This window comes from Rhipicephalus sanguineus, chromosome 10 (genome assembly GCF_013339695.2).
Source record: "Rhipicephalus sanguineus isolate Rsan-2018 chromosome 10, BIME_Rsan_1.4, whole genome shotgun sequence".
NCBI classification, from domain to species: domain Eukaryota; kingdom Metazoa; phylum Arthropoda; class Arachnida; order Ixodida; family Ixodidae; genus Rhipicephalus; species Rhipicephalus sanguineus.
This window is the reverse complement of record NC_051185.1, coordinates 39600398-39672486: the sequence shown is the minus strand read 5'-3', so window position 1 is coordinate 39672486 and position 72089 is coordinate 39600398. Positions and strand designations below refer to the sequence as shown.

The window sequence follows — 72089 nt, the reverse complement described above, 5'->3', positions numbered from 1 at the left end:
TGTTTTTCAATTACTCTGCGTACCTTGAGGAACTAGCACCCGACATCATGCGAAAACGTTTCTGATGTCAGGCTTCTCAGAAACCACTTGCAGTTGTGGTATGGGATTAACCGCGTACATACAGAGTACTAAAGAAAAATACCAAGCGCGAGAAAGTAGCACTCGGAGATTCTCATTCATCACGTACGTCGGAAACCTTCAGGAACTGTGCGATCGCTTGCCAGCAGTAATCGTTCAGTGCGTCCGCCTGCGTTCGAGCGCTCGGGTGGCACTCCACCGAAAACTTGACGACACCAGTGAGGTAGAGGTAGTGCGAACGTATGTACCGGTCGGCTGCCTCAATAGCTGCCACGGCTTCTTGTTCAGACTTTTCAGTGACCTCGGAAAGCTGCGATACAAACGAAGGAGCTACGCGCAGCGTCTCAAATGCCTGGGCGGAGCTCTTCGTCAGATTGGTCCGCATCACAAACTTCGCCGCCCTGTTGAGCAAGCCAACGTTTCGTCCAATCGCCTCCCGAATACGGAGCGAGGCACGATTACTCCGCAAGCAGGTCATCACGAATGACGTCACGCTGATGTTCTCAGCGATCCCCCTAGATATCATCTGCAGTTGCCTGCCTCTCAAATATAGGAGGTGAAGCTCAATCGACGTCAGAGTCCTGTTTTGCCTCAGCATTTTGGCAAACCACTTCGAAGGGGTAAGTCCGATTTCGCACGAAAACAGGCTCAGCTGGGCCACCGTTGTATTGACGAGGAGGGCTTTGCATACATCGCCAATGAAGGGGTCCTCAGACGAATTAATGTCAAATTTCAATTGCAGTCTCTTGATTGACCGATTGGAGATCAATGCGTTGCGCAGTGCTTCCCCCAGGCGACAATCGTAGTGCAGCGCCGTGATCCTCAGGGCTCTGACCACGGTGTTGCTAGCGAGGACGTCAAAAAGCGAGCACAATAGTGCGCAGGGGATGTCGTCGATATTGCCAAGGTCAAGTTCATGGAGAGACGGAGCGTCTGCTTTCAGCGCGATCGTCAGGGGCGTCAGCTGGTCAGCATCCTTCCAACGCAGCGCAATGCGGCCACGGCACTCGTGCTGGCTCATTTGATGAGACAACTCCATCCTGCAAAGTGCAAAGATTAAAAGCATAGATAAAAGCACGCAAACACCCCATGTGTCACATTGTTGAATAAGACAAGCGTTAAAACTCATTTCAGCAAGTGGCTTCTTTGAGTACATTTCACTCATAAATGAGACTTTATTACGGATCGTTTTTACGCAAATTTTAAGGGTACTAGATTTTTTTTTATATTTTCATTCACATCTAATGTCTCAAAGAAAGATCATAAGAAGCCTACCTGTCACCTTATTGGGTCTACTAATAATAATAATTTGTGGAACGGATCCTTGAGCGAGTTGGTTTATACTTAAGAAAGAATAAACGATGTGGACAAGTTGGAACACACAGAAAGGACGCACTGATAGAGTGTTGTGTCTTTGCCTTTTTCTGTGTGTTCTATTTTTACGCTGTGTAATCTTTCTTAAATGAGTTGTGGCTGTTACATACCGAAAACCACAATATTACTATCAGGCACGCCGTAGTAGCGGACTCCATAAATTTAGACCATCTGGTGTTCCTTAAATGCACTGACATCGCACAAAGCACGACCGTGTAGCATATAGCGCTTCCATCGAAATGTGACCGGGTGCGTAGGCGAACGGTGTAATCACTAGCATAAAATCGGTAGAATCCCAAGCAAGCGCCCCTAACCGAGCAAGCGCCCCCCTACCCTTTTCGGGAATCGTCAAATATGCGCCAAAGACCGAGTAACGAAATAAGACGGCTTTTAAGCTCGTTTTTCTTTGTTAGACACAATATTAATTAGAACTAACAGACAATAATGCCAAGGAAAGTGTAGGAAATGTTATTTGCAATAATTGGGATATAAATGTGAAGAAAATGAAGTGGACGAGAATATAACTTGCCGCCGGCAGGGACCAAACCTGCGACTTTCGAATAACGTGCTCTACCCAAGGAGGTTCTGCCACTGAGCTACGGCGGCGGTCATCCCCCCGTCCACTTTATAGGGTATATATGTGCATTTAAACCTAGGAGTGTTAGTCAGCACCGATCGCAGCCATGGCGGAGAGTGCGAACAGTCTTTTTCTGCCTTTTGGCGTCACGTAGCACGTGATATTTTTACGAGCTGGCAGCTGAACAATAATCCCTCGCATACTCCTAAAGGCATCAAGTCTGCCAGAACAAGACCCTTGCTATGAATGAAGGAAAGAAGATGGCTTTTAAGGGCTCGTTTTTCTTTGTTAGGCACAATATTAATGAGCACTAACAGACAATAATGCCAAGGAAACCCTATATGCCCTATAAAGTGGACGGAGGGATGACCGCCGCCGTAGCTCAGTGGTAGAGTATCGGACGCGCGCTATTTGAAGGTCGCAGGTTCGGTCCCTGCCGGCGGCAAGTTATCTTTTCGTCCACTTCACTTTCTTCACACTTATATCCCAATTATTACAAATAACATCTCCTATACATTGCGTGGCATTATTGTCTGTTAGTTCTAATTAATATTGTGCTTCAGTCGCGCTACAGCCGTGCACAGTAGGCGGAACACAAGCAAAACACGTACAAATAGAACGAAAAGCGCAGACTGTCTTTCTTGGCGAGCATACCTTTCATTGACAGATGGTGCTTCTCTCACTGGTAATAGTAACGTTCGATAGGCTTTGCGCATCGATTCGGGAACGAAGAGCTTTAGTAAACGCGTTTTGATCGCCGACAATCGGCTCAAACCGCTCACAACGATGCGCCGCTGTGTGCATCGTTGCGAACGGTTATATCATTTGGGTAAATGGCAGCGTTTGTAGAAAGAAGAGGGAGCGATTTCTAGCTCACTTTAAAAATTATTTGTAATTTCCAGGCCGCGGGCTGCGCTATAAGATTTGGCTCGCGTGTTCTCAGGAGCCTTGATTACCGATCGGCAGCGTTTCCTGGCCATGCTGCAAAAGTGTTGAAGGGCCCCTTTAAAGCAGTCGAAGCTTTATCATTCTGCCTCATCGAAATGCGACCGCTACGCCCGGGAGCGAAGCCGCGTCCTTTGGATCACCAGCCAACCACCGTAACCACTGGGCCACCGCGGCGGCTTCTCTATTAACAAGGCCTTGCAAGCTCACCCACATTAACGACAATACATGTGTTCGAAGTATACATGTGACATAGGGTAACCTGCAGCGATAGAACAACATGCCACTGAACCTTTCTCGCCTCCAAATGCAGCTCATGCACCTCGTCTTACGTACCTCTCCTGATCTGATCCTATGGTTCCTCCAAATCCGACGCTCCTCAGGGTGCGATTATTCTTCAGGGACCGGCAGAAAGCCATGATAACTTGAGTGCTTGGGAAGATGTCGAACAGATCCAGTTTTTCGAGAGTGTCGTTTATGGCCATCGCATTGGCAAGTAGCAAAATACCCTCGTCTTCCATGCGGCAGTGCGACAGAAGTACCGTCCGCATGCCTTTGTTCAATGTCAGGGCTCTGGCAAGGTGCATTACTTCGTTGAAGGTCATCTTGCAAAACTTCAGGTCCAACAGCCTCAACGTCGTGTTGGTATGCAGTGCCTCGAACAACAGTTCAAACTGAATTCGGCAGCCTTTCAAGCTCAGCTCCTCGAGTGATGTGTTACTCTCTAGGGCCTTTGCGATAGGGCCGAACAGTCCACGTTCGGAGATGCTGAAGTCAAGGGTCAACTTCTTCACGTTCCGGAGGGAACGTACAACCTCGGCCAGTGTCTCGATATTGTGCTTCTTCAGGTGGTTGTAGTCGAACGAGAGTTCAGAGAGGACATGGCACTTGAGAAGCGCTTTGAGAATGACAGCAGCGCTAGGCTGCGAGAGGTCGTTGCGCTCGAACCGCACTTTGACGAGTTGTCTCCCGTTTTCCCGCAGGAGGGCGGCGATGCTGTGTGCTAGGTCGCGGGAAGTGATGTCCAGCTTGAGGAACTGGAAGGTCTCGAGCGTCGTAAACGCCGCCATGCCGTCGCACAGGTCGAGCTCGCTGAACGAATTCGAGTAGCGTTTCTCGAGAGTGAGGTGACGCACGCGGGCACTTGATGGGAGCGCCATGTTGAGCGCGAACACCGGCTTTCTGAAGCTAATGCCTTCATTGAGACATATCCACTGCACGCATGCATGTTGTTTGGGAAGCCACGTGAAGAGGTACGCGCCGTAGTCCAGCGCTTCCACACTACTGTTGCCATTGGGGTAAAAAAGGTCATTGGAACGGAGACAGAGGGCCGCCGGTCGAAGTTCGATGAGCTCGAGGCACACCGCTGAGAGGATCTTGTTCCACGGAGGCAGTGTTCCCGCCAGCCAGCAGTCACCGTCGGTATCGAAAGTGCAGCATCGGTCGAAGTCGACGCCTTTGGAGGCAAGAAATTCACGAATATATTGGATTCGATCGTCGACACAATAGTGAGCGGCCTTTTGCGGCGGCGGCTCCCCGCGGCCATCGCCGTCCATTTCGACTCTCGGCTCTTTCACAAGTGCCTCCGATGCACAGCACTGTTGTCGGGCATCTGCGAGACCAACGCCGCAGGACCCCCCCCACCCCTTTTGCTGCGGCTTGCTGATTCTACTCCTGAACCAAAGAGCGCTCGTGGAAAGGGAAGTTGACTGACTGACAACGACGGGAGGTGAGGACGCTGCACATGGCTGGATGGATGGATGGATGCTATGAGCGTCCCCTTTAAAACGGGGCGATGACATGTCTGCCCCAGGCTCGAAGAAAAAAAAAGCTTCCTTGTTTCATGTTGGCCTAATACCTTATCTACATTGATTAAATCTATGCTATTATACCAAAAAATATAAATTCACGGTCCATCTCTCTGCCTCTTAAGGCAGAATGACCTTATTTTCCCCCCCCATTATTTATTTTTGTTCTTTATCTCTACTTTTCTGCCACCAATACTCTAACCGTCTCTTACTTATTTCTATCGCGGTCGTGTGCAGCTTTCCATTGTTGTCCCTAAAACCCAAGGCTTCATGTAGACTCGTGCCCACACGTATACCTGGGTGAATATCGCCACATTCAATCAGTACATGTTCCATCGTTTCCCTAGTTCCCCCGCAGCATGTACATTGTTCTTCTTCGTTACTGAATCTCGCTTTATAACTACGCGTTCTAAGGCAGCCCGACCTTGCTTCAAACAGTAAAGCGCTTCCCCTTGAATTATCATAAAACCTTTCCCTCCTTATTTCGTTTTTTCCCTTTCGGTAGTTACTCAGAGCCGGCTTCTTTTCCATCGCTGCCATCCAATAAGTCCTTTTCGCCTCTCTGACCTTCCGCTTAATGCTTGTTGCCATATCGCCCGCACTGCTAGCCGTATATTTACTGGTGAGCCTCCTAGTTCTTTTTATCCACGGCCTAGTATTTTCGCTAAGGAAAACGTTCGCTCAGAGTCCAGCGTGTGAAGTTCTTGTTCGAGTCGCTGTCTATGCGTGTCGTACTTCGGACAGTCGAGCAACAGATGATGCACATCCTCGTCGTCGTGGCCGCATGAACATGTTGACGATGATGCACGATGAATCCGAAATAAGAAGTGCTTTGTACTCTTCTTCATTTTCCTCAGCCTCTCTTCGAATCTAATATTGCTCTGCGCTTCCCTCACTTCAAAGCCTGTCCATCCCATATCACCCTTTACCGCCTCATTTGTCGTCTTCCCGTGAGCGCCCAACGCGAGGCGGCCCACCATCCTTTGATTTACATCCATTCCTGATTGTACCTCTGACTTCATGGCCTCCAACGCTCAAAGCGCTGTCTGCCGCCCCAGCGGAGAGAGGGGAAAGCTCCGGTAGCTCCGACGGGTCCCGCTTACTTGCAACGTGCTCCCCGGGGCTTTCATCTCGCATGCTTCACGCTTTGGATGCCGATCCTTTGTCGTACCGGAAAGCAGGCACGCAGCTTAGCTGCATTGTGAACTGTCACAAAAGTTTTAAAATGTCGAAGAGCCGGAAGCTGCCCGTCAAGTTCTACCGTTTCCAATGCAAGCAGTGCGAAGAGCAGATGCGTCAAGAGTGGATAATGGCATTTCGCCGAGATGCTTTCGCGGTCTTGTCACCTTGAAGCAATATTTGGCGTACACAGAAACGCGATGATCGTGCTCATTTGAAAGGGAAGTGCATTTGTGAACCGAAGTTACAACAAATAGACTGCCACTGTACATTTCGAGATCGCGCTGGCTTTCCGAGTCAACCATTTGTAATGTGACAGCAGCAGAGCACGTTGGCTTAATGCACCACAGTTTAGATATCGTACCGTGAGTACTACAGGTGTTTTATTCAGCTGAAGGCGGTACATTTCCCGTCGCGGCTCAGTGTAAACAGAATTAAGCTGTATGTTTGCACTGAATGTTTACATTGGCCTTGCATGCGACACGCCGTGATTGCTTAGCAGGCTGAGGTGTGCCGCTGGTAAGATCGAGGTCATGGCTTCGATTCCCGCATACGGCAGCTGCATTTCGATGGGAGCGAAATGCAGTAACGCCGGCGTACTTAGATTACGGTGCACGTTAAGGAACCCCAGGTGGCCGAAATTAATTCGAAGGCCACCACGACGGCGTGCCTTATAATAATTTCGTCGTTTCGGCGCGTAATATATTATATCTTTGCATGCGCGTGAGCTGCGGGCAATATGCAGCTGCCGCTTAGGAAAGGAGCTAAAAAAGAACAAAGGTGGCGACTGAATTTTCGATGGCTTCGCGAAATCAGACGCGCTTATCATCGGGCACAAATCTCGGCATAATCATTAACATGCGCGATCCCAGTGGGTATTGTATAGTATGATGCTGAGCAGCGCTGTCGAAACAACTAAAGCGACATTCGAATCACCGAACACGGTGCGTGATCAGGCGTCGATATTATCCGAAATGAAACACGCCTCTGCAAGAAACATGCATGGTCGAAGTGGACATGAAACTTTTTGTGGCGCGCATCATTATGCTGTAAGGGAGCTCTAAAAAAATCCAAGGTGGCATTAAACTTGCTATCCGACGTTGTTATCTTTCGATGCAAACCTCGGCAAAAGTGAAACTCCCACGAAACTGAACACTGCGCATTGCGATGCAGCCAGTGATTCAACAGGGCAGATGTAAATTTATGCTCTTTACACCGAGATCATAATAAATTTAAAGCCGCACGACAAACTTGGCATCGAAGCAATCGAAATTTATAAATCGAAAACGCGCGCAAAAGCGTGGTGGATGTTTGCTGACAGCTCCGAGCAGACATCACTGCCGCAACGAAGGTGCGTTTTACAAGTAACATAATTACAGAACTCGCGCAGTCACTTCCCTATTCACGTCATAGAAATGTGGCCGTTCACCATCGGCACGCACGTAGCGCTCGCACAAACGGCATCGTCTTTGACGACGACCTGCTCGGTCCCGCAAAGGTGATAAGCAAGCGACCCTTCAGGCTGCACATGCTGGGCGAGCAGATGACAGCGCGTGCAGGGCGCTTAAACGTGCTGAGACAGCGCAGTGAAAAGGCAGGTGCGGGGAAAGCAGCGACCGGTTTTTGCAAGCAAGGCGGCCAAACGCGCGCGACGCAGCGCCCCCTGGCCGAGCTTGGGAGGTCTCCACCACGCGAACGTCCTCCCTATTTTCTGACAGCCATATCATGCCGTCGTGCGGTCAGCAGGCGATGTCAGCTTGTTTTCTTGACGGCTGTTTGGTTAAAAGTCCGATCTCTTTATCAAGAAGCCGCTGAGGCCACTCTTGGCACACTGGACTGGGCATCTTAACACATCGCTAGAAAACATACTGATACTTTCTCGGGAATCACTCTATCGCAGCGTTGTCCGCTTGTGAAATCTTGCAACTATGTAAATTTGAGTTACAAATCACGTGTGTCTGAGACTATTTGCGAAAAATCATTCCTGATAATTGTGCGATTCAGAATATCAAAAAAAACAAACAAAAGAAGACGAGGACAAGAGTTACCCACAACTGTGTACATGTAAGCAGTCTTGGGCGGTAACTAGTTACTAGTAAGGCGTTACCCTTAAGTAGCTGCTTTTTTCAGTAGCTTGTAACTGTAACTAGTTACTTTTTAGTTAGATGAACTTGTAACTGAAACACCCTTACTTTTTTACACAGTAACTGTAACGTGAAATACAATTACAGTTACTTTTCCATGCCCTCTCCACCTTTAGCCTTTCCACAACATTGCTTCCCTCGCAGTTTAGGTGAGGAAGTCGCTAAGACGATTATCTTCCCTTCAGAAGACCGAGGCCGGCGGTCTAAACTACAGGTCGTAAATCAATCATGTTGCAAGAAACAGCCTACTAAGTTCACGTCCGTTTTTTTATTCAGCATATATATCCTTTTTGTCACTTGAGATTCAAGCTCTGCTCGTGGTGTGCCGGCGGATCAGTGGGACACTGAGTTTAAAGGCCTGAACACACGTACGCGTTGCAGCGCGTCAGCGCGTGACCTTTTGACGCGGCGTCGCGCCCTCTCCCTATGGGGAGAGAGGGCGCGCTGCTACGCGAAGCTGCGCGCCCTCTCTCCCCGTAGAAAGAGGGCGCGACGCCGCGTCAAAAGGTCACGCGCTGACGCGCTGCAACGCGTACGTGTGTTCAGGACTTAAAGTCTCCTTCGTCCAAGGCTCCGGGCTAATTGTGTTTGACAGGCGGCTAGAAAGCAGCAGAGCGCGATACGGTTGAAAGCCAGAAATCCCGTGAACTAGCGAAGCATATTTTTTTAAACCTCTTTGGAACGAAATGTCAAAGGTTTACTCCGACTTAATAGGTGCATGGCATCCTCGGCATTCTCTCACAACAAAAAAGAAAAAGAAAATGAGCGGAGGTTGACCAGTCCACTAGCCACACTTGTCTTTGTAAACGACCGGCAGTGAGCCGCGGGTGTTATTGGAAGCCGATGCGTCGCGATGAATGAACCACGAAGTTCTCTTCGCACCCCCCCCCCCCCTCTCCACATACACACACACTTTCGTCCGCGAGCCAGAGTGGCAATCCCCCCATCGTGCGTGTAGATGACCGCGCTCTGATCGTCCGCAGGTGTGCGGTCTTTGGGTTTCACAGACACATGTCGCAAGGAGAGAGTTGCGCCCAGCGGACGCAAAGATCTCCGAACAGGACCTGATACACCGGTGTTGTACACGTTCCTCTAAAACAGGAACGGCCGCTCGTTCCTCGTTCCTCTCTTATCTTGGAACGAGTTCTCGTTACAAGTTCCTTTATTGCGAAAGGGACTCGTTCCAGTTACATTTCAAAAATTGGAACGTGTCGTTACATTAACGTTACATTTGAAATTTTAATCAAAATGTATTGCCGTATAATCCCGAGGCGAGATAAAGTGTGCAATTTAAAGCTCACATCAAGCTGCATATATTTTACCAATTTTACATCACCGGCAGCAGGTTATATGTAGATAAAAGGAAGCTAAAGAAACGCTCCTAGGCGAATTTTTTATAGACCACCGGCCGTACTACAGACATAGCTAGCAGCAAATTTCGTTCTCGTCTTTTGCAAGTGCAACACCTGTGGCAATTTCCACGTCAGTCTTCAAATGCGCAGTCATAATACTGCGCTTCAGATATTCAAGTAGAAATTTCCACACATGCACCAATATAATTAAGTTTCTTGCACAGGAAACCGCACCCAAAAGAACAATACATAGGCGTTTAAGGAGTGCTGATTCAGTATTGCAGTGTCAGTGGATAATAATGTCCAGGATAGATTATTCGCGACTTCATAAAGTCCCTCGCTCGCACTCATCAAGAGCTGCATCTCGATGTCTGTATGAGTAACTCAGCGGATTACAATAATAATGTCTGGGGTTTAACGTCCCAAAACCACGATATGATTATTATGAGAGACGCCGTAGTAGCAGTCTCCAGAAATTTCGACCACCTGGGGTTCTCTAACGTGCACCTAAATGTAAGTACACGGGCCTCAGACATTTTCGCCTCCTTCGAAAGTGCAGCCGCCTCGGCCGTGATTCGATCCCGCGACCTTCGGGTCAGCATGCGGTCGAGCGCCACAACCACTAGACCACCGTGGCGGGGCGAGTAACTCGGGGGACGAATTGCAACTGATGATTACTAAATTGGACAATGAAATCAGAACGCGAGATCTGAAAATAATATGCAGAAAACTAAAGTAATGCACAACAGTCTCGGAAGAGAATAGGGTTTTGCGATAGGTAGCGAGGCACAGAGGAATACGTCTACTTAGGACAGGTAGTGATCACGAAGTCGAACCATGAGAATGAACTAGAAGAATGGGGTGGAGCACATTCGGCAAGCATTCTCAAATCATGAAGCACTGTCCCTCAAGAGAAAGGTATATAACAGCTGCGTCTTACCGGTACTCATCGACGGAGCAGAAACCTGGAGGCTTACGAAGAGTGCTCAACTGAAATTGAGGACTACGCAACGAAAGGAAAATGACTGGTGTAACCTTAAGGGGCGAGAACAGAGGAGAATGGGCCAGGGAACAAAAGGGTGTTAAGGACATCTTAGTCGAAATGAAGAAGAAGAAATGGACATGGCCAGGGCATTTAGCGCGTCATGATAACCGCTGGTCACTAAGAGTAACAGACTGGATTCCAAGCAGTGTTGTAGGCGTTACTGAAAAAAAGTAACTAAATACGTTACTCGTTACACTATAAAAAAAGGAACGCGTTACCGCCCTACGTTACCTAGAAAAAAATGTAACGCGTTACCGTTACCGTCACCGAAAAAAAGTAACGGACATTACCTCTGCCGATACTCAGCAATCATAAATTTTATTCGATGTGTCTTTGCTGCAGGAACCCACAATAACAATAATTTAAATTTGAAATTTACGTTTCACCTAAAACTTCTAACCCAAACAACGAATACACCCAAAATGCTGATTTAACGAGTATTACTTGCAAAAAATGTACCGGACCTTAGCAATGGTATAGTGGCTTAAAGTTGCCTTTAGAGTTACGTGTGATGGCTTCTGACTCTGACACATGGTGAAGCCCTTTTTCTTAATGTTACGTTACTATACAGAATATGAGATTCAATCATCAACGCTATTCGCAAAGAAAGCATCAATGAAATCTCAAGAAATTTACAATAATTCAGATGGTGTGCTTCTGCTAGCAAAACAGATGCGCGAATTTTGTGGTAGTAAAGAAATGCTTAAATGGGCTAGTCACGTAAAAAAATATCTGTGCATAAATATTTTTTGTTCACTTTAACCTGTATAATTACCGCGAAAATTGCGAGCGTTTATGTGAGGTTGTTCAAGATCAGCCTCACTCGCTGAGGAGTTCAAAAACCAGAAACTTCGCTGCAGTTGCAGACAGAAAAAAGCTCAATTTATTTTTAAAACAAAGTTGATAAGCCTTATCAACTTTGTGGCGACTATAAAATGTCGCATATTTAGACATTTTTCAAAAACAGTTTCCTTAGCTCTACAAGTTTCAAACAATGTTACTTTACTCTTTGTTGCGCATACATTTCATACACAAAATATCTTCTTTGTAACGATAATATTTGTGTTTTACAACGTCGTGAACTTTCGAGAACGACAGGTAATGAAATGGGTCCCTCCGGATTGAATATGTTTGATATTTTTCCCTCGTAAATTATGCATTTAATAAGGAAATAAAGTTCTTTTTCGGGCTACTGGCATGGGACATGCATAAAAAATAAAATACTCAATCAAATCTAAAATATCTATTTTCGGATCCGTGTCGATCTCTCGTGGAATCACCCGTTTGCAATAACCACGATTAGTACACTAACTGCGGTAATGTCTGCCGTGTAGCTACCTGTAACCGAGGTTAGCCGTAACCTTAGCTTAACCGCGGTTAAGGCTGTTCGTGTGACAGCGGTATTAAGGTAGTGAGTAAAAAAAAAAGATTTTGTTTTTTTGCGTTACAAGAAAAAATTCTACGTTTCGCGTCCCGCTCGCATTCTTTTTCAGGGTTTTCTTCCAGCCGGGGGTCAAGTCTACTCTCGATCGGCACGTGGTATGGAGTAAACCAGCCCTTGCGCTTTCTCTTCGGACGGCCTGTCCTTTGGGCACGAAAAGGCGCAGGTGCCAGCAATCCACCTGCTACATCCACTTCCACAAGAAGCATGTCCGTACAGTTTCTCAGGGCGACAAAAGAATTTGTCGGGGCGAGCTCTGAGAAAACGGCACCCCCAGGATGAAAAAGTAACGAGTAACGTGACACCACACGACACCACACGTTACCGAAAAATGTTAACGTAAGTACGTTACCCGTTACAGTTTCTAAATTGTAACGAGTACGTTACTAAGTTACCGAAAAAAGTAACGCGTTACCGGTAACGCCGTTACTTGTAACGCGTTACCTCCAACACTGATAGCCACGAGGATAACTCGCATGTTGAAGGGATGCCTGCCCAAACGCAAACGTCGAAGGCACCGGATAGGAGCCACTGCATGCGGCACCCGCGTCCACTGCGTTTCGGTCCTCTTCACCGCTATCCACGCAACCGGGTGACAGAAGACATATTTCCCGCGCTCCCGTCGGATGCCTTATATAATAAAGTGAAAGGCGAGCTGTAGATTTTTGCGCCTCACGCGGTCGTCCATCTGCGCTGTTCTGCATGTCGTGCTGCGTGCGTGCGCCTGTTCAATGCCGAAGAACGTTTACATAAGGAACGCCGTTCCCTCTGCCGTTCCTACGTAAACGTAACGAGTTACAGTTACAGTTCCCCCGATCCTCAATGGAACGGCGGCATTCCTCCAAAAAGGAACTAGTTCCGGGAACATCGTTCCCTGGAACGCCGTTCCGTACAAAACTGTGATACACGGTACACCTTGAACATGGACGTCGTCTTCACTCGGTACGTCTAAAGACCCTAGATTTTTCCCTCTTCTTTCTTCAGTACCGACAACCATTGAAGCGCCGCCGACCAATCTCATTGGCTAACGCTCGTTTTCGGAAGATGAAACGATACAACACTTTCTGATCTCTCGCCGAAAGATTTCCGCATCAAGAAAGAGATCTCTAGAAACACAGTTGCGCATCATTGGATTAGATTTAACACCTTCAAATTTACTATCCCTAGGCGCACCTTTTCTTAGGCACAGCAATGGGAAAGTATGCGAGGCCGTTGAAGATTTCATAACAACGCCATTGAGATTTACACGATAATCACTGTTCCAAAGCTTCATCGTTAACCAAAGTAGACTGCATCAAATTTTCTTATGTATTACTCATTTCATTCTTACTCGATAAGAATTCATTGGACCGCCATTCTTTTGTTTTCAAAATAACAATTCTAAAAAAATCTTTTTGGTACACAAAACGAGAAATTTTTCTCGTATATACCTTATGAATATTTTTTTTCTAAACTACCCGATTCTCGGCCAAGTTCCCAGGGTGGTTGTGGGCCAAAATTTTTAGGATCTACATGTGCATCTACAACAAGGAAACGCTGCCGACAGTCCAGAGTGGTGTGCCTCTTGACTGGAAGGGCCACTCGTTCTACAGGTCTGGCCATCACCATTGCTCCAATACAACAAAAAAATGACGGCACCAACGGAAGCACAATGATACTGTTAATTTTGTCGCAAAATAGTGTTATATCGTTCATTTGCTGCTATATACACTTCTTTGACTAGCTACTTTAAGTGAATTGTTTCACTCGGTAAGAGTCAAATTCAAATTTTCCTCCTGAATACCGACAACAGGGGGCTACATATAGATTTTAGGTGCAGTAAAGATTTGAGATGTTTTGGTCACTTTAGCAAAATGGCAAAAAGTTGTTGGAGCAGGCCCGACTATATTGTCAGTAGCAAAAAAAAACTGCGATTTACTATGCTTCCATTAAAGTGGGCTTGGCTCTTGAAAGAAAACACCCCATGTATATCCTTTTGTAATTCATGCTCATACAGGAAAAAAGTAAAACATGTAAATCAGAGGTGGTTGGGCATAAATTCAAATTAGGGGTCCAGAAAAGCAAACCGAGTTACAATGAGCCGTCTATCGCTTTGCTGGGCGCAGAATTTGAATATATGCGCAACCTCCTCTGACGATGCCGTGTTGTTACTTTATGCCTGGATGCGCATGCATTACAACAGGATTCGTCCTCTTTCCTGTGGTCGTCAATTTATTTTTTTGCGCTCGTATAACTCAGCCAGTTATCTATCTGTGGTTGAAGGGAGCTTTGAGAACTCACCCCACGCTACCTTTAGGTAGCAGACTTGCGCATCTGTTTTCCAAACGCAGCTAGCAACCGCGATCTGCGGAGAAGCTGATGCGCAGGCCAATTATTGAACTCCCGGCCGCCGCTGCAGCGCACCAGTGCAACAAGAGGGCTTTCTCGGCACCGCCATTCTCTTCCTAATAGGTGTGACCCTCCGAAAGTCCACTGTCGAGGCTGAGAAGTCAGCCTATGTATTCCCGTGGCACAGTCCCGAAAAGAGGTGTTGTTTCTTTCATTGGCGGTCGTTGACGCGACAGGCGCGTTAAGCATGTCGCCTGCAACAACAGAGTGTGGCTTCGCCGCATAGCCGTGGCTTCTAGCCGGACCCATGGGCAACATTATTACGTAAAGGTGCTCTCTAGCCGGATAGATCGATGAATGGATGGATGCTATGAGCGTCCCCTTTTAACGGGGCGGTGACGTGTCCCACCACGCTCGACAAAAAAAAAAAAAGATGTTTTCCCTTTTCTTTTTATGTTGGCCTAATGCCTTGTCGACTTCGATTAAATCGATCTTACTACAGGAAATAATACATAAATTCACAGTCAGGTTCTCTGCCCCTTACGACAGAATGTCCTTATTTTCCCCACCATTTATTTTTGTGCTTTCTGTCTAGTTTTCAGTTACCGGTAGTATAAACGTCTCTTGCTGATTGCTCTCGTGGACGTGTTCATCTTTCTATTGTTGTCCCTAAAACCGAAGGCTTCATGTAGGCTCGTTCCCAAACGTACACCTGGGTGGATATCTCCACATTCAATCAGAACACGCTCCGCCGTTCCCCCATCTTCCCCAAAGCATGTGCATTCTTCTTCTTTACTGAATCTCGCTTTGTAACTATGCGTTCCAAGGTAACCCAACCTGGCTTCAAACAGTAAAGCGGTTACCCTTGAATTATCATAAAATGGTTCCTTCGTTACTTAGTATTTGCTCTTTCGGTAGTTAATGAGAGCCGGTTTTTTTCCGTTATCGCTGCAATCTAGTAAATCTTCTCCGCCTCTCTGACTTCTCGCTTAACGCTCTTTGTTGAGATAATATCGCTTACACTCCGAGCCGTATATTTACTGGTGAGCCTCTGAAGCGGGGCGCCTTGCTGAGCGATGGCGAACCGCCCTTCTCAGCGAGGCCCCCGAAGACCAGGAGTGGGCTGTCCAGCGGGCCAGGGCCGTCGCCGAGGACCTCGAATGATGTTCCTCGAATGGTGGATCCCTGGCAGCCTAGCCCCGGGCACAATATCAACCGTTGGGCAAATAAACTTTATTCAACTCAACTCCTAGTTCTTTTTCTTCACCGCGTGTCCCAGACAAACCGCAGATCCCAGGAAAAACGTTAGGACTGATCGTGGGACTGACAGGTCCGTGGACAGATGTAACAGCGGGCAGTCAACACGGGCGGATTGTCTGACCACGGCCTCCCTTCTTTGGTGTGGCCCGCTGAATGCCCGCTAGAGCGTTATGCGCTGCACCACGCATTTTTCTGGTAGGTGCTTGCACGTGTGATACCTGTGATCGGGCGGGTGGGAGGTTCGCCTCGAACGTGGGCATGCCTTCACCAGAACGTAGACATAAACGGTGCAGGTGCTCTAGACAGCTGCCGGCATCGAGACGAATGTCCACGAACACCCCCCCCCCCTCTCTCTCGGTCTCATCCTCCTCGTCTGGAGTTCTCGGGACAGGGTCGCCCAGAGTTGGACTTTGTTCTCGACCATGCTCCTCACGGTAGCGCAGCACAGTGAACAGAAAGAGAAACGCCGCGATGAGGACTAGCAGACGACGCCGCGTTTTCACGTGGCTAGTGCGGACCCTGCCACCACCTGCCATGCTCGTAGAGGTGCTTTTTTGCCTTCTTCGCGCTGACGATGGTCAAGTGTGACAATATCCAACGTGTTGGCTCCGTGCTCCGGTGCACATACCGGGTCCACAGCAAAAAGTTGCCACCTTTCTAGCGAAGTATGCTGATGAAAAATTCATGCTAATTGGATGCGTGGTAACCTCTAGGCCTACGCAAGCCCGCATCCCGTCGATACGGCTGATTCTACGCCACTAAGAAGCGGAGGTGGGCGCGTATTTTCTAGGAAGAATCAGTAAGTACGAACTGGACACGTGGGGACCGAAAACACACGCGGGCGCGCTACGTTGAAACATTTTTAGTGCAATTTTCCTGTTCTCTTTCACAGATGGTAGCGACGCCATGCGGCAGCCGTCAAAACTGTCCTTCAGGGGATGCCCACGCAGCCAGCCCATTCCCGCGTTCAGTCGGCACCACTTCGGCGGTTCGCTGGTGCTTTATTTTTAGTCGCTGGCGAGTTTAACGACGGCTTTTCTGAACACTGTAGTGCACTACTGAAGTCGGACAGGTACTGCGAGTCGTAGTGGCAATTATTTCCTTTATTGTTTCCTCATTATGGGCAAGAGGTACAAGAATCACAAAATTTGCTGCGTGCCGCAGTGCACACGCCGTGCAGTCAAAGGCGAGGTTTCCTGCTTTGCACGAGCAGTGACCCTGCAAGAGAACAAAAAACATTTGTACTCGCGGCGTTTATTTCTGTAGTAGTGAAGAAGCACTTCAGCTGCGTGGGGGATTACTCCATCAAATTTTTTGTCATCAAAATACTTCTTTTGTAGACTGTCGTTTTTTACTTATATTCTGCACTGATCACATATCATCATTTGTTTATTGACTGGTTTTTATTTCTGTTGCACACACGCCAATCAATGCGTGGGGCTGCGGATTAGTGCAGCAGCCTACTGGCAGATTTCTTTTCTGGTGTCCTCTACTGTGAACATATAAATGATGGAAATAAGATTTTGATTTGAAATTAGTGTTTCTGCGGTGATGAAATCAGCTTCCAAGCATGTCTCATCTGCTGTGCTACCCCATAAATCCCGCTTCAGCAGTCAAATACAACAATGTGCCTTTTGTTTACAAGCGCATAAAAGCAGCGTAGTTTCTGCCGTGCAAAGCAATAATAGGGTTCTAACAGCGACGTCGCGACTGTAGGTACACGGCCGTTCACTCTTAGCTAGATCGTGCGAGCGGATGGCTGGGCTCTTCAGAGCGCCATTGCTTCCGTCGTAGCCGTGCATCGAAGCGAAAACAGGACAAGAAGCAGTAGCTTCAGGTTGCTCTACACCTGTCCTACTTTTGCTTCCGTGCAAGGCGCCTCGGACGAACTGATCCTCTAAAGCGCAGCCATCCGCTGGCATGATCTGAGAGTGAACGACCGTGTGCATATACTCCATACCACACGCATCAGCAGCAAGCGCTTCGTTCGCGGGCAGCGTTCGGGCCCGGGGAGCAACAGGTGTTTCTGTACTATCTATCAGCGGAAAAAAAAATTACACTTCCATAAGTGCGGTCACACACGCAAAGTCGGCGAGAATACCCCATCGAAGAAAGGGACACGAGGAAAGCAAACAAGCCAGTACAGTACGTGGACTTACCTTTATCGTTTGGTCCACAGCTCGTGTGGGCATTTCCGCAGTTGGAAAGACTGCAGGCATAATCCTTGTACGACGAAGCTGTGCATTCCTTCACACCACAGCAAATGATATGCCAGGCGTTCAAAACATCTCCTCCTTCAAAAGTACACCGCACACGCGTTTCTCAACCCCCAATGTGCGATGTAATACATCCAAGAGTCAATGACCTAAAAAAAGCCGTGACAACACGACCGCTGTAGCCGAAAGACTACGCGGTTCGAAGTGACAGACACACTCTCAGGCGGCGTCGGAACGGTCCCCTAAACGACAGCCATATTGGATTTCCACTAGCGCCCTCTCTAGGCCGTGAAAGTTGCGAATACGATTTTCGGAAGTCATGTTGGTCGAATCATATGCGTTGTATGTTAAGATAGCTTATGTACGCTGGTATCTCCTAAGCGCTTCATAATTTACGCCACCCTGCCCAACCTCCAGCCAAGGAGATGTATCTTTCCTAACAAAACTGCAAAAAGTTTAAACAACAATAATAAAAAATGGGCTCTTTCATAACCTGCACTCAGGTTTTGTTCGTGAGTACTGCATATAACGCGATCAGTGCAGTAAAGTCCTTCTCGGAGTGCAACCGCCGGAAGATATATTGTCATATTTTTTAAAGAATAAATGGTGCCGACACCGGAGAATGATTTGCGTCACCAGCTTAATGTTCATGATAAATCAAATAAATCCTTGCATTACATTTGCGTGCTCGAAAGAACCAGTCACGTTTAAAATGTCCTCGAACTGCCGGAAAAAAAAAAGAATTCCTTGACCACATTACAGCTTGAAGCAATTTGTTATCGCAAGTGACAACGCGTCGTGTATGGCATGGACAGTGCGTTTCTACCCCTTCTTTGAAAACTGCCTGTGACGCCTTTCAAGACATCAAATGCGCGAGCTACACCACACTACACGAAATGATGCGGCCAATGTTTAATTGTTGGAGAGCGGCATGACAGCAGTAGACGGTGTGGGTCGTCGCCACATTTATTCATGGGAAAACCGCAGCGGCATCTGCGGACACGAGCGGGTCAATGCAGCGCAGAACGAAGAGGCGTTCGATGCTCGTGTTTCAGCTAAAAAGCATCACGTATTAAAAAATTAAGCATGGGCGCTTTGCGTCTCCAATAATCGTAGTATTGTTCTGAGCCATATGGAGCACGTCAGATTATTTTTTCCAATCCACTAAGCTCAGCAATTAACAAAGATTGCTTAATGAACTTTTTAAATATTGACTCTAGAGAAAAATCTTCAATGCAAAAGCTGTAGCACTTGTTCTGAAACGTCAGAATATTTTATCCATGCTAGTATAACTGCCAATCCGATAAGCTGGGTAATTAACCAAGACTGCTTAACTAACCTTTAAAATAGTAACTATAACGGAAACTATTAACTAGGAAAGTCGTAACGTTTGTTAAGCAACTTCGAATTGCTTCATCTATGCTTAGATAACTGCCCTGTTAAATATTTTTCCAGCTTTTTTCTAGAGTGCGCGAAATTAAAAAGTATACTTGGCGCAAGTTAGCTGAAACACCCTGTATAGGGAAATGTAAACCCTATGAAACTTCAAAATCGTATAGGCATCCTTTTCGTCCTCGCCACCATATTAATAGTGGTGCTAAAAACTTGTACTCATTTCCCTCTGATTATGTAAATAACTGTAATCTATTGCAATGTGGATCGCGACGTCGCGTGATGGAAGCCGCGTTATGTCGCACACTTGTCAAAACGTGCTCTTCAACATGCTTCCATGCCCATAATGTATATTATTCTAGTACACTATATCCATGACCTGCTACTCCATCGCTGTCGTCCTCCGCCGGGCCAGACTGCGCACGCGCGTCTAGCCCGGCCTTGAAATCATCCAACGGACCGGCGTGTTGCTTTACTTCGCGCACATTGCAAATTGAGTGACCCCTTTCACCCTTTGAGGTTTGCGGAGCACTGAGACGGCAAGACACCGGAACACCGATTGGCGGGAGCTGCTGTCATCGCTTACCGAGTGTCTCAGTATTAGCAGACGCGTGGCTATAAGCCGAAGGGCTGGCCCCCATTCGCGATATCGCAGCGGTGGCACTGTAGTCGGAGGCGTAGTTGAACAGTCATCACCAGCATTGATGTATGCAGATGATATACTAATAATGGCCGACAACGAGCAAGATTTGCAGGGATTCATAGTCATCTGCGGTAATGAGGGAGATAGATTAGATTTGAAGTTGAGTAAGGAAAAAGGGTCAGTCATGATTTTTAATGATAACGGAGGCAGTGAGCATAGGATACAAGAGGTCACGCTAGAGATAGTGGGTAAATACAAAGATCTTGGGGTATGGGTAAGCAACGGGGATGAGTACCTAAGGTATACCACGAAAGATGCCTAACGACAAAAAGTAACAGGAATGCAGCTATAATGAAAAGTATAGGGTACTGTGGAATTACAAAAGGTACGATGTTGTGAGAGAAGTTTTGAAAGCGGTCATCGTTTCTGGACTGACGTTCAGCAATGCGGTCTTGCGCTTGAGATCAGAGGTTCAAGCAAGATTAGACATTAAGCAACGTGACGTACGTAGGCTTGCTATGGGAGCACACGGGAGTACACCAAATCAATGTGGCACGGGAGGGACGTCATTCGAAGGCAGGGAAGCAAGCAGCAAGATAAAATTTGAGGACTGATTGAGATAGATGGGGGAGGAGCGTTGGGCTAGGAAAGTTTTTAGCTACTTGTACATGAGGAATGTCGATGCAAAATGGAGGAAGCGAACCAGAAAATTGACAAGTAAATACTTAGAAAACAGCCGGTGACCAAGCAAAAAAGAACTGTCGGTTAAGAATAAGGTGAAAGAAGCGGAGAGGGACATGTGGAAAATAAGGACGATTACGAAATCAGCATTGGAGACCTACCGAACTAGGAGAAAACTGCCAAAGAAAAGATCTACGATCATTCTCGGGGTACTTCTCAGCTGTTTGAGGCCATGACAGGAGTATTGCAGACCAAGACGTAGCCAGCCAAATGCGAAGGAATAGACACGTTATGTAGTGCGTGTGGAGAGGAGGAGGAAACGGCTTAACACTTGATACTGCTCTGTAAAGGGGTGCCAGATAATGGCGCAGAATTTTTCGAACCAGTAGGGTTTATGGACAGTGTAGGCAAAATATTCGTCGTTTGCGCTGTGTATTCGTGTTGCGCTGTGTATCATGTTTAACGCAATCCAACTCGCCCAAATGTCGGTTCTTCTGAAGGCAAAATATACTTTTAGCGGGTAGAAATAACCAGGAGGAGGTTATCTGATTGGTGGCTACAGTCATGGCGCGAATGAAAATAAATCGTTCACTACATAGTGCTAGTACATAAGTTAACTATGTATTACTGCTAGGTGGCGTGAGCCGCCGGCCGATCTGAAGGCTACAGCCTTATCCATCCATCCATCCATCCATCCATCCATCCATCCATCCATCCATCCATCCATCCATCCATCCATCCGTCCGTCCGTCCGTCCGTCCGTCCGTCCATCCATCCACCCATCCATCCATCCGTCTGTCGGTCCATCCATCCATCCGTCCATCCATCCATCCATCCATCCATCCATCCATCCATCCATCCGTCCATCCGTCTGTCGGTCCATCCATCCATCCATCCATCCATCCATCCATCCATCCGTCCGTCCGTCCGTCCGTCCATCCATCCATCCATCCATCCATCCATCCATCCATCCATCCATCCATCCATCCGTCCATCCATCCGTTCATCCATCCATCCATCCATCCATCCATCCATCCATCCATCCATCCATCCATCCATCCATCCATCCCAGTACGGTTCCCAAAACCACTACAAACAGCGCAAGCAGCGAACAATGCTCGCGGCATGGGGTAAAGCATCAGCGCTTCTTGTGGAACAGGGAGAGAGGGATGAAAGGGAAGATGAAAGGTGCACAGGAACACGTGCACCATGCATGGCCCTCCGCGAATGTGACGTAACGGCTCGAGCCAACGTGCAGCCGCCGCGCGCTGACAATCCAAATACAAGCAAGCGTTCAAAAATACATGAAATAAACTGTTCGTCGGAACAATCGCATCTTGCGAATAGCATTTCCTTGTTTTCTTCAGTTTTTCCAATTTCTGATCAGTATCACTTTAGAGGGACACTAAAGGCAAATATTAAGTCGGCGTTGATTGTTGAAACAGCGGTACAGAAACCTCGTAGTGCTACTTTTGTGCCAAGAAAGTGCTTATTTTGAAATAAAATCACGTTTTAGTCGTCCGCATCGCGTTAGCGCGCTTCAAATCACCCGCCTGAAAGCGGCCTTTCTGACGTCACTGTTGCCGTGCCCAACGTTGCCCACCTTCACTGCGCGGCGACGTGCACTGGCGGCGTGCACCATTCGGGCATCCGGAAACATCACATGTGTGCGGCATTTTGTCGAACATTCTGTCAGAGCGACTTTCGCGAGCCAGTTGCTGAGGTGCGGGACAGTCCAGCAGAAAAGTCGGAGCACGTGATAATCGCCGAGGACTCGAATTTAGTTAGATGCGCAGAAGCAGTCAAGGAAAGGGTGAGAGGCGACAAACGAGTTTTAATAGGGAAGTTCCCGGGACATGGGGCTGGGATCAGTGATGAAACAAGCTACCGCAAAACTCGCAACTAAGGCTAATGGACTTAACCTCGTGATAATCGCGGGAGGTCTAAACGACGTCCTGAATGAAGAATCAGCCGAACTAGCGACCACATTGGCGAAAGGGGTCGATGACATGCGCGCCATTTCTCCTCAGGTGCAGATAGTGGTATGCACAATACCGGAGATACCGGTGCGTGACGGCAACCTGCAAGGAGCGGTTGTCGACGAAAACAAAGAGATATGGCAGATGAGTGGAGAGAAAGGCATCGAGGTAGTGGAAATAAACAGAGAGGTGCACAGGTGGGGTGGTTTTCGAAGAGACGGAATACACTTCGATAGGAGGCTTGGTCATGAGGTGGGTTGGCGACTTGCGGGACGCGCAGTAGCCTTTTTGGGACGCACGCGGGCCCTTCGGTGCCCAGGGTAGCTTGTAATGAGGAAGAAAACCCGGGGGACTCTTTGACAGGCAGTATAGCGAAAAACCAGAGAAAAGGTAAAAGAAGGGAGAAGGCGCGTGTTGCAATTAGTTACATTAACATGTAGGGTGGCAGAAAAAAAGCAAAATGGTTAGTGATTGAGGGACAGTTAAACAAGGAACAGATAGGTGTTTATGCGGTTACAGAAACACACCTTAGAGACTTGTAAGAGCCACCACATATTGACAATTATATTTGGGAAGGATGTAACAGAATCACATCAGAAAGGAGAGGGGTGGGTGTTGGAATGCTAATTCATAGCAGAACAAAATGGGATAGAGTGAAACAGACGTGTTCAGAGCACCTCTGGGTTTCGGGCACAGTAGGTGGAAAGAAAACGTGGCTAGGTGTAGCTTACTTGTGGACGGGGAATAACTGCAGAGAAAAGAATCTGGAGATAGTGAAATGCATAAGCACCGATATTAAAGAATTTGGTCATGATGCTGAAATAATCCTTCTAGGGGACATGAATGCTCACATTCATGACCTTGACGAATATTCAGACACCAATGGCAAGTTATTGCTAAATCTCTGCGAGCAACATAGTCTTGAGATAGTTAACGTGGGGGCTAAGTGTGAGGGGCAGATAACGTGGGAAGTCGGAAACAGGCAATCGAGCATTGATTATTGTCTCATGACAGAAGGAATATATGACAAACTTAGAGAGATGAGAATAGAGAAGGAAGGCATTAACAGCTTGGGTAGTGATCATAAACGCATAATATTACAAATGGGATATAAAACTGAAAATAAGGACATAGAATCAAAGTTTGGCAGCTTGTATCTAAATGACAAACAAATAACAAATATACCCGCAAGAGTCGAGGAAAAAGTAGACGAACTACCAGGCAAAGACTGGAAGTATAGTGAGCTGCTACATGTAATCACGAAAGAAATGGAAATAGAGAAGAAAACTATTTGTTGGAAAGGAAAGAAAAAGCCAAAAAGTTGGTGGAACAAAGAAATCCGGGAAGCGATCGAGATGCGACGTCAGGCAACACGGGAGCACAGACAGGAAAAAAGGAGAAGCGGCCACAGGACGAAGTCAACCAAATATGGGAAATATATTTAGAGCAAAAATCCATTGTGCAGAAATTAGTCGAGGCAAAAATTAAAGGTGAAAGTGAACGCTGGATGACAGAGATTCGCGAAAAGAAGAAGGTATTTTGGAGCCACATAAAAGCGCTAGGTAGGAAGTCTGTCACAATGCAACAACATGTGGTAGATGAAGGAGGAAATGAATTGGAAGGGTATGAAGCGCTAGGTTACATCCGAAAGATAACGGCCGATTCGTTTAAAAAGGTCGCCCAGGGGATTCCCCCGGTGAGTAAAAGTACGCAAAGGAGTGCAACTGACGAAGATGTAGTACTAGAGAATTTCAATTGGAAGAAGGCTGAAGGAAAAATTCCTAAGCGCACTACTCCGGGCTTAGATGGGGTTCCCGTCAGCCTCATTAGCGAACTCGGACATAACACTAAAGAAGCACTGCTGAAAAGCCGTAGAAAAGTGCTTACAGGAGAGGGAAATACCAGACAGTTGGCGAAAAAGTAGAATGAACTTAATCTATAAAGGCAGGGGAGAAAAGGATAACATTCGCTCATATAGACCGCTAACCATTACATTGGTGCTATACAGGTTGGCGATACAGGCAGTAAAATTAAAAATAGAAGCGTGGGTAGAACAAAATGATATTTTGGGAGAACTTCAGAATGAATTTCGAATCGACAGGCGGTTAGACGATAATCTGTTTGTTCTTACCCAGTGTATAGAAATATCGAAAATAGAAAACAGGCCCTTATACGTAGCTTATCTAGATATCACCGAGGCGTATGACAACGTTAATCAGGAAATTTTGTGGGATATATTGAAAGAAGTGGGCATAGGGGACGACTGTATACAGCTTTTCAGGGAAATATACCGAGAAAATTGAGTTTGTATAGAATGGGAAGGAATAAGTAGCAAGGACAGCGTTGAAATTAGCAAGGGGCTGAGACAGGGATGTCCTTTGTCCCCGCTGTTATTCATGCTGTACATGGTGAGGATGGAAAAAGCGCTAGAAGGTAGCAACATTGGATTTAATTTGTCACACAAATAGGTCGGCACGATAGCTGAGCAGAAGCTTCCAGGTCTATTTTATGCTGATGATATTGCCTTATTTGCGGACAGTCAAGATGACATACAGCGACTGGCAGATATATGCGGAAGGGAATGTGAGGCTCTAGGACTAGGATTTAGTGCAACAAAATGTGGATTGATGGTATTCAATGATCACGAAGACCATGCGGTCTTCATGTAGGGCCAAAAAATACCGAGGGTAAGCGAGCACAAGTACCTCGGAGTATGGGTAAATGAGGGGGATAGATATATGGAGGTACAAGAGAAAGGATCGGTAGCAAAGGGAAAGAGGAAGCACAAATTATGAAGTACAGAGCTTTATGGGGATACAATAGGTACGAGGTGCTTCGAGCAGGGGCGTAGCCAGAAATTTTTTTCGGGGGGGGGGGGGGGGTCAACCATACTTTATGTATGTTCGTGCATGCGTTTGTATGTGTGCGTGTATATATACGCAAGCAAAACTGAAAAATTTCGGGGGGGGGGGTTTCAACACCCCCCCCTCCTTGGCTACGCCCCTGGCTTCGAGGGCTGTGGATGGGTGTGATGGTTCCAGGGCTTACATTTGGGAACTCAGTGGTGTGCATGAAGTCAGAGGTGCAATCAGGAATGGATGTAAATCAAAGGACGGTGGGCCGCCTCGCATTGGGCGCTCACGGGAAGACGACAAATGAGGCGGTAAAGGGTGATATGGGATGGACAGGCTTTGAAGTGAGGGAAGCGCAGAGCAAAATGAGATTCGAAGAGAGGCTGAGGAAAATGAAGAAGAGTAGATGGGCAGAGAAGGTTTTCAGGTATTTGTATAGAAAAAGCGTTGACACGCAGTGGAGAAAAAGAACTAGGAGGCTCACCTGTAAATATACGGCTAGCAGTGCGGGAGATATGGCAACAAGCATTAAGCGGAAGGTCAGAGAGGCGGAAAGGACTTATTGGATGGCAGCGATGGAAAAGAAGCCGGCTCTGAGTAACTACCGAAAGGGAAAAAACGAAATAAGGAGGGAAAGGTTTTATGATAATTCAAGGGGAAGCGCTTTACTGTTTGAAGCAAGGTCGGGCTGCCTTAGAACGCGTAGTTATAAAGCGAGATTCAGTAACGAAGAAGAACAATGTACATGCTGCGGGGGAACTAAGGAAACGATGGAACATGTACTGATTGAATGTGGCGATATTCACCCAGGTATACGTGTGGGCACGAGTCTACATGAAGCCTTGGGTTTTAGGGACAACAATGGAAAGCTGAACACGTCCGCGATAGAAATAAGTAAGAGACGGTTAGAGTATTGGTGGCAGAAAAGTAGAGATAAAGTACAAAAATAAATAATGGGGGGAAAAAATAAGGTCATTCTACCTTAAGAGGCAGAGAGATAGACCGTGAATTTATAATTTTTTTGGTATAATAACATAGATTTAATCAATGTAGATAAGGTATCAGGCCAGCATGAAACAAGGAGGAGGAGGAGGAGGAATAAACTTTATTATGAACCAGCAATTTAGGTTCGTTGGCCTAGGCCTCCCACAAGGAAGTTTTTTTCTTTTTTCGAGCATGGTGGCAGACATGTCGCCGCCCCGTTATAAAGGGGACGCTCATAGCATCTATCCATCCATCCAATGGCGGGCTTGCAGGCAGTTTTGAATCGTGCTAGATACCGGCGATATAAATCAATAAAACAGATAGCTATTCGTCCCTCAGATGCATTTTCCGTCGCGAATCGCTACTTGTGGATGCAAATATCTTGACATGCGTAAATTTGATGTCAGTGCTCCTTTAAGGTCCAGGATGCCTCTTTCTAGAGTTAATCCTCTGGATTATGTGACATCACACCCCATGCGTGGAGGTTCAGTTGATTCTGTGTTGAATGCGCGTTTTGTTTTTGCGACTAAAATCATCTTTCGAATGTTACTCTCATATCTGGGACAATTAACAGTTTGAAATGACATTTAGCAACAGCCGAAAGGTCGTCACTGCGAAACCACAGTGACTACGTGATGCAGAAAACAAAACAGCATTTGGGAGAACATTTTATAGGCAAGTACTGGTACATACAAGAGAAAATAAGGCACAATTGCAACATTTGTGCGTAAAGACAAAAAAGTTACTACATTACACAGTTTCTTAACAGGAATTTTTCATGTACATGTTCAAATAAGTGTTTAAAAACTTTTTCCGTTACTGTAACAACACTTAAGACTCTGGCTGGTTGGCTCATTTCCGAGCAGCTTCAGGAGCACAGGAAACGACACAAGTGACAGACATGCTGCTTCCCATTTGTACAAATAAATCAGAACACAAATATATTCATATAGCAGTATTTGGTTTTTTAGAGAACAGAAATTTGGGCAAGTTAGTATGCACTCCTTATAAAAACAGTGCAGCAACACGAGGACAGAATGAAAGAAACAACGGGACGGGCGCTGACTCGCAAGCCAGTCTGATAGATTGTCGCACATCGGGGCGCATTGCAATGCATGTGGTTGTGAGCTCTGCATTGACGAGTGTACAATCATTCGCCGTCACAAGAATCAACTCATCAGGGAAATCATCGAAGCTTATCACATTTGCAAGGAGAAGGACTCGTGCATTAGCCATCCTTCAGTGTGATTGTCAAAAAGCGAACAGAGCTATCTGCCGGCATCATTTGGTGACCAGACGGTTCTCACGCGCATGCTGGCGGCGTCCATGATGCATATACATGCTCTAGTTTGGCTATCACTCTAGTTTTCTGTTGTGAATGTCACGTGCCTTTCTGTACTTAAGTATCTGTTTTTTAGAATAAACTTATCAGTTGCGAGTCAGCGCCCATCTCGTTGTTTCTTTCATTCTGTCCTCGCGTTGCTGCGCTCTTTTTATAATGATTGTTTGTTTTTTCAACCGCTCAAGGTAACTTGAGGAGCCAGCACCCTACATCATACAAAAATGTTTCTCATGTCAGGTTTTCCAGAAACAACTTTCAGTTGTGCTTAAACCCTACGTGTGAGCGTAACGGAGTACATACAAAGTACCAGAACAACACCAAGCGCGATAAAGTAGGACTAGGAGATTCTCATTCATCAGGTACGTCGGAAACCTTGAGGAACTGTGCGATCGCTTGCCAGCAGTAATCATTCAGTGCGTCCGCCTGCGTTCGCGCGCTCGGGTGGCACTCCACCGAAAACTTGACGACACCAGTGAGGTAGAGGTAGTGCGAACGTATGTACCGGTCGGCTGCCTCAATAGCTGCCAGGGCTTCTTGCTCAGACTTTCCAGTGACCTCGGAAAGCTCTGACACCAGCGAGGGAGCTACGCGCAATGTCTCAAATGCCTTGGCGGAGCTCTTGGTCAGATTGGTCCGCATGACAAACTTTGCAGCCAGGTTGAGCAAGCTGACGTTTCGTCGGATCGCCTCCCGAATACGAAGCGAGGAACGATTCGTCGGCAAGAGCTTGGACACAAAGAACGTCACATTAATGTTGTTCTCGACGATGCCCCGAGATATCATCTCCAATGGCTTGCCTGAGAGATATACCCCGTGAAGTGCAATCGACGTCAGAGTCTTGTTTTGCCTCAGCATTTTGGAAAACAGCTTCGAATGGCTCAGCGCCATTTCAATCCTAATCAGGGTCAGCTGGACCACCGTTGTATTGACGAGGAGGGCTTCGCATACATCGCAGATGAAGGAGCCTTCAAACATACACCAGACCCATTCCAATTCCAGGAACTTGATGGACCGATTGGAGATCAACGCGTTACGCAGTGCTTCCCCCCGGCGACAATCGTAGCGCCGCGCACTGACACTCAGGGCTCTCACCATGGTGTTGCTGGCGAGAGCGTCAAAAAGCGAGCACAACAGAGAGCAGGACAGGCGGTCCACATAACCAAGGTGAAGTTCTTGAAGAGACTGAGCGTCTGCTTCCAGCGCCATCGTCAGGGGCGCCAGGTCAGCATCCTCCCACAGCAGCGCAATGCGGCCATAGCACTCGTGCTGGCTCATTTGAAGAGACAACTCCCTCCTGCAAAGTGCATCGATTATCATCATAGCTAAAGGCATGCAAACACTCCATGTGTCATATTCTGGAATACGACAGGCCTTAAAACTCATCTTAGCAACTGGCTTCTGTGAGTACAATTAACTTAATGTGGGGGCTTAATTTATTATGAGGCTTCTTCCCGGCAAAGTTTGAGGTATTAGTTTCTTTTTATTTAAATTTTCGTTCAAATCTAATGTTACTAACAGCGCAAAAAAGGACGCGGGACCAGGAAGAAGCACAGACAAGCGCTGACTTACAACTGAAGTTTATTTTCGAAACGAAACAGAATAATAAACTTCAGTTGTAAGTCAGCGCTTGTGTGCGTTTCTTCCTGGTCCCTCGTCCTTTTTTGCGCTGTTAGTAGCATTATGGATCACCGACTTGCCCAACGAATCGCTCTCTCAAATCTTATGTCGCAAAGGAAGAGCACAAGGGGCATACCTTTCACCTGGCAGGGCCTACTAATAATACTTTTGTGGAATGGATGCGTGGGTGGGTTGGTTCAACAACCTAAAGATGGAACACAAAGTAAGACGCACAGTTTCGGAAGTGACGCGAAACTCGGTGGATACTGACTTGCCAACCGTGCTCGCTGCAAGATCGCTTACCAATCGATATCGCAAGCCGCCACCCGCTGCCGCGCGCGTCTCTCTCAAAACGCGTTCTCACAACTATGGTGGCTATCACGACGTCAAAGAAATTGCGCGACGAAAACACGGACAGAAGACAGGTACATACACAGCGCACTTGTCTTCTGTCCGTGTTTTCGTCGCGCAATTTCTTTGACGTCATGGATCACCAACTAGCCCGAAATACTGCTCTCATTGTGTTCTCACGGTCGGGAAGGTGTTCTTGAGAGGAGAGGTGGAGAAAGGGAAGTGGCAGGGCAGGAGAGAGCGTGCCGGTTGCCCCCCTCTTGCTGGAGCATTCGACGTCACGGCCGTCGACAAGCGCACTGGCGTGCAGCCGCCGCGCTCTCACAATCCACTAAAAATACGGCCAACTGCTCAAAATTACGTGAAATAAACGCTGTTTATAGGAACAGTCGTGTCGTCCGAGTCGAATGCAAGTGTTTTCGTAGCTTTTTCAAATTTTTGTTCAGTATACCTTCGACAAAGCCTTACGAAGTCACCCACATTAAAGGGGCCCTGCTACACCTTTCTGAGTGACAATGGAGTAGTCTCATTATTGACGTATGACTCTTCGCGAGTTATATGCCGCAAAAATTTTTCGAATCCGTCAATTCTAAGTGGTGTTACCAAATTATAGAAATTACGTTCCGCAGCTTTCTCCCTCCACTCAACGCCGCGAGCGCGCGGAAAGCTAGGCAGGGAGTGGAGGGAGGGAGCGCGGAGGTGCGAGGCTCCGCCCAAGAGCGCCGGCGGAATTTATTTCTTCATTTTTTTCTCTCTGACGTCTGGGCGCAACCACGTGGTCTGTGGCGCCACTTCCGGTTGGCTTGCGTGTCCTCGTCGAGCGGAGGAGCGGAGCCCATCGCACTGTGTATCGCGCGGGCTTGAAAACTGCGCGTCGGTTTGGTAATGTTGGGTGTGCACCTCGAACTGCCGTAGTGTTTTCATCGCTTTGCCAACCATGGACGCAAACCTGCGCGCGCGTTTGGAACGAATGACAGCTGGGATGGGTTTCGACGCATACTCCGATACACCGCCTCGTAAGACGGTACTGGCAGACGACACCGAACCGCCGCCATCACCGGACGCCAGCATTGTTATCGGAGAAATGCTGCACCCCTGCCTCGGTCGGTCGTGAGAACGTGCCAACGATGCAGTTCCCAGCTGACGAGGCAACACTCAAACGGCTGCCACTCTCAACGGCAACCGGCGATGGTCAAAAGCACAGAAATATTCACGTTTTCGGCACTGCGCATGGTGAAGAAAACGGAACCACGCAACTACGAGCAGACGAGCTGTCGGTGAGACCGGAAGTGCTAATATGAATGTTTGTTCGGTGTTTTTAACGCGATAACAGAATATAAACATACATATTATCTACTTATAGAACTCGAAATTAACAACGAAAGTAATACTGAGGGTGTTATCGTGATTATAACATCAGCCAATGGTGGAACTGCCGACAATCGCGTCATATTTTGCGGACTAATACATCATTTGTCGAGAGAAGAGGGAGGGATTTTCAGCTGGCTTTGAGAATTTGTTGTAAATTCCAGGCCGTGCGCATCGCTATAATATTTAGCGCGCGTGTTCTCGGGAGCCTGGACTACCGATCGGCAGCGCTTTCTGAGCATGCTCAAAAAGTGTTGCAGGGCCCCTTTAACCACTTAACATTTGTTCGTTGTATACCTCTGACATAGCGTAAGCTACAGCGATAGAACAACACGCCACTCAACCTGTCTCACCTGCAAATGCTGCTCATGCACTTCGTCTTACGTACCTCTCATCTGATGATTCCGTGCTTAGTCGAACGCCGATGCTCCTCAGGGTACGATTATTCTTCAGGGACCGGCAGAAAGCCATGACAACTTGAGTGCTACACAGGGTGTCGAACAGGTCCAGTTTTTCGAGAGTGTCGTTTATAGCCATCGCATTGGCAAGTAAAATAGCGCCCTCGTCTTCCAGGTAGCCTTTCAATCGTACGGCCCGCAGGCCCTTGTTGAATGTCAGAGCTCTGGCAAGGTGCCTTCCTTCGTTGAAGGTCATTGCGCAAAACTCCAGGTTCAACAGCCTCAACGTCACGTTGGTATGGAGGGCCTCGAAGAGCAGTTCAAACTGCATCTTGTAGCCTTTCAAACTCAGCTCCTCCAGTGACGTGTTGCTCTCTAGGGCCTTTGCAATGGGGCCGAAGGTTCCACCTTCCGGGATCCTGTAGCGAAGGGTCAGCTTCTTCAGGTTCCGGAGGGAACGTACGACCACGGCCAGGGTCTCGATATTGCGCTTGTTCAGGCGGTTGTCGAGCCAGAGTTCAGAGAGGACATGGCACTTGAGGAGCGCTTTGAGCATGACAGCTGTGCTAAGCTGCGAGAGGCCTTTGTGCTCCAACCGCACTTTGACGAGGTGTCTCCCGTTTTCCCGAAGGAGGGTGGCGATGGCGCACGCTAGGTCGCGGGATTTGATGTCCACGTTGAGGAACTCGAAGGTCTCGAGCGTCTTAAACGCCGCCATGCCGTCGCACAGGTCGAGCTCGCTGAACGACGTCGAGTAGCTGCTATTGAGAGTGAAGTGACGCAAGCGGGCACTTGATGGGAGTGCCATTTTGAACGCGATCGCCGGCTTTCTGGAGTTATAGCTTTCTTTCAGACATATCGACTGCACGCATGCGTGCTGTTTGGGCAGCCACGTGCAGAGGTACGCGCCGTAGTGCAGCGCTTCCACACTTGTGTTGCCACTGGAGTAAAGGCCATTGGAACGGAGACAGAGGATCGCCGGTTGAAGCTCGATCAGCTCGAGGCGCACCGCTGAGAGGATCTTGTTCCACGGAGGCAGTGTTCCCGCCAGCCAGCAATCACCGCCGGTATCCAATGTGCAGGGTCGGTCGAAGTCGACGCCTTTGGAGGCAAGAAATTCACGAATATATTGGATTCGGTAGTCGACGTTATAGTGAGCAGCCTTTTCCGGCGGCGGCACTCCGCGGCCATCGCCGTCCATTTCGGCTCTCGGCTTTTTGACAAGTGCCCAAGAATCACAGCACTGTTGTCAGGTGTCTGTCAGACCAACGCCGCTCGATCTGCCCCCCTTTGGGGCAGCCTGCCGATTCTTCTCCCGAACAAAAGAGCGCGCACGGAAAGGGAAGTTGACTGACTGGCAGCAACGGGAGGTGAGGACGCTGCATATCGGCGAGGCAATCGCCCTTGCACCTGCACCCAGCACCCCGCGCGAACCTGGAATCCCACTAATCCTTCCTGTTTTCTGACAGCCGTATCATGCCGTCTTGCGGTCAGCGCGCGATGCCACTTTGTTCTTCTGGACGGCTGTTTCTTTTAAAAGTGCGATTTCTTGAACAAGAAGCTGCTGAGGCCACTCTTGTCACACTGGGCTGGAGATCTTAACACCTCGCTAGAAGACATACTCAGACTTTCTGGGAAACCGCTTTATCGCAACGTCCTCAGCTTGTGAAATCTTGCAACTATGTACATTGAGTTACAAGTCATCTGTATCTGAGACTATTTGCGAAGAATCATTACTGATAATTCTGCGGTTCATATTATCCCGATATGTAAGTCGCGGAAATCAAGTCGTCACGACGCGCAAATAAATGCGCTTAGTACCTGCATGAATAAGATATACATTGAGCCTCGGCTATTCATTTGACAATGAAATAAAATCATTGAGGCAATAAACATTGACACAATAAAATCATTAGTACAATGTTGTGTTGCCCTGCGAGCAATTAAGCAAGACAAGGATCATGCGCTTCCTCGTTGCCTCAATAGTACAGCTTAATGTCACCGCGTGCATCTAATTGAGCGCTTGTGTCAAGAACCATCTACCTCTAAAGGACGTAATTGGTGGTCGTCCATGACTAGCTTAGAAAAATTGCCGCAAGCATATTAGACACTGCCTCACTTCATACACAGCACCGGTCTAATGGCGCCCATATAAAACACATATACACACCAAACATTGCGCCTTAAAAGTGTAAGTCACAATATAAAGAAAAAAACGAAAGAAGACGAAGGAAAGCGTTACCCACAACATGCAAGGAAGGGTTCCCCACGCGTGGCGTTTCTTTTTTTTTTCTATTTTGTTCTTTTTTCTATAAGAGACAAATCGAGCAACCGAGACTGGAGTAAGTTTCACGGGAGAGTAAAGCGCGCCTAAGCATGTTTCACATTAAAAGACAACTGTAGTCAAGATGGGGAAATTCCTCATTGTAACATTAACTCAAAAAAAGCAGTTTCGAATAAAAAATGAGCCGAAAACTGCATCTGTTTCAATCAAACTGAACCTGATCCGTTAAACCAGCGCTATATTAACAATCCTGAGCAAAACAACCAAAGTTGTCCCAAACCATCTGTTTCAATTGTGTCGTAGTTCGTATCCTATGATGCTTTCGTTCCATGAATAGTTTTTTTTTTTTTTGCAAGTCTATATTTGCTGAAGCACGTGATGTTCTAAGGCAAAACTTGAATATGAAGCTTAGGAGGCCGACTTTCGTACTTTCAGCCATTTAGTGTTTCCTTTCGTGTATTGCGCTGCTGGATAGTGTTTTTATTTCGCTCCAGGAGGGTATACTCGAAGTAGACGACGAATGAAATGAAGCTATTCGGCACCAAACTATTCCTTGAAGAAGAAGTGGTCCGAAACGGCATGGCGAAAACGAGCTTAGAAGAAGAAGAGTTGAACATTTTTTGATGCCACGAACACGTGTTTTCCACGTGTTTGTCGGTTCGTGTTTTCACTTCGGCGCCGTCCTTTTTTGCACTATGCCTTTCTTTCTCAAGTAAAGATCTCGTTCATCGACTGCTTCCCACGTGCTTTTAAGAGTCGCATTTAATATTATTATTATTATTATTGCACGTGAAAGACGAAAAAAAATGCGGCTCCAACATGGTGGACGCAAAGTGTTCATGTAGCGACACGTTACAACAAAGTATGCGTTGAAAATTCGACGAACCCTTTGCTCAAACGTCATGCCCACAGGTGAAATGCTGAGGGGGAACGGACAACATTGTAGGAGGCTGAGCCATGCTGCCATGAACGGCAAATTAGAAATCTTTTTCTTCCCCTTCAAGCTATAACCCGCCCCCCCCCCCCCACTCCCCCCACGCCTTCCGTCGTTCAGCGTCATTGTGACGAAACTCACTTGATCTGGCAGTGTAGAGTAGCCGTCCCGACGGACGGAGGGATAATCGTTCTTGCGGGAGCAGGTTTTTAGGGGCGAAGCTCCTTAGGGTGTGGGTCGTTGCTCACTAGATGGCGTTTCATGTATTTCTTAGAGTTGCTGTTTAAAGATGACAGATGGCGCTTGTGTAATGCGAATGGCGCATGTCATTGGATGCCTGCGATCGTAAAAGGCGCTCGCTCTTGGCGCGCTTTCTTTTTCGCTCGGGAGCGGACACCTTCCTTGCATTTCACCGATAACAAAGCGGTGATAATGAAGGGACCACGTAAACCAACAGTACAATAAAAGTTTGATGTTTAATATATACACGGTGTTTCACACTCTTTACATGATGTACCGGGCGAATTTCATGGAAGAGTTTCACGGTTTACCGATGATTTCCTCCGGAGCTTCGCCCCACTCATCATCATTCACCCCGTGGATATGCTGAGATCTCTTTTTTTTTTTTTTTTGCTCCGGTCAGCAGAATTCCTCAAGAAGTGTCCGTGTGTGGACATGTGTGGTGGAAAGTCAAAACACGTGTGCGAGACGGATACGCGGCAGGATTCCGGCTCTGTTTTCGGTAGAAATCACTGCAGCGACCAACCAGTGGCCCAGTGCCTCCATATCGGACTCGCTCGCCTCATATAAGACCACGTGTTGACTGCACTCACGTCTCATCAGACTTTTGTTGTCTTCTTATCGCGCATTTGCCATTGACCCTCCTTTTTTGTGCATTCTGTTGCTGTGGTGCGCTTGCATTTTTTATTCGCCGGTGTTCTTACGGGCCCAACGGGCACACGTGAGATGTTTTCATGCACGATTCCTTTCCTTACAATCGTACCTTGAGATTAGCTGTGGACGCGTGCGTGTCTACCTTGTTCAGATGTAGAGTTCATGGGATCTTGGGGGTACCAATCGGAATGTTTTTTTCACGTCGCGTGCGGTAGTGTATTCATGTTTCTGGCCCCTAAGCTAGCGCTGAAAATTTTCGCTTAAATTATAGTGGTAATTTAATCACCAGTCATGTGTTGAGAACGCCTAACGTCTGCGAACCAACCTAACCTTATTCTTTGGTGAACTTGATAAACATCGGGGGGGACTCCTCCGTTAGTGATCAGCCTGCGCGTATACATAATCTTTTAGTCTGATTGTCATTCTTAATCTCGCTTTTTCGCTGGGCGCCTAACATTAGCTTTATTTTCTTCGCGTCCGTCTTTAGTCTTAGTTTAACGCTTCCTTCGTTTACATTTCTCATATCTATTGTGATTCGACAGCGTCTTTGCTGAAAAGCGCGATATGGTAGGCAAAACGCAAGTAGCTGAGATATTCTCCGTTAATCCTTATTTCTATTCTTTCCCGTTCTAGTTCTTTGAATCAGTGAGTCGGAACGGAACGAAAACCGAAAACGATAAATATTCCTCGAAAAACGAAAGCGTAATCGATACTTTATCTATAACTTCGTTCCGGAGTGAAACCGAAATTTTTTCAATCATTTTTCCGTTCCCGAGAAAACTTCGCAATCTGGAACAACTGCGCTCACGCAATGTGAGCATATCTCAGGGTACAGTATTAGCGCATACCTAAGGAAGGAATTCCAAAGCAAAGATATGTTGAAATTGTGCGAAAAACGAAAGCACTGGCAGCCAGAGATGTTTATATTACGCAAGTTTATTTATGTTTATTTATTTGCGCGCCTGTCACGGAGGCCAAAGTGGAGAATGCATTGTCGGCGCTGAAGTGTGTTACAGCGAAAGCTGTTATGAGGTCACAACAACCGATTTGGCGCAATAGTTGTCCGCCGGTGTCCGTGACCCCTATTACGTCAAATAAGAAAACATGAAAGGAGAAACAAATTTCTAGGATCGGGTGGGATTTTAACCCGCGGCCTCTGCGTGGCAGTCGAGTCTTCCACCACAGTGTCATGCTGGTGCTTGTAACTCCTTCGAAAAAATACTCTATACAGGCGTCATGTCGGGCAAGGAATCATGTTAACATATATAATATAGCATGACACAAGAGTAAAATAACAACCAGTCAACACGCAATGCTAATTGCGCAAAGAGTCTGTGGTTTAATGCTTCCCACCCACTGCAAAGTGCTCAGCCGTAAATCTTCATCGCCATCAGAACAGCACAAAGTGCACGTAATGCCTTACAGATGTGTATCGGGTACCACGATGCTCCGAAGAATGACTAAAAATGGCACAGTGGGAACTTCGTTACTTCAGAAAAATTACGATGATTTATGCCGTAGTGGGTACCTTGCATGTGTACTTAGTTGCTATCCGAGAGGCAATAAGATTCATTTCTGGAGAGCAACCTCGTACATGGACGATATTCTGCGATTCCAAACCCGCTTTGCAAACCATTTATTGCGTCATGAGACAAGGTCCATATTATATTTTAGCCATTCGGAAATTGCGGAGCTTCTACACGTTGCTTCAGCAAATGGCCACCTCGTCACCTTCCAGTGTATTCCTACCCACTGCGGCATAATGGGAAACGAAGAGGCAGACGCCGAAGCTAAAGGAGCCTTGACCAGTGGCCCTGAAGTGCGCATTGCGTTTTCACGGCCAGACACGAACGCCCTGCTTCGGTATGTAATGCGTAAGCTCACACTTGAGCACTGGACCAAACCGGAGCGACGACACCGGCGATTGCTCAAATGGGATCCGGAAATGAGGTTCTGCATGCCTCGTAAATTAAAACGGCACAACGCAAGTATAATTCACCGAATTCGTCTTGGTGTGGCCTTCACAAGACGTTATGCACATACCATCGGCTGCAGTGACACCGGTCCCAAGTGTGATCATTGATCCCTGCCAAGTGCCAGAAACACTTGAGCACATATTTTGTACCTGCCTAGCATACGCATGTGAACGACATAAATTGATTTCCTCTACTGAAGGATTGCATAATGGGCCACTAACTGATGAGGTTGTGTTGGGCCCTTGGCCTGACGCCAACAGTGCAACTGTGGTCATAAGAGCGGTCACAGCTTTCCTACAAGCCACTGGATCAAGCGGAGTCGCCGCCTTGCGGCTACTGGCTGAAGCGCGCCTGTGGCACGGCAGGTCTGGAGGCGCGTTTTCGCTCCGGTCTGGGCCGGGAGTACAATGCAACTTTTTCTAAAAATACAGTCACGACGGCGCGCTCCGCGTAAGGGCGTCGCGAGCCAACCCCCAAATTCCTGTATCGGTTCTGCACACATGCGATATCTTGATAAATAGATAACATGGCCCCATGCATTCATGTTCCTGGAATCAAAAAATACTTCAGCTCTTCCTCTTCTAAGCTCGTTTGACGCCATGGCCTTTTGGCCCACTTCTTCTTCTTCAAGGAATAGATTGGTGCACGATATCTTCATGTCATTTGTCTACTAATTCGAATATGCCGTCTTGGAGCGAAAGAAGGACATTGTAATGCAGCGCAAAGCTCCAAAAGAAACACTAAATGGCTGAAAGAAGAACGAAAGTTGGCCTCCTGGGCTTCATATTCAAGTTTTGCATTACAACATCACGTCCTTGAGCAACAACACGTCCTTCAGACTAAGAAAAACTAATTGTAGAACGAAAGCATGATAGGATAGTGACTCGGACACAAATGAAACATATTGCGTGCGGCGATGTTCGTTGGTTTGGTCACGATTGTTGATGCAGCGCTGATTTAATGGATCTGGCTCAGTTTGACTAAAACAGATGCAGCATTCGGTTCATTTTTCATTCGAAACTGCCTTTTTTTCAGTTAATTTTACAATGAGAAATTTCTCCATTTTGATTACGATTGTTTTGCAAAGTGAAAGATACTTAGGCGCGCTTTATGCTACCGTGAAATTGAGCCCAGTTTCAGTTTCTGGATTTCGCTCTTATACACTCTTAATCCGGTTACACATAGGTTCCAGGTAAAACTAACGTTCCACATATTTTTACTGGAACAAACGTCATTTTTATGTGGATCCGGCTTTTTCACGAATAATATGGGTATCAGTAATCGCAGTCTTTTCATATTTTTCTCTATTTTTTCTTCATTTAAGTGGAACATAGCAACGTTATGTGGATCAACGACTTGTTCCACTTACTCTGTTACCGTAACTTTTTTCCCGTTCCACTTAAGCCTTGTGAGCGAGATACTTCTTTTTTTCTTCTGTTACACTTAAAAGCATGCAATGCAGTGAAGCATGCGGCGAAGAAGCTAAGTGACGACATATGTTCTCCTCGAATTCAGGCAATCGCAGCGGGCAGTCACAACGAATAAAAAGGAAGCTTAAGCACTTCGAACTTGACGAGAATATAGTCTTGCTAACTTTTTTGGCTTCATTGAAACACCGACGTGAGGTTTCGCAAGCGCAAAAAGTCAACGAGAGTTAATTTTACTTAGTGGGGCAATTAGGTCTGCTTGGAAAGGGGGAAAGAGTATTGGGCTCATGGTTTCTTTCGCAAACGCAAACACACCCAACAGAGAAGAGCGAGACAAAAGAGGTGAAGACAAAAACTGAAATTTACTCACACAATTAAAGTATAAATGCGAGAGAAAATATGAATGGATGAGGAAGATAGTGGAGAGAAAAAAAGTTAACTAAGATGAAGTGTCGTGTAGAAAAAAAAATTAACAATCTAATAGAGATATAGACGGTGAACTAAGCGTCTATATCCCCACTTCTATGTCATCAGGACGATACGAAACTGAAGTACGCTGAAATTCGGCAGCGCAGCCACATTTTCAAGAATGAGCAGACTGCAACTCCGGAGCAGACTCCTACGCATTGTAGTGCTATCGCAGGTGCACATTTATAAAGCGCCCATTTTGTCCATTGTATACCTTCTTGCAGGCCGAAGGAAGGCAGTACAGAACATTACATCAACATTTCGTCTAGAAATAGGCATGATTTGCACCACAACTTCTTTTTCAAAGCACCAGTTTTTGCTATTGTTTATTTATCAATTTTCGCATCGTATTGAGCGGCATGCTTTTGCACGAAGCCGAGAGGGTTACTGTCGATCACGCAAACATTAGTGCATCAGAGAACAATATCTTCTCTGAACATTCTAATTACTTCGCAATCATATCAATTATAATGTTAGTGGCATGATACGTACCTGCGATATGCGAGGAGGATGCGATTGGAATAACTGCCAATGAAAGAACTGACAAATTTATTCCGCAATAATCAGACAATGACAATTCGGTCATTGTTAATTTTGAAGTATGAAGAGACCATATGTGGTGCCAAAGTCACATAAGGACCAAGTTCGATGGCTCTTTTTTTAGCAGCCGGAGACACTCTAGTTTTACGTCGTATGCCACAAAGCGTGGATGAAAACAAACGCATGCGAAATCGCCTTCCGTCTCGTGCATGTTTATTGAACAAAGATTGTATAGCGTAAGCGAAGTGTGGGATGCCAGCAGGCAAGAGAAAACAGGGTTGTGCGTTCGCCATATATCACATGAATGAGAGATTTGCAATAATCCTTATCTGATCACCAGCGCGGGGTAATCAGTCTTCATGGTTCTCGAGAACGAAAGCGATGACGCGGCGACATAGTTTGTTTATACTTACACCTCCTGGTAAAGAATGATCTAATCGCATGCCGATGAGCTATAAATGGCGTAGAATTTCAATATTCCAAGTCACAATGTTCACAATGATTACGGATTGCTGAGGCGGATATAGCATTTGTCACTAGAACATGCAGCGCGATGTTTGTTTTCTGCAGTGAATAGCACGCTATAAAAAGACCATTTACACACCGCCTGCACAAAACCAAACTGACCGACAATTATTATAAATATACGACGTGGCAGAGTTTAGAATAACTACAGTATATCCGGAGTATGGCATAAGCAATGGAAGAAATTAATACTGTTAAAACCGGATCCATCCGCTGAAGTTGAATTCATCGCTATCGAACGTAGCGCCACAACTCTGGAAGCGACGAAATCGGACGCCAACGCGCCAACCCGCCAACTGCGAAGCTCTTGTTCGGCTGCGTGCTTCAACGCAACTCGGCTGTTAAGTGTGTAAACTCTGGCTTGTTTTCCTCGCCTCGAGAAATTCCGTTTGCACTGGAGGCCTGGCTTTAGCATCCGTCACGGACTTTATGGAGAGGTAAGTGCTTTTACTTGTTACTATCGTAGCATACGTCAGTTTTGATGCCAGCAAACGGCGCTCACGTTTTCGCGCCATTGTCACACGCACAAAATCTGCTAACTGTATTTCTGTGTGTTTGTTTGCGCAGCAAGTGAAGTTTCGACGAAACGTTGTCTTACCGCCGCAGCTTCTATTCAGCTGTGATCTGGAATGACGGCAGTCTGCACACATGCTCTGCGTTTGCTCGCTCAAGCACAGGGCTGTAGCGCTGAGCTTGGCGTCACAAGATGGCTCCCGACGTACTTGCGCTCGCCTTTCCGAGCGCAAATTGGTGCACGTAGCACAAACTTAGTCGCGCCTGCGGCGCTCGTGTTGTCAGTTTTACCGGATTATTTCTTGCTCACGCAATGTGGCGGTGAACCTTGAAACGCACTTTTAATGGTCGTCTTTGTGCAAGAACGTGTACTTGTCGGCCACATATTTTTACTGGAACAAACCTAATGTTTATGTGGATCCGACTTTTCGGCGAATAATATGAGTGTCAGTAATCGCAGTCTCTTCACTTTTTCTTTATTTTTCCTTCATTTAAGTGGAACATGGCAACATTATGGGGATCAACGACTTGTTCCGCCTACTCTGTTACCGTTAGTTTTCTCCCATTGGCCGCGGCGCCTGCATTTTCGATGGAGGCGAAAATGCTTGAGGCCCGTGTACTTAGACTCATCATCTCGGAGGCCTTGCTTCCGGCAATACCGGTTGTCCCGGACCCTACTAAACCCCTACCAAAACGGCAGAGGTCAGCACAGGAAAATGAAAGAGCCGGATTGACGTTCCCCCTGTACACGTCACTTTTAACAACGCAGCTGTTTAAGCTAGGTGGAACTCCATAACCGGCCACAAAAAGCTCGATGGGCCGATCCTGGGGATTGTGCAGGAAGGGTCCAAAGGGTCCAGAATATGTGTGGTTTGTAGACAGGGGGCTGCTATGGAGTGACAAATAATTACACCATGCACAGCCATTTTAATATGGAAGTGATGGCCATTGTGGAAACTGTCATCAGCGAGTTGCTTAATTGCCACTTTAGCCTTGTCATGCTTAAGTCTTAGAAGACCAAAACTTCTGCCGAGTTTAGTAACATTTCGCACTCGCTAAGAAAGTGTTTAATATTTATGTTTCTTGCTGGGGCGTCTGCGTCTTGTTTACGAGTGTGGTTTACAAGAGCTTGAATAATTTGACAGGTGGAGACATACATGAATAATGGCGTGTTCAACGGTGCCACAGGACATCACCGGCGATCTGAGAGGGCACTGCAAGGAGTGCGAATGCAGTGGTTTTCAGTGCCTTGTTGATCTGGCCATGACAAGGTACCTATTGGCTGGTGCATTCTCTGTGGACACTCGCCTGCCTCATATGGACCTCTCGTCAGCCTCTATGAGGGTGCCCAAGACGGTAAGTACTATTCATTTGTACAAACCCCCCAAATTTGAACTGCCCTGTTTTAGGTTGGCAGCACACTGTCATGCCCGTTAAGAAGTAATAGTGCTGACATATGGAGGTTTTGTATCTTCACTCCATGCACACACTCTTACGTTCAGCCCCTTCAGCAACATTGCATTGGTGATAGCTGAAGCTTATGTTAGCAGCATTCTGAGAACCTGAAAAAGGGACAGGTTTTGACTGGGCTGCTGCTCTTTTTTTCTTTCATGTTTGGTTACTGGCAAGCCAGAAGAAATTCTTTCGTGCCCTTTCAAATGTAAGGTGCGTTTACATTCTTCTAGATGGAGCTTTTGCTCTCGGTGTAACAGCAGTGCGAGTACGTGCTGTGTTCTAAGTGGGATATTCAAGTTCGTCATATTGTCTCTATCCAGTACTGTACAATGCAGGGAAAATAAAAATGTTGATGTGCCGTGGTAAGTGAAGTAAGTAAAGTTTCAACGGTTCAAGTTATTCCAGTCTTAAATATTTCCATAATTTACTTTGTACTACCAAGGGGTTTCTTACCGTAATAGCTTTGCAAACTGTGGTGGGCTACGTAGTTAAATAGCTTGTTAGGGAAGTTGGTGCATCTTTTGAAAGTAAACAGTGCAGACAAGGGACAGTGAAAGAAATTACATTAATCCACCATTTTTCTGAAATGATTCTAAATTACGAGTCCGCACTTGTCCTATTTTGCTCTCCCTTATCATATGTGCTGTTTACTTACTTCGAAGTATACCTTTGTACCTAGTTTCATGACACTTTTGCTTTGATAACTGATAGACTTGGTCAAAGCTTTGTGGAACAAACAAACCTCTCAGAGAACAGCTTGAATACTTAGATTGTTTTTTCTGTTGACATTGATGAAGATTGGAGTATGAGACTGCCCTTTAAAGATGAATTCATCACAGGGCAATTCTGCACAAAACTGGCTGTTAAAACGGGTGAAATTATTTTGACACCAAGTTTAGCTGCTGTTTGCATTCAAAAGCAAGTGCGAAAGCTTTGTCAGGAGTGTAGCATGTCGTGATAAATGTCCAGGCTACTACTATCGCACTGCCGAAAAAAAAAATCTTCCAACGATATTTTTTGTCAAGTTCCAGTCCTGTCAGGGTATGTTAAAAATGCTGTTACTTAATTTATTCTTAAAGTGCACTTCAGCTTTTTTATTACCTGCAAAGGGTGAATGAGGCACCAGGCGTAATAGGGCACCCGTCAGAAATGCATGCACCAATACACTGCAATCTTTTTAAACCACCATCAGATTGGAAAAACAGATGTTTGCTCTTTGCTGCATTATTTAGTTGTCAATTATTTGGTAATTAAAACAAATCGCTTGAACGGTTTTCTGAATCTCGACGAATGAGGAAATTTACCTTGAAATACATCCATGGAAATTACAGTTCGCGTGAGTGTTAATACATATGCAATTATAGAACATATGGAGGAGGTATTTCATCTGTATTCACTGTGCACCATACGTGTACGGCATGCACCTGAGAAACATTGATTGCCCATAGCAAATATTAAGCAGAGTGTTTTCATGGCTTGATAAAAACCGTCATTTGGAGCCTAAATTTTTTAGCTGATTTAGGGCACACACTTTACATTGAAAAAAGAATGTCCTGACCTCACTGATTTGCATTTTCGTGCTTCTACAGGATATCTGGAGGAAGCTGAATCTTGCAGTGCACCACAACAGTCTTTGGCTAGGCAAATATGTGGCCAGTGGTCAACAGACACCACCACTTACCCAGAAAGAGGGCCTGCGCAATCTGTCGAAAATTATTCTTTGACAGTGCACCAGACAATGAAGTTCGGCACCCAGGAAGTGCTTCCGCCCCTGTACTGACGCAAGGGGCCGAAGAAAGTTTTCGTTCAAGCACCTCGACCCAGCTACATCATAAGTGTGTACACTGCGACTTCTCATCTTATTATTTTAGTCGTTTTCCATCTCACATGAAACTTGCTCATCGTTCTGTTAAAAAGTACACCTGTGCCCTTTGTAAGGTCACTTTTGCAGCTGTTACCCGTTATAAACAGCATTTTGATGAATTTCACATCTTGATCGTGGCCAGTGAAGAGCAGCATTTGCTGAGTAGCGACAGTGAAATGGTCCACCAGGACATGAGCATTGAAACTGAGGTCTCATAATATGAGCCGTGTGTGCTCAATGATGAGGCAAGGCTCTCCGATCTGTTCAGGCTTTTGGAGGGTGAGCACATACGTGCAAAAAAGCTATCAGTGCTGTTGTCAAAAACATTTCAGAATTGTTCCGCGCCAAGGGTCTTCAGCTAGACGCATCAGGTTTGTTAACTGACAAGGCGGGAAAACGTCAGTATGAACGTAATAACATATATGTTAGACCTTCCAAAAAAGCACTTCCCAATGGTTCCCATGGTTATTATGTATCACTAAAGGCACTCTTAAAAACCTTGTACCAACATCCAGAAACAAGTAGCCATCTTCAGGAAAAGTTTGTTATCTCTGAAGATGGTTTCCTCAGGCACCTGTGTGGTGGTTTGAGGTTCAGGCGCCATGCTATGCTGAATAATCAGGACAGTGGCCTTGGCGTGCTTCTATACTGCGAGGATGTAGAAATTGCCAACCCTTTGGACATGAAGCGAGGCATGTGTGGAAAGCGCACACTGTTTTATGTAATATTTGCCAACTTTCCTCCCCCAAGCAGGTCTCAGCTGAACTGATATTAATTTAGATTTCATTCACTCAGTGAATGAACTGTCAAACAAAGGAATCTCATTCAAAGTTCGGGAAAGAGAAATCAAGACCTATGGCTGTCTCCTTGCATTTCTCTGTGATAGTTTAGCAGCACATAATACTGCTGGCTTCAAGGAATCATTTTCGCCAACTGTTCGTTATGCGTGCCGCCGCTGCAATGCACTCACGAGTGATTTCCCTAAGATTTGTTTACACTCTGACTGCCGTTTGAGAAGTGACAGTGAAATTCAAGATAAAGTTAAATTGTTGAAGAAAGCAAAGAACTTGGCTGAGCAGAAGAAAATATCGGCAGCTTCAGGCATCAAGGAACCCTCAGTGCTTCACCTCGTAACAGGGTTCTCATTGACTGAGGATGCACTCTTTGACCCTATGCATATATTTTAAGAAGGTGTGCTACCTAAAGAACTTTTCTTGTTTCTCCGTCACCAAGTACACATCCGTCGGGTATTTAGTAGAAAACAACTGAATGAAGCATTCAGGAAGTTCAATTTTCATTCATCTATAAATTCAGGAGAGCGCTCACGTTTGTTCGATGCTTCGCTGTCGTTGGTGTCTTCAGCAAGTGCATTGGGAGTTTTCGTTCTACACCTCACACTTATTCTGAATAGCGTTGTTCCTTTCAACCTGCTGGATAAATTCTACCATTGTCTGATAATGGCTGTCCAGATAACACAGCTTGTACTTTCTCCAATTTTGAGTATCGAGGCCGTAGGTTTTTTTTTCTTTGCAACATAATGGTTGTTAATTCGGTGTTATGATGAATGTTTAAACTGTTTTATTTTAAAGGAAACGAGCCAGTAAAGCGTAGTAACAGAAGAAATATTTTTGCTGGCTTGCCCTCTGTACACTTACAAATGCGACCGTGGTTTCTACTGCCTGTGTAAATATTATAGACAACTTCCATAAGTGTGTACTGTATTTGCTATTTGAATGTTGTATGTCTGCTTTTAATGCACAGGGACAACTTTTTTTTAAGATATGAAGGTCAAATGAATGATCTGGTATAATGGTATCACTCAGCAGTTTTTTCATTGACTACACATTGTATTACTGGCATGTAGCCTTCAGTCTTATTCCTTAGTCGTTTTTAGCTGTGAAGTATGTCTGTTGCTTGTTCAGTAATTTGCTTTGATGCTCTTGTTCTTGCATTACTGTGGTTTTGATACAATTGTGTAAAATGGCTTTCATATAATAAAGTATCAAGTACAGCATCTGTTAATCTTTACAGTGGTTTCCTACTACTGAATAAGTGTGTTTTCATTTTGAAACAGCATGACTTAGTTTTAAGCACCATTTTCCTGCAAGACTTATATCAGAATTTTTTAGAGTTGCTTCCTGCAATTTAACACCGCTGGCGGCCTGGCTAGCAGAAACAGTGTTCCTGATAATATTATATGGAGTATTGTTCCTGTAATATAGTAATGTATTTATACACAACAGCGTTCCGTAAATATATATGTGGAACATGGTTTTACATATCTCATTCTGCACATAAGAGGAACATTGTTCCAGGTATTAATGTGGGGAACATGGTATCTCTTACATCATTCTAAAGTTAAGAGCAACAATGTTCTACATAAATAAAATTTTATCCAGTTCATATGTTACTCCTATATAAGGGGAACTTTTTTGCAAAAAAGTTGCCCTTACTAAGTGGAACCTATGTGTAACCAGATTAAGAGTGTAGCAACAACAACAAAAAAACAAAAGACAGAAAAACGCCACACATGTGCAACTCTTCCTTACATGTTGTGGGTAACTCTTCTCTTCTTCTTTCGTTTTGTCTAATATTGGGAGTATTATACTATAATTGTGACTTACACCTTTGAGGCCTAATATATTTTGTTTATATGTGTATTAGCTGAGCGCCGTTAGACCGGTGCTGTGCATGATGTGAGGCAGTGTCTAATATCCTTGCGGTAATATGTATAAGCCAGTCATGCACGACCAATGAGCCCAACAATTAATTCTTTCACAGGTAGATGGTTCCCGATACATGCGCTCAATTCGATGCACGCGGCGAGCTCAAGCTGTCCGATTGAGGCAACGAGGGAGCGCATGATCCTTGTCTTGCTCAATTGCCCGCAGGGCAACACAACTTTGTATTAATAATTTTGTAGGGAGTATGCACTGAAACTGAGCCGCAATGTGGCGCTGCGGTGCCCCGAGCTGGGCGCCATTTTTGCGGTTCTCGTGCAGCAGCCGACCCACGCTGGCTACTCGCTAGGTGTTAATTTTGTGTGGTGTTTCCTTGACTTCCGTGTACTCGCGTGTTTCATTAACGATAGTACGGCGTTCGAACTATCCCCTACCACTGCGTGTTGCACGGATCTAGTAATTTGCCTGGCTGTGCAAGCGATCGCCGTGTTGCCGCAGTGAAAAGATGCTGCTCAGCGACTACGCCAAGTCGCTGTCTGATCCCGAGCGCAGGAGATACCACATCAAAGTCGCAAAATGCGGTAGCGACGACCCCTTGGCGCTTTCCGATGACCAGTTCACGAACGATGTTGGCTGCTATCCCAGCGTAGACCGTGCGGATATCAACGATTATCTTGTTCACGGGACAAGTTTCGTGACCCGGGAGCAGCTTAAGAGCTACAAGTCCTTGGAGGCTCACAATTATGTCACAAGCGGCCTCGTGGAGCCACCAAGGGTGAAAACTCTTCGTGATGGCAACATCGTCGTCGTTTCAAAGGTAGGCTGTACATATTGTACCGCATGTTCCCGACTTAACGGCTTGTTCTAGGTGTCCGTAAAGTTAGTGATCGGGTGCTAAAGTGGTAAAGCTTGCTATCAGTCGCTGATATGGCGTCCAGCCCATCGTACTTTCTTGCCGCTATCACTAGATGGGCAGCCAAGTTGTCGCTGTGTTTCGCGTGTTTTCAGCGCTTGGAGCAGGGGCGGCGCCAGGATTTTGATGCTAAGGGAGGGGGGCACCGAAGACAAGCGAGTTCCTTCAGGGGGGCAGGGAACATATGCGTTGTGTTTTGACCATGTTTGCTCGAGGGGGCAGGCAGAATTTTAGGGGCAGCTCTAGCACCCCCACCCCCACCCCGGCGGCTTCCCTGGCTTGAAGTAGTGCTCTAAAAATCTAATCGCGCGCGCTGAACACTGATTTATCTTACTGTCTGCGCAGGTCCGCCACTCACAAGGGTTTAAAGAAAAGCCGCTGCTGCCGTGGCTACTAATCAAGCCTGATGGTGAAGTTCTGTGCGCGCACTGCACGTGCATGGCTGGCCTTGGCGAGGCGTGGTCACACGTTGGAGCAGTGCTCTTTTACTTGGAGGCAGCAGTGACACGCCGGGATGGTCGATCATGCACGGATGGACAGAATGCATCTGCCACCGCAAAGAGCTCTCCGCTTTGACGACAGCTCCGTTGTCTTCGCACACTGTTCCGATATAACTTTCGGCACGACATAGAACCCTACCAGTTGAAAGTTCTCGTCGTTGGGGCTGTTTCTTGTGCGGTTGGAGCAACCGTAAACAGCGCAGTTCACCATAGCCGATTGACGCAGCTCGCCGCGCAACAACGTCCTGCGGCTTGGGCACTTTTACAAGTCCATGCAACACGCAGTGGTAGGGGACAGTTCCAACGCCGTACTATCGTTAATGAAACACACGAGTACAAGGAAGTCAACGAAACACCACACAACACCTAGCGCGTACACACAGCAAACACAGTAGCAAGTGTGGGCCGGCTGCTGCACGAGAACCGCAAAAATGGCGCCCAGCTCGCGGCACCGCAGCGCCACATTGCGGCTCAGTTTCAGTGCATACTCCCTATTGTGGATGATCGAGACGTAGTGACTGCGACTCCCATGTCAACTGAATAGCCGACGCCTAATGTTCATGCTATTTATAAAGGTACTGAGCGTTTTCATTTACGCGTCGTGACGCATTGATTTCCGCGACATACATGTCGGCGATAATATGAACCGCACAATTATCAGTATTGATTCTTCGCAAATAGTCTCAGATACACGTGGTTTGTAACTTAAATGTACATAGTTGCAAGATTTCACAAGCGAAGGACGTTGCGATAAAGTGGTTTCTGAAAAAGTCTGAGATCTCCAGCCCAGTGTGACAAGAGTTGCCTCAGCAGCTTCTTGATCGAGAGATCGGATTTTTAAAAGAAACAGCCGTCCAGAAGAACAAAGTGGCATCGCGTGCTGACCGCAAGACGGCATGAAACGGCTGTTAGAAAATAGGGAGGATTAGGGGGATTCCGTTCGCGCGAGGTGCTGGAAGCAGGTGCAAGAGCAGGTCGTCAAGGATGATGCTGTTTGTGCGAGCGCTACGTGCGTGCCGATGCTGAACGGGCACATTTCTTTGACATGAACAGGGACGTGACTGCGCGAGTTCTGTGATTATGTTACCGGTGAAACGCACTTTCGTTGCGGCAGTCGTGTCTACTCGGAGCTGTCAGCAAACATCCACCACGCTTTCGCGTGCGTTTTCTACTGATAACTTTTCGATTGCTTGGATGCCAAGTTTGTCGCACGGCTTTAAATTTATTATGAGCTCAGTGTGAATAGTGTAAATTTACATCTCCCCTGTTGAGTCACTGGCTGCATCGCAATGTGCAGTGTTCAGTTTCGTGGGAGTTTCACTTTTGCCGAGGTTTGCATCGAATGATAACAACGTCGTATCGCAAGTTTAATGTCACCTCAGATTTTTTTACAGCTCCCTTTGACAGCATAATGAAACGCGCAAAAAAAAAAAATGTATGCCCACTTCGACCATGCATGTTTCTTGCAGAGGCGTGTTTCATTTCGACGCCTGATCACGCACCGTGTTCGCTTATTCGAATTTCGCCTTGGTTGTTTCAACAGTTCGCTTGGTCAGCATCATACTATATAGGGGCGTAGCCAAGGGGGGGGGGGGGTTGAGGGGTTCAAACCCTCCTCGAAAATTTTCAATTTTGCTTGCGTAATATCCACGCGCACACACAAACGCACGCACGAACATACATAAAGTATGGTTGAACCCCCCCCCCCCCCCCCCCCGAAAAAAATTTCTGGCTACGCCCCTGATACTATACAATACCCACTGGGATCGCGCATGTTTATCATTATGCCGAGATATGTGCCCGATAATAAGCGCATCTGAATTCGCGAAGCCATCGAAAATTTAATTGCCGCCTTGGTTCTTTTTTTAGCTCGTTTACAAAGCGGCAGCTGTATATTGCCCGCGGCTCACGCGCATACAAGCCTATATATTACGTGCCGAAAGCACGACAATATGACGAGGCACGCCGTGGTGGGCGACTTCGGAATAATTTTGGCCACCTGGGGTTCTTTAACGTGTACGTAAATCTAAGTACGCCAGTGTTACTGCATTTCGCTCCCATCGAAATGCAGCTGCCGTATGCGTGAATCGAACCCATGACCACGATCTTGGCAGCGCAACACTTCAGCCTGCTAAGCAATCACGGCGTGTCGCATGCAAGGCCAATATAAACGCTCAGTGCAAACATGCAGCTTAATTCTGTTTACAGGGAGCCGCGACGGGAAATGTACCGCAATCAGCTGAATTAAACACTTAGTACTCACGGTACGTTATTTAAACTGTGGTGTAATAAGCCCATATGCTCCGCTGCTGTCACATTACAAATGGTTGACTCGGAAAGCCAGCGCGCAATCTCGAAACGTACAGCGGCTGTCTATTTGTTGTAGCTTCGGTTCACAAATGCACTTCCCTTTCAAATGAGCTCGATCATCGCGTTTCTCCCCGTTAATAGCTCGTAATACTGTGTACGACAAAAATTGCTCCAAGGTAACGAGATCGCGAAAGCATCGCATGCCATAATCCACTCTTGACGCCTCTGCTCCTCGCACTGCTTGCATTGGAAACGGTAGAACATGACGGGAAGTCTTCGGCTCTTCGTCATTTTTAAACTTTTGTGACAGTTCACAATGCATGCCTGCTTTCGAGTACGAGGAAGGAACGGCCCCCATATAGTGCAAAATGCGAGATAAAAGCCCCGGGGAGCACGTTCTCCGTGCGCGCGATGGGAAAAGCAAGCAAGAGCGACCCTCATCGCGGCGTTTCTCTTTCTGTTCACTGTGTGGCATAATGTGGCGCTACCGCGAGGTGTATGGTCCTGAACAAAGTCCAATGAGGCCCCAACCGCACGACACAATATGCAGTTTTAGAATAGCGTACGCAAAGCTTCGCGCACCCGCACTCTCTACGTCTACGTTCTGGCACGGCCGGTCTAGAGTTTCTAGAGATGGCAAATTTGCCCATGTGTCCGACTAACAAAACTGCTGCAATATGTGTTGCAGAAAAACGACACGATTTCGACGGGCGTATGTCGTGCCTTGGTGGAGCGAGACAGAGGCCATCGGGACGCACGCGTTTGCGGCGCAAGCTAAGAACCTCTACGAACTAGGCGTCAACATGGGTGCGTCGACGCCCATCGGTGCTATAGCTGCCTCCAGACCGGCCGTGGTTCTGGTGAAGGCATGCCCACGTTCGATGCGAACCATTCCACTGTCGCCGTCCTTCGATGTGGCCGTCTCGCCCGCCCGATCACAGGTGTCACACGTGCAAGCACCTACCAGAAGAAATGCTCGGTTCAGCGCCCCCGTCAAGCCGCAGATCCCAGGTAAAACGTTCTGACTGACAGGTCCGTCGACAATGGTGTCCGCCATGATGAATTCCAGGGCCGGTTGTAACAGCGGGAAGACAACGCGGGTGGATTGTCTGACCACGGCCGCTCGATCTCCCCTCTTTGGTGTGGCCCGCTGAATGCACCTCTACGCCTGTGAGAAGGCGTTCCGGCATCGAGCGTTGACACACAGTGGATGAAAAGAACTAGGAGGCTCACCAGTAAATATACGGCTGGGAGTGTAAGGGGTACATGGCAGCAAACAGTGTTAAGCGAAAGTCAGAGAGGCAGAGAGGATTTTCTAGACGGCAGCGATGAAGGAAAAAACTGGCTCTCATTAACTACCGAAAGGGCAAATACCAAGTAAGGAGGCAGGCATTTTATGACGATTCATGGGGAACCGCTTTACTGTTTGAAGCCAGGTCGGGTTGCCTTAGAACACGTAGTTACAAAGCGTGATTCAGTAAAGAAGAATGCACATGCTTTGGGGAAGATGGGGAAACGGCGGAGCATGTTCTCATTGAATGTGGAGATATCCACCCAGGTCTACATTTGGGAACGAGCCTACATGAAGCCTTGGGTTTTAGGGACAACAATGGAAAGCTGAACACGTCCGCGAGAGGAATAAGTAAGAGACGGTTAGAGTATTGGTGGCAGAAAATTAGAGAGAAAGGACAAAAATAAAGGGCGGGGAAAATAAGGACATTCTGTCGTAAGAGGCAGAGAACCTGGCTGTGAATTCATGCCTCTTTTCTATAGTAAGATCGATTTAATCGATGTAGACACATTAGGCCAACATAAAAAGTAACGGGGAAAAAGTTTTTCTTTCTTTTTTTTTGTCGAGCGTGGTTGCATCCATCCATCAACCCATCCGGCTATTGAGCACCTTTAGGCAGCAAATTTGCCCATGTGTCCGGCTAGAAACCACGGCTATGCGGCGAAGCCACACTCTGTTTTTGCAGGCGACATGCTTAATGCGCCTGTGGTGTCAACGACCGGCGATGAAAGAAAAAACGCTTCCTTTCGGTGCTGTGCCACGGGAATACAAAGGCTGACTGCAGAACCTCGACAGTGGATTTCTGAGGGCTCACGCCTATTAGGGGATAATGGCTGCACCGAGGGAGCCCTCCTGTAACACTGATAAGCTGCAGCGGCGGCGGGGAATTCAATAATTGGCCTGCGCGTCTGCTTCTCCGCAGTGCGCGATTGCTAGCTGCGTATGGGAAACAGATGCGCAAGTCGCGGGGGGTTGGGGGGGGGGGGGGGGCGTTCTCCCAGCTCCCTTACCACAGGTAGATAACTGGCTGAGGCATACGAGCGCAAAAACAATGGCGAACACTGGAAAGAAGACAAAGGCAAGCGCTACTCATAACTTTTAATTAGCAGGGAAGGGTTCCGCATATATATCCTGTTGTCATGCATGCGCATACAGGCATAAAGTAACACAAGTACATCAGAGGCGGTTGCGCATATATTCAAAATCGGAGCCCAGCAAAGCGACAGATGCCTCATTTATAATCGGTTCGCTTTGCTGGACCCCTAATTAGAATTTATGCGCCACCGCCTCTGATTTACAAACCAGCTAAGCTAGCTTGGGAGATGCTGGACGCCTCACGAACGCGCCCTATATCTTTCACACATTCTCTCTCGCACGGTGCTCTCTGTTGGCGGTGTAGATAGGCGGGGCGGAGCTGGGGTGGTGCTGCCGTCTGTAAGAGGCGAAAGGAAGAAATGCGTCACGATCGACACTTACTAGCGCTTACTCGTAGATTGCGTGCGGTATCGGAGGTCATGGCTAAAGCGTCTCGGTACCGGCGAGGGACACTGGCCGCGCTGGCGTCGCCGAGGAACCCTAGACGCCGTTACGTTCTTTGCCTTTCACTTCGTGTGAGCGTGCGCCGGCTCTTCGTGAAACTTTGAAACTTTATTCATTCCAACATTCCATAATAATCGGAGTAGTGCAGCTTCCGCATGCACGAATGGGATTTCTCCGCCGCCGACTACTTCGATTGCGAGAGCACCGACTAACAAAACTGCTGCAATATGTGTTGCAGAAAAACGACACGATTTCGACGGGCGTATGTCGTGCCTTGGTGGAGCGAGACAGAGGCCATCGGGACGCACGCGTTTGCGGCGCAAGCTAAGAACCTCTACGAACTAGGCGTCAACATGGGTGCGTCGACGCCCATCGGTGCTATACCTGCCAAACACGAAGAGAAGCTCTCATATATCATTGCAGAATAAGCACTACTTCTGTGTAGATACGTTTCACTTTCGTGTTATACCGATTCCTATGACGGAGGGATCAGCCATGTTATTTCTTTTTTGTTGTCAGTCAATACTGAGGATGCTACCTGCATAGGACATTTTGTTAATAATTGCTATGTTAAGTCGGAGTAAACCTTTTACATTCAGTGCCAAAGAGGTTTAAAAAAAATGCTTCGCTAGATCACGGTATTTCTGGCTTTCAACCGTCTCGCGTTCAGCTGCTTGCTAGCCGCCTGTCAAACACGATTAGTCCGGTGCCTTGGACGAAGGAGACTTTAAACTCGGTGTCCCAATGATCCGCCGGTACACCATGAGCAGAACTTGAATAGGAAGTGACAAAAAGGGATATATATGCCGAAAAAAAAAAAAAAAACGGACGAGAACTTAGTAGGCTGTTCACTTGTAACATGATTGATTTACGACCTGTAGTTTAGAAGTAAGCTTGAAATTGCGTTAACGAACGACCGCCAGCCTCGGTCTTCTGAAGGAAAGATAATCGTCTTAGCGACATCCTCACCTAAACTGCGAGGGATGTAATGTTGTGGAAAGGTTAAAGGTGGAGAGGACGTTGAAAAGTAACTGTAACGGTATTTCACGTTACAGTTACTGTGTAAAAAAGTAACAGTGTTACAGTTACAAGTTCATCTAACTGAAAAGTAACTATAGTTACAGTTACAAGCTACTGAGAAAAGTAGCTACTTAAGGGAACGCGTTACTAGTAACTAGTTACTGCCCAAGACTGCTTACATGTACACAGTTGTAAGTAACGCTTGTCCTCGTCTTCTTTCGTTGTTTTTTTTTTTATATTCTGAATCGCACAATTATCAGTAATGATTTTTCGCAAATGGTCTCAGACACACGTGATTTGTAACTCAAATGTACATAGTTGTAAGATTTCACAAGCGGACGACGCTGCGATAAATTGATTGCCGAGAAAGTATGAGTATGTTTTCTAGCGATGTGTTAAGATACCCAGCCCAGTGTGCCAAGAGTGGCCTCCACAGCCTCTTGATAAAGAAATCGGACTTATAACCAAAAAGCCGTCCAGAAAAACAAGCTGACATCGCATGCTGACCGCACAACGGCAAGACACGGCTGTCAGAAAACAGGGAGGACGTACGCGGGAGGTGGTGAAGGCAGGTGCAAGGGCGATTGCCTCGCCGATGTGCAGCGTCCTCACCTCCCGTCGTTGCCAGTCAGTCAACTTCCCTTTCCACGCGAGCTCTTTTGTTCAGGAGAAGAATCGGCAAGCCGCACCAAAAGGAGGGAGATCCAGCGGCGTTGGTCAGACAGATGCCTGCCAACAGTGCTGTGCATAAAGAGCCGAGAGTCGACTCGAAATGGACGGCGATGGCCGCGGGGAGCCGGCGCTGGAAGAGGCCGCCCACTATTACGTCGACGATCGAATCCAATACATTCGTGAATTTCTTGCCTCCAAAGGTGTCGACTTCGACCGACCCTGCACTTTCGATACCCACGGTGATTGCTGGCTGGCCGGAACACTGCCTCCGTGGAACAAGATCCTCTCAGCGGTGTGCCTCGAGCTGATCGAGCTTCAACCGGCGACCCTCTGTCTCCGTTCCAATGGTCTTTACTCAACTGGCAACACAAGTGTGGAAACGCTGCACTACGGCGCGTACCTCTTCAAGTGGCTGCCCGAACAGCATGCATGCGTGCAGTCGATATTTCTGGCTAAAAGCAGGAGCTGCTTCGGAAAGGCGCTGTTCACGATGGCGCTCCCATCAATAGCCCACTTGCGTCACCTCACTCTCGAGGGCGGCTACTGGACGACGTTCAGCGAGCTCAACCTGTGCGATGGCATGGCTGCGTTTAAGACACTCGAGACCGTCGAGTTCCTCGAGCTGGCCATCACTTCCGACGACCTAGCACACAGCATCGCCACCCTCCTGCGGGAAAACGGAAGACACCTCGTCAAAGTGCGGTTCAAGCGCAACTTCCTCTCGCAGCCTAGCGCTGCTGTCATTCTTAAAGCGCTCCTCAAGTGCCATCTTCTCTCAGAACTCTCGTTCGACGACAACCACTTGAACAAGCGCAATATCGAGTCCCTGGATGTGGTAGTACGTTCCCTCCGGAACCTGAAGAAACTGACCCTTGACTCCAGCTTCTCCAAATGTGAATATTTCGGCCCCATCGCTAAGGCTCTAGAGAGCAACACGTCACTCGAGGAGCTGAGTTTGAAAGGCTACAAGTACAAGTTTGAACTCCTCTTCGAGGTCCTGCATACCAACACGACGTTGAGGCTGTTGGACCTGGAGGCTTGCAAAATGACCTTCAGCGAAGCATTGCACCTTGACACAGTCCTGACATTCAACAAAGGCATGCGGACGGTGAATCTGTCGCACTGCCTCCTGCATGTCGAGGGTATTGTGGTACTTGCCAATGCACTTGCCAATGCGATGGCTATTAACGACACTCTAGAAAAACTGGATCTGACCGACACCTGTTATACCATTCAAGGTGTCATGGCTTTCTGCCGGTGCCTGAAGAATAATCGCACCCTGAGGAGCGTCGCCTTTGGAAGTATCATGGCATCAGATCAGGACAGGTACGTGAGACGAGGTGCATGTGCTGCATTTGGAGGCGAGACAGGTTAATTGGCGTGTTGTCCTGTCACTGCAGGTTATCCTATGTTACATGTATACTTTGAAGGAAAGAAAATGACTCTTAAGGGCTCGTTTTCTTTGTTAGACACAATATTAATGAGAACTAACAGACAATAACGCCAAGGAAAGGAAATACTTTGAAATAGGAAATACTTTGAACACATGTAATGTCATTAATGTGGGTGACCTTGCAAGGCCTTGTTAATAGAGAAGCCGCTGTGGTGGCCCAGTGGTTACGGTAGTTGGCTGGTGAACAGAAAGACGCGGCTTCGTTCCCAGGCTTTGCGGTCGCATTTCGATGAGGCGAAATGATAAAGCCTCGAGTGCTTTAAAGGGGCCCTGCAAGAGTTTTGCAGCATGGTCAGGAAACGCTGCTGATCGGTAATCAAGGCTCCTGAAAACACACAAGCTAAACATGATTGCGCAGCACGCGGCCTGCAATTTACAATTAATTTGCAACCTCAGCTACAAATCGTCAGTCTTCTTTCTACAAACGCTGCCATTTACCCAACTAATGTACCGTTCACAACGATGCACACAGCGGCGCATCGTTGTGAGCGGTTTGAGTCGATTGTCAGCGAATAAAATGCGTTTTCTACAGCTCTTCGTTCCCGAATCGATACACAAAGCCCATTGAAGGTTACTATTACCATATCTGCCCAACTAATGGCGGCGCCTGTCTGGCTTAGAGTGGAGACGAGGTCCTAGTTGCACGTGCTGGGCCTTGTCTATAGATATTATGCGTGTTTATGTCAAGAGAGCCGAGTCTACAATTTCCACGTCATAGCGTAAGCAAAATGCGCTTGAACACGCTGTTTGCAGTAAGTGACTAGCCGCCATTAGTTGGGCAAATAGCATAGCAGGAAAACTAGCAGGAATTAGCTTGGCTCCGCCTACTGTGCACTGCTGTACCTCGACTTAACTACTTAAGTATTTACTTATTGCTCATCTGGATATCAAAAAGAAAAAAGAAAGAAAGCCCGTATACCTGTGCGATGAGTTCAATAGCACTCTTCGCACGAATACGCATACCCATTTTTTTCTTACTCAGTTCTCCATGAATGTAGGATTTTATGGGACGAAGCATGATTCTTTTTTGAAACGAATAGTGGCCGCTGCCTTTCGGCACTCTATAACAACGCCCCACAAAGGCTCCATATAATGTAAAGGTGAGGTTTTGCGTGAAATCATCCGACGTAAATGTAAGGCCCGCCGTCTGCATTAATTGTGAACATCTAGGTTCTTTTAAAGTGCTATTTAGAACAGCCGTGCGCTTAAATATAAGCACGCTGGTGTTTCTGCGTAAATTTCGCCCCACGTTATATTTGCGCATGGCAACTCTGCTTTATCACTTCCGTGTCATTCGATTTCCTGTTTTCTTTCTTTTAGGGGACAGTTCAAGTACCGAAGTGTCCCCTTTACTTGATAGAAATATTTGTCATTTCCCTGTAGTGGAACCACGACCGTTTAAGCATAACCAAAGCTCATCACATAACCGATAAACTACAATGCCACTATTATACACCTAACAACAGCGTGGAAATATATGGCCTAGAGTCTCGTTTTACCACCGAGTCGCTAAAACGCTGCATTCGCACAGTATTTAAAAGGGTACTGACACAAAAATTTTCCATGGTCGTTTTCTTGCGTCAAATGAAAGGCCAAGCCCTCAGGAGCTTAGAAAATGTACAGCTACACTCTTAAAAAAAAGGTTGTAGTACTTACTAACTTCGGTTTACTAGCTACTTGTCACATATGTTACTACCCTGTTAGTAAGTGCGGTTAGTAACGGGGAGGTTAGCAACCGTTACTACCCTCGCCGTTACAAACGCACTTAGTATCGGTTACTACCCTTCTCGTTGCTAACTTGTAAAATAGGTAGTAACGGTTACTACCAAAAAAAAAAATTAAGTAGCCGTGATCCTTTCGCCTCTTTTTTTTATAACGGTCACTTCACGAGCATCAACACTGCGATGTATCATTAGGTAATTATGCACAGCACGTCATGAATCAGAACAGCACACATACACAACAACAAGGCTACGCGACACGTATAAGTCGTAAGCGTTTCCAGGAGTATATATAGCCCTGCCTCTGGGGTACGCAGCTGGTGCCAGTGGGCAGCTAGGCTTTAGGATAAATAGCTTAAGTTATGCGCCTATACTTATATAGCGTACAATTTTATTAGGTGCGCGAGGTGACATAGCGTAGGACTTTTAATCAAGCATATTAAGACAATCAATATGCTATGTATATTTTGCGTAATATCGTCTCAACATGGCCTAATATACAAGACCCAAGACGGGGTACTAAGCTTACTAATATCGCCTCAATGAACTTGAATCGATTCCCGTGCTAGTGAATAGGTTGTAAAAAGCTCGTAATAATAACTTCTAAGATTGGTTTAACAAACTCGTTTAACAGGTGCATGGCAAAAAGTTAGTAACGGTACGCAAGAGGTAGTAACCGTTGCAACTTTTAAGTGTCTGCTAACGTAGGTAGTAAAAAGGTAGCAAAAAGTTAGTAATGGTCCAAGAAAGCTAGTAACAGCTGCTGTTACTATTTGCTCGTGGTTACAAGCTTTTTCCTAACTTTTTTTTAAGAGTCTGCAATCAGACTCAAATATCAATTCCTCTAAAAATGTTGGCCGTACAAATTATATGTCTTCAAGCCATGATCAAAAAAAGTGAATACGAGAAGGGTTTGATAAAATATATTAAAATATATTAAAAACTTTCACTCAGTGAGTGAATGCATGTTTTTGCAGCACTGTGAAGGGTTATAAGCAAAGTAGCTTTTTGTTACTAACTCGAGTTAGTAACTTGGCTGTTTGGGTAGTAACAACACGCCTGTTGCTTTCGAGTTTGTAAATGGTTAGTAACTGTCTCAGAGAGTTAGTAACAGTGGCTGTTACTAATATTTTCCTTCCAGTTACTACCTTTTTACGAACTTTTTTTTAAGAGTGTAAGCGTGAAAGAACCGTGAACAAGTAATTACAGTATGTTTTTAAAAGCTAGTCATTAAGGGTAACTGACTGGATTCCAAGAGATTGCAAATGAGTGAGGGGGAGACAGAAAATTAGGTGGGTAGATGAGATTAGGAAGTTTGTAGGCATAACGTGGCAGCAGAAAGCACAGGACCGGGTTGATTGGCGAAACATGGGAGAGGCCTTTGCCCTGCAGTGGGCATAGACAGGCTGATGATGATGATGATGATGATGATGATGATGATTTGGTTCCTACAGTACCCTGACGTCACAACACGGTATGAGCTTCTCGTCACGTGCGCGCGCAAGATATCGTGACGTTTACACGGCCGCTACTCACCATTGCTCCGTTGGTGACGCACAAGCGGCCATTTTGAATGTTTTGGTGACGCACAGGCGGCTATTTTGGAAGTTTTGGTACCTGACGTCATCACAACTAGACAGACTGCTGCGTGAAGTCGCCAGAACTAGTGCTGTAGCCTTACGTCAAGCTAGTGTCGATGTCGGTAGGTGCGCCATGGGAAAATTGATTTTAACATCAAAACAAAATGTCTCATCAGCATTTGCTGAGCTTCACACTTGCTCAGAGCCGCCTCTGTATCCGGGAGATTAGTGTGCCAGTGTAAATTCACCTCCGCAAAATGGTGTTAGTACCCCTTTAATACTACTCATGTTTGAGACGATGCCAAGTGCACTTTACGATGTGCTTGAACCAGAAAGCGGCACCCACACTGAAATGATTCTGGCGAACAGAGGGTGAGACGACAATACACAGCACTCTCGAAAGTTGCACTCACTGATCTCATTACAGAGCAATGCAGTCAAGCGAGAGAGGCCAACGGTTTCTGTACATCGTGTTAGGCATACGTACATGAAACTTTAACGGAACAAACCGCCCTTTGAGGACGTGCATGGCGTACGCGCACATGCAAACACGAGTTGCATAGGAGACACCGTGCTAGCAGACGACGCAGGGAGCAATTCCCCGCCCATAAGATGCTACACCGCAGAATTCGGCATATTTATTTTCGTGCCATACACACAGATTATTTGCTCTCTTGCCGAGCAGTGTTATTAAGGGGCCCCTGAACTATGCTAAGCTCGAACATGAGATCGTGGTTTTCTTCTCACCTACAATTCATTCAGATACGCGTGCTCCTCTGTACTTATCTTTCAGAAATAATGCGTAAAGCCCTTCAGTACTCATTGTGGTGCTTATCACGACTTCCCACTTTTCCACAACATGCCGTTCTCTCCTCACGCACAGCAAACAAAATGAACTACACGAAATGATATCTGTTGGTTGTGCAAAACAGCCAAGCGAGACGACAATCCAGGAACCGCAGTGCCGCCTCTTGGTCAGTAAATGGTCGCAATGATCTGTGGTGATGTCCCCAATTGGGGGCAGGCGATTTGGAGTGCGGGAGGGGCGTGTGAACTGTTTAAACCCGATTTCTTTTGCCTACTTTAAATCTCGGCACAGCAGAATTACGCGACGTTTTTGAAATGGTGTACATCAACCTAACATTTGCCTTTTTTATACAAAAAGTTCAGCTATGTGTGCTAGTACATCGGAAACTGAGACACTTTTTTTTAACAATTTCCCAAAAAAATTTCGACTGAAATATTTTGCATGATCTGTGTGCCGGAGTACTTCTTCGCCCAGTAGGTCGGCACAAGCTGCAATACAGTACTCAACATCCTGAAACCGCTGAATATTCAAAGAACACCAGCCCATCCTGATGCCTAAGTTAGCACTAATGCATGCGGGCAAATTTGGAAGTAGTTTTTTTGATATATTTTGTCGATTGCATGTTTCTCATGTCGATGGGCTATGCGTTTGACATACATTCCTGTGCAAATAACATTCGTAAACGGCATACTTTTTTCCATAGGACTTTGTGAAAAAAGATTTTATGTGCGTTTATTTTCTTGGTTGTTGATGTATTTGACCTCAAGAACTCAAAAAGGACAGTTGCTGAGATGAGTTCTAACACTTGTTCAGTTCCCTCCACCTGATCAAAGCAGTAGGCTCACCCGTCCTGCGGCTCCTCGTCCTCCTCCGGCTCACTCGTCCCCCTACCCCCCCCCCCCCCACGCTGAAAGATAATTGGACAATATTTGGAGGGGGGGGGGGTGCTTGCTAGGTCGCGGACCGAAATGCAAGATGGCGCCGGAAAAGCCTCTACGAAGAATACACACCAAGCTGTGTTGAAAATGAAATGTGTTATTGTATACGCATGCATTTACTGTTTTTACTGAACCGGAGGCAATTCTCTCGTGAAATTTCATGTTATGACAAAGGGGAAAATACGTCCTTCGAATGTCCGCCCAATTTCTTACAACTCAGAATGCGACCTCGAGGCGCCACACGTCCGAGTATCTAAAGACTCGCAGAAATTGGGTTCCTGGAAACTGCTGCTCCAGGATACCGTAGCGGAGAACAGGCTGAAAAGAAATGGCGGGGAAAAGAGGGGAGGGGGGCTTGCCCGGTCATTGGCGCTTATTTGAAATTTCCTGAAAAGGGTAGGGGGGGGGGGCGCCTGCTCCCTTAGGGGCTAGAGTGTCTCCATGTCCTCCTCGCCCGCCACGGACGAGGAGGACATCGGTGCACTCTAGTAAGGGCGCTTGATCGGGATTTTACGCCTGTGAGTATAGCGCTTGCCTGCACATCCGGTCACATATAGATGGAAGCGCAATGTTACAAGCTCGTTTGCTGTGCGATGTCAGCGCATTTAAAGAACACCAGATGGTCAAAATTTACGGAGTCCGCTGTTACGGCGTGCCTTATAATCATATTATGGTTTCAGTATGTAAAGACCCACAACTCATTTAAGAAAGATGACACAGCCCAAAATGAAAAGACGCCCAACACACAGAAAAATGAATAAACACAGCACTCTATCTATGCGTCTTTCTGAGTGTTCCATCTTCTTTCCGTCGTTAATTCTTTCTTAAGTCTAAACCAACTCGCTCAAGCATCCGTTCCACGAATTATTATTATTAGTAGGCCCTGTAAGGTGAAGGGTAGACTGTCTATGCTCTTTCTTTCAAGCATCAGGTGTGAATGAAATTAAAAATAATCTAGTACCCCTAAATTTGCGAAAAAAAACGATTTGTAATAAAGTCCTATTTATAAGTGAATTGTACTCAAAATGGACAGTTGCTGAGATGAGTTCTAACGCTTGTCTTATTTAACAGTGCGGCACATTGAGTGTTTGCATTCCTTTAGCTAAGCATATAACCTTTGCACTTTGCAGGATGGAGTTGTCTCATCAAATGAGCCAGCACAAGTGGTATGGCCGCATTGCGCTTTCGTGGGTGATTGCTGATTTGACGCCCCTGACGATGGCATTGAAAGCAGACGCTCAGTCTCTTGAAGAACTTCACCTTTATGATGTGAACGACGAACTCTTACCGTTTCTCTTGTGTCCGCTTTTCGACGCTCTCGCCAGCAACACCATGGTCAGAACGCTGAAGCTCAAGGTGGTGTACTGCAATCGTCGCCTGGTAGAAGCACTGCGCAACGCGTTGATCTCCAATCGGTCAATCAAGAGCCTAGAATTGAATCTGTACATGGATATGGATTCGTTTGAATGGCACATCATTTGTGATGTATACGAAGCCCTCCTCGTCAATACAACGGTGGTCGAGCTAACCCTGACTGTGTCTGAAATGAAATTTCGCCATTCGAAGCTGTTTGCCAAAATGCTGAGGCAAAACAGGACTCTGACGTCGATTGCACTTTCCTCGGTACGTTTGTCAGGCAAGCCACTGAATATGATATCTCGGGGAATCGTTGAGAACAACATTGTGACGTCATTCGCGTGCAATCAATTGCCGGGCAATCGTGCCTCGCTCCGTATTCGTGAGGCGATCGGGCGAAATGTCAGCTTGCTCAACCTGGCGGTGAAGTTTGTGATGCGGACCATGCTGACGAAGAGTTCAGCCCAGGCGTTTGAGACGCTGCGCGTAGTTCCTTCGTTGGTGTCGCAGCTTTCCAAGGTCAGTGGAAAGTCTGAGCAAGAAGCCCTGGCAGCTATTCAGGCAGCCGACCGGTACATACGTTCGCACTACCTCTACCTCACTGGTGTCGTCAAGTTTTCGGTGGAGTGCCACCCGAGCGCGCAAACGCAGGCAGACGCATTGAACGATTACTGCTGGCAAGCGATCGCACAGTTCCTCAAGGTTTCCGACGTACGTGATGAATGACAACCTGCGAGTGGTACTCTCTAGTGCTTGGTATTGTTCTGGTACTCTGTATGACACCGTTACTCACATACCTAGGTTTACCCACGAGTGCAAGTGTGGTTTCCGGCAAACCGGACATCAGAAACGATTTTGTATGATGTAGAGCGCTAGTTCCTCAAGTTATCAAGAGCGGTTGAGAAATAATAGTGCTATATAAATATGATATTTGTGTTTTGATTTATTCGCACAAATGGGGCGCAACATGTATGTCACTTCTGTCGTTTGCTGTACTCCTCAAGCTGCTTGGAAGTGAGCCAACTAGCCACTCTCAAGTTTTGTTACAGTAACACAAAATTTTTGTAAGCACTTATTTTAACATGTACCTGAAAAGTTCCTTTTAAGAAACTCTGTAATGTAGCAATTTATTTTTCATTACGCACACTATGTAATCTTGCCATTGTGTCTTCACTTTTCTCTTGTCTGTAGCAGTACTTGCCTATAAAATGTTTACCCAAATGCTGTTATGTGTTCTTTGCATCGCGTGGTCACTGTGTTTTGGCAGTGACTACCTCTCGGCTGTTTCTGAATGTCATTTCAATCTGCTGTCCCAGATATGACAGCAACATTTGAAAGAGCATTATGGTGGAAAAACAAAACACGCATTCACGCACAGTTAACTAAGTTCCACGCATGGGGTGTGATTTCACATAATTCAGAGGATTAACTCTAGAAAGAGGCGTCCTGGAGCTGAACCATGACTCCGGGACATGAAATATCGGTCAACATACGTTTTCGAATGACCATGGTCGGTTAGCATGTTTGTTACTCACAAGTGAACATCGCTGAGTGACATAAGGGGCTAGGAGGTTTGAACAAATCAGTGCGCTCAAACTCACGTGTTCTTATAGTATGTAACTCTACGTGTTAGGGCGATAGTACCAAGAAAAGGGGCTTCACGGGAGAAAGCAGAAGGGAAGCCTCCACAGAGAGTTAGCTTGCGAAGTTAGTTCATTCCTCCTTGAATAAAATGCGCATGGTGCGAACGTGCCGAACATCGGGAGATATCACAACGAGAAAAAAAAAAGGGGGGGGGGGGGCACAACAATGAAGTTTCGTCAACACGGCATGATTTCTACCGTTCTTCAGAACTGCAACTTCATAAGCCAATCTTCGGATGCCGTGTTTTAAATGTGTCCTCCGAGATTTCGCTGGCGCATATGTCAATAGCCACAAGTTCGAATACTGCGGCGCCTGCAGCATAGCCCCAGAAAAAGCGCTCTGTGTCCTCTCTTCTGTCCCCTCCTGTCGGTCGCGCTGATTTGCACTCATAATCATGTTGTATACCAACACGCCCAATCCTACAGTCTTCTCAGAAATAGATTTGTAAAATAAGTGAAAGCACACAGTCGCGAAATAATTACACAAAACTGCTACGGCAGCAGTCTTACAGGCCGTATACTTCTCCAGGTTGCACGCCGCCGACGGGAATGCGGGAGCTGTAAAACCGTCCGAGATTATTTGCAGGGACTGATGAACTCTTAACTTTGAGTCTTAAACAGTAATTGTCGCTGCATGGTACGGTTACACATAATGGGAGAAAAATACCATACGATCGCGGTTTTTCTTGAAGAATGGTGCGGACATTGAATGCCTCTGTGAGAAGAACACCGACTAGCAGGCCTAAACATTGTCAGCAAATATTAAAGTTGTACATCGGCAATCTCGAAGCCTAGATTGATAGGGATGGAGGGAAGACATTGAACTTAGTCCAGTAACTATAGTTAAGCAACTGTCTATATATTGGTTGGCTGTCTTTTTCCTTATTTCATTACACGCTAAACACATTACACGCTAAACCATACTTTATGTATGTTCGTGTGTGCGTTTGTATGTGTGCGTGTATATATACACATGCAAAACTGAAAAATTTCGGGGGGGGGGGGGTTGAAACCCCCCGACCCAACCCTTGGCTACGCCCCTGAGAGAGAATGTCAATACAGAAAGTGTGCCTAACTATAAAATAAATAAAAAAACTCATCCCGCGCTTAGAGAGATACTGACACCTTTTTTCGAAGGCGAGTTTACTCAGCCATACAAATCTCATGCATGCAGAGACGGCTCTGAGGAAGTGTGAAGCTCAGCAAATGCTGATAAGATATTTTATATTTTATATTAAAGTCAATTTTTCCACGGCGCCCCTACTGACATCGACACTAGCGTGACGTCAGGCTACAGTACTAATTCTGGTGACTTCACGCAGCAGTCTGGCTATTTGTGATGACGTTAGGTATCAAAACTTCCAAGATCGCCGCTTGTGCGTCACCGAAGCCACGGGGCGGAGCAGCCGCGGAAACGTCACTATAGATTGTGCGAGCACGTGACGAGAAACTCATACCGTGTTGTGACGTCAGGGTACAGTAGGAACCAAAACTAGCTTTTAAAAACATACTGTAATTACTTTTCCAGAGCGCATTCGCGCTTTGCACAATCTTTTCTAGGCTCTTGGGGCCTTGACCTTACATTTGACGCAAAAAAAACGACAACTGAAAATATTCGTGTCAGTACCCCGCATTCTGCTCCAATCCAGCGCTAATTCCGCGGTTAATGTAGCGCTAAGGTCGCTCTTGTGTCGGCCATGGTGTAGTTCCAAATCCTGCGCTAATGTTGCTGTGCAGGTCTCGGTATAGTTCTAAGTCATACGCTTAATGCAGCTCCGCTACCGTGAAACCTGAAGAAGTGCGTATAGCGTGGGGATACCCAGCTTATCCCTTGACAATCGCGCGCTTGCCGAGGCGCAGGGGCGTAGCCAGAAATTTTTTTCGGGCGGAGAGGGGGGGGGGGGGGGTTGAACCATACTTTATATATGTTAGCGCGTGCGTTTGTATGTGTGCGTGCATATATACGCAAGCAAAATTGAAAATTTTCGGGGGGGGGGGGAGGGTTGAACCCCCCCCCTCCCCCCTTGGCTGAGCCCCAGCCTAGAGTTACTGTATAGAGTTGCGCATCCGTCTTCCAAACGCCGCTAGCAACCAAGCGTTGCGGAGAAGCTGACGCTCGGGCCAATTCTTGTATTTCTCGATCGCGCCGCTGCAGCGAACTGGATTGACACTAGTCATTCACAGTAAAGTTAATCACCGGTCTTCGACACGCCAGACATGCCGATCGGTGACCCAGTAGGCATGTCGCCTGCAAAAACGGAGCGCGTCTTCGCCGCATAGCTGTGGTTGCTAGCCAGACCTATGCGCAACTCTGCTACCTAAAGGTAGCATATACAGTATCTCTACCGCAGCCGAGGCGGTGACGCCCTCTCTTGCGTGGTGCTGGTATCAGTCGGATATTTAGGAAACGTTTCTCGCGACATTACGCTTCCTCATCATCGCCTACTGACTACGCCCACTTGAGGCCAAAGGCACCTCCCATGTTACGTCAATCAAGCCGGTCCTGTACTCGCTGCTGCCACGTTGTACCAGTAAACTTCTTAATCTCATCTGCCCACCTAACTTCCTGCCTCCCCCTCGCGCGTTTGCCCTCCTTTCGAATGTCAGTTACCCTTAATGACCAGCGGTTATCTTGCCTACGCAGAATATAACTAATTAACATACACACGCAGAAAATTAATATGCAGAAAACTAAAGCAATCTGCAACAGTATCGGATGAGAAGAGCGCTTTGCGACATCATCATCATCGTCAGCACTGTCATGTGCTGTGCTAGATCGATGGCTCGTTCTACGGCTAGTTCCCTTTTTCATCAAGCATCATCAAACACGGATAAATTATCGGAAGCGTTCCTTCACATGCGTCCTACCTTTTTCCGGCTGCGTAAAACGGCTCGCCTTTTCAAAAAAACTTGTATGTTTGAGCTTCGCTTTAAAGAGTTGAACGCGATAGCGTAATCGGACCGTGTTCGTATCGCCTTCCCAAGCTCTAGCATAGCTTCGCTTCTCGGTTGGCATCTAAACCTGCCGCAAGAAAATTCGAAGTGCGGACGCGCGCCATATCCATGCATCCGGTGCGACAGAACACGAAAAACGCGCCCGTGGGCTCTTTGCGCCATCTCGCGGGTTTTTTGTCAAGCCGTTGCAGAACCTCCGAGATGTGCGTACCGCCAAAGCTAAATGGTGCATACATAAATAGCGAGCGGCTGTACGCATCGCGCCACGGAGCTAGGGGTCGCAGTTTTGAATCCCCGATCCCACTCGGAACCAAAGATCTTCTTATTATTTCTTTATTTGCCTCTATACGTCGAATTTTCGCAAGAGGACAATGCTGATTTTTCGCTCACAACCAAAGACGCCAATGCCACCGACACCGGAATTTCTGCGAAACGAGTTCTTCAACGCTATCGCGTTAGAACAACTTTAAGAATCTTATCTATTTGCTGTGCTTCTTTTAGTTGAGCTACTTCATCGCTCTAGTTACACTTCCAAATTGAAGGGCGTATTCGGAGAGTCTTTCTGATTGTAATAATTGTAATTTGTCACGAGTGCGTCTCCTCACATTTTCGCCGCTCGCTAACGCGAGGTGTCCGACTGCCAGATGCGTGATGTCACATTTCTGATCGAAAAGTGGCGAGTGCCGAGTTTTCCATCATGTAAACGGAAGCAAGCCCGATGATTATTATTGTTCCTGGACAAAAGACTCCCCAAAATGGTGCAAACGGTGGTTAACGCATCACTTCAGGAATTAACCCTTTCAGGACCAAATTGACTCCCTTAAATGTAAGCAAGTGGGTTGTAGCATTCGAGATGCGCATAATCAAGGTAGGTCGCGCGAAATAAGAAAAAAAACGAAATAAGCAAAAAAATCGAAATAAGAAAGAATATCCAGGATGGCACGAGGTTCTAAATTGCGCCCTCTGCGTGGGAGCCCAGTATTGTACCTCAGAGTCATGCCGGTGCTTGAAAGTCCTTTGGAAGAAGACGCTATACAGGATTCATAACGGGAAGAAGCCACATTAAGATATGTACCTTTCAGTCACGAATTATGATCAGTGTTGTAGGCGTTACTGAAAAAAAAATAACTAAATACGTTACTCGTTACACTATAAAAAAAGGAACGCGTTACCGCCCTACGTTACCTACAAAAAAATGTAACGCGTTACCGTTACCGTTACCGAAAAAAAGTAACGGACGTTACCTCTGCCGTTACTCCACAATCACAAATTTTAATCGATGTGTCTTTGCTGCAGGAACCCACAATAACAATAATTTAGATCTGAAATTTATGTTTCACATAAAACTTCTAACCCAAACAACGAATATACCCAAAATGCTGATTGAACGAGTATTACTTGCACAAATGTACCGGACGTTAGAAATTGTATAGTAGTGGCTTAAAGTTGTCTTTAGAGTTACGTGTGATGGCTTCTGACTCTGACACATGGTGAAGCCATTTTTCTCAATGTGACATTATACAGAATGAGATTCAATCATCAACGCTATTCGCGAAGAAAGCATCAATGAAAGCTCAAGAAATTTACGATAATTATGATGGTGCGCTTCTGCTAGCAAAATAGATGCGCGAATTTTGTAGTAGTAAAGAAATGCTTAAATGGGCTACTCACGTAAAAAAATATACGTGCATAAACATTTTTTGTTCACTTTAACCTGTATAATTACCGCAAAAATTGCGAGCGTTTATGTGAGGACGTTCAAGATCAGCCCCACTCGCTCAGGAGTTCAATAACCGGAAACGTCGCTGCAGTTGCAGATAGAAAAAGCAAAATTTATTTTTAAAACAAAGTTGATAAGCCTTATCAACTTTGTAGCTACTATAAAATGTCGCATATTTAGACATTTTTCAAAAACAGTTTCCTTAGCTCTACATGTTTCAAACAATGTTACTTTACTCTTTCTTGCGCATACATTTCATGCACAAAATATCTTTGTAATAGTACGGAAAGCCGAGCTAGGTGGCATGAATTCATAGTGCAATAGCGCAAAAACACAGGGACAGAGGCAAGAGAGACGATACAGGCGCTAACTTTCAACTGACGTTTATTTTTTCAGAAACACGCATATATACATACGCTGCACTATATATATTGCACTATGACTACACACATATATACATACGCACATCATATATTGCACTATGACTTCTTTGTAACAATAATATTTGTGTTTTACAACGTCGTGAACTTTCGAGAACGACAGGTAACGAAATTGGTCCCTCCGGATTGAATATGCTTGATATCTTTTGCCTCATAAGTTATGCAGTTAATAAGAAAATTAAGTTCCTTTTCGGGCTAATGGCATGGGACATGCATAAAATGTAAAATACTCAATTAAATCTCAAATATCTATTTTTGGATCCGTGTCGATCTCTCGTGGAATCACCCGTTTGCAATAACCACGATTAGTACACTAACTGCTGTAATCTCTGCCGTGTAGCTACCTGTAACCGTGGTTATAGGTAGCTGCACGGCAGTAGTGAGATTTTTTATTCAAGGTAGTGAGTAAAAAAAAAGATTTTTTAGGGGCTTGCTCGCCAAGCTTCTTATGCTCGCGCCTTGTCCTCACCTGCGTGACCGTCGGCGCGGCGGCACACACCACGCTCGGCGCAGCTGCGCTCTCTCTGGTGATTTCAAGAATGCTCACTAGATGGCGCCGCCGCTCAAGGCGGCACCACTGATCGGTGGGCGGCACACACCACGCAACCACGCTCGGCGCAAGCGCGACTGCTCGAGGGCCACCTCTCGTTTCGCTGGCTTCCTTTCTCTTCGCCGGGAGTTCACTAAGTGAACACTCTTCGTTGCCGCTTCGCAGCATGAACGGCGGCAGCGCGACGGGCTCGCAACGCAGCAGCAGCTCGGGAAGATCTCGCCTTGCCAATAACCAGCCAATGCATGATGTCACGTTACGCTCTCCGATGCGTATCGTACGACTGCAAACGTCCCACCACCATCTGGGACACCTGTATCGATGTTGCCTTCTCGAACTTTCTATGGCGTCCCATCATCGATGATCCCTTGGCAACCTACTTTACTGATCATAAAGCAATCATCTTTAAAGGGAAACGAGTCCCCAAGATCATCGAGGGACGCCCTTCTTGTACTTTGTAAAAGAACATCTCTTGTGTATATGTAATGCATATACTTCATCCATCATAAAGCAATCATCTTTAAAGGGAAACCAGTCCCCGAACTCATCGAGGGACGCCCTTCTGGAACTTGGTAAAACAACATCTCTTGTGTATATATAATGTTTATAGTTCATCGAAATGTATACATACTTCATCAAAATGTATATAGAGCATCCAGCCTTACATTAATAAACATTGTTTACGTAATGCATATAATAACAACGTTGTCACGTTTATATACGATGGTAGAGGAATGTGCACGGAGCATTCGCGGGTTACCCGATCATCTCCGAGCAAGCTCCTCTAACATCATTCACTTCGTGGATATGGCGGTGAATTTTTTTTTTTGCGTTACAAGAAAAAATTCTACGTTTCGCGTCCCGCTCGCATTCTTCTACAGGGTTTTCTTCTAGCCGGGGGCCACGCCTATTCTCCACAATAAGACAGACTCTCGATCAGCAGCGCACCTGTAGACCAGTTGACGTTACCGGCTGTCGCCTGGATGGGCCAGAATTCCACAGAAAGCCGCTTAAGTCGACGACGCGGGAGTTGTCGAATTCGATGCGGTGGTCGTTTACCATGCTATGCTCAGCGAGTGCACTCCTTTGTCACGCGAGCTTGCGGACATCGTTTTTATGTTGTCGCAGCCTCTCGGGGGAGTTCTTCGTTTCCCCCACGTAAAACATTCCACGATCAGTACGTGGTATGGAGTAAACGAGCCCTTGCGCTTTCTTTTCGGACGGCCTGTCTTTTGGGCACGAAAAGGCGCAGGTGCCAGCAATCCATCTGCTACAACCACTTCCACGAGAAGCATGTCCGTACAGTTTCCCATGGCGAATTATGCGGCTTACATGAAGCTTTGTGTGGCGATGGCCCAAACCTCCGCACAAGGAGTCCGCGCGTCTTAAGAAATTGGTCTCCACAATTTCCACAAAGCCGCGCTTTTTTGGTCAATGCCTGGCAGGCCGACAGCAGTCCAACGCTGCGACAAAAGAGTTTGTCAGGGCGAGCTCTGAGAAAACGGCACCCCAGGATGAAAAAGTAACTAGTAACGCGACACCACACGTTACCGAAAAATGTTAACGTAAGTACGTTACCCGTTACAGTTTCTAAATTGTAACGAGTACGTTACTAAGTTACCGAAAAAAAGTAACGCGTTACCGGTAACGCCGTTACTTGTAACGCGTTACCGCCAACATTGATGCACTGTCTGCAAATACATCAAATTTGCATGGCATGATTTCAAGGCATTCAGTATTACATTCCAAGAAAAAAAATGAAGGA

At 46.6% G+C, this 72089-nt stretch overlaps 1 protein-coding gene and 1 non-coding gene across 4 annotated transcripts; both read left to right on the top strand.

The window, feature by feature from the left end:
* Window positions 1-2400: 2400 nt before the first annotated feature.
* Window positions 2401-2474, top strand: Trnaa-cgc (transfer RNA alanine (anticodon CGC)). The gene has a single exon. It is a non-coding gene; the product is annotated as a tRNA-Ala (tRNA).
* Window positions 2475-40687: 38213 nt separating this feature from the next.
* LOC119372627 (uncharacterized) lies at window positions 40688-44437 on the top strand. Of its 3 annotated transcripts, none has more exons than XR_005179597.2 (3): window positions 40688-40839; window positions 42061-42271; window positions 43960-44437. XR_005179597.2 is itself a non-coding variant. In XM_037643099.2 (2 exons), the coding sequence occupies exons 1-2, from the start codon at window positions 42080-42082 to the stop codon at window positions 44092-44094; spliced, it is 327 nt and encodes a 108-aa protein (XP_037499027.1). In that variant the 5' UTR covers window positions 41838-42079; the 3' UTR covers window positions 44095-44437. The 3 variants fall into 3 exon arrangements, 1 of the variants encoding a protein (XP_037499027.1); XR_005179598.2 differs by having other exon boundaries at window positions 40690-40839; window positions 42104-42271; XM_037643099.2 differs by lacking the exon at window positions 40688-40839 and having other exon boundaries at window positions 41838-42271.
* The last annotated feature ends 27652 nt before the right edge of the window (window positions 44438-72089 follow it).

Bases quoted from the DNA above. Each gene is read 5' to 3' on its own strand.
- LOC119372627 (XM_037643099.2), top strand. From the start codon at position 42,080: ATGGCGTGTTCAACGGTGCCACAGGACATCACCGGCGATCTGAGAGGG. The intron at 42,272-43,959 runs GTAAGTACTATT...GTGCTTCTACAG, and splicing joins CTATGAGGGTGCCCAAGACG to GATATCTGGAGGAAGCTGAA.